This window comes from Mercenaria mercenaria, chromosome 2 (genome assembly GCF_021730395.1).
Source record: "Mercenaria mercenaria strain notata chromosome 2, MADL_Memer_1, whole genome shotgun sequence".
Taxonomy (NCBI): domain Eukaryota; kingdom Metazoa; phylum Mollusca; class Bivalvia; order Venerida; family Veneridae; genus Mercenaria; species Mercenaria mercenaria.
The window spans coordinates 113,088,349-113,148,469 of record NC_069362.1 but is presented as its reverse complement, the minus strand read 5'-3'; the positions used below and the strand labels follow the sequence as shown (position 1 = coordinate 113,148,469).

The 60,121-nt window shown below is 35.9% G+C and overlaps 3 protein-coding genes across 3 annotated transcripts; 1 reads left to right on the top strand and 2 right to left on the bottom strand.

The window, feature by feature from the left end:
* Nucleotides 1–5,557: 5,557 nt before the first annotated feature.
* Nucleotides 5,558–40,816, bottom strand: LOC123562463 (uncharacterized). The gene is made up of 28 exons (XM_053527898.1): nt 39,193–40,816; nt 37,798–37,886; nt 32,789–32,926; nt 31,217–31,386; nt 30,255–30,431; nt 29,604–29,732; nt 29,125–29,334; nt 28,632–28,750; nt 27,316–28,069; nt 25,649–25,688; nt 25,209–25,275; nt 24,736–24,876; nt 22,344–22,500; nt 21,365–21,487; nt 20,855–21,008; nt 19,970–20,145; nt 18,973–19,092; nt 16,778–16,919; nt 15,921–16,099; nt 15,520–15,658; nt 13,166–13,422; nt 12,606–12,851; nt 12,078–12,326; nt 11,461–11,737; nt 10,659–10,774; nt 9,986–10,153; nt 9,310–9,483; nt 5,558–8,724 (listed from the first exon to the last, which is right to left on the bottom strand). Exons 1-28 carry the CDS (start codon nt 39,262–39,264, stop codon nt 8,597–8,599), a joined length of 4,911 nt encoding a protein of 1,636 aa, XP_053383873.1. The 5' UTR covers nt 39,265–40,816; the 3' UTR covers nt 5,558–8,596.
* A 151-nt stretch (nt 40,817–40,967) lies between these two features.
* Nucleotides 40,968–43,488, bottom strand: LOC123564949 (uncharacterized). Its single transcript, XM_045358879.2, has 2 exons — nt 42,933–43,488; nt 40,968–42,218 (listed from the first exon to the last, which is right to left on the bottom strand). Exons 1-2 carry the CDS (start codon nt 43,372–43,374, stop codon nt 42,001–42,003), a joined length of 660 nt encoding a protein of 219 aa, XP_045214814.2. The 5' UTR covers nt 43,375–43,488; the 3' UTR covers nt 40,968–42,000.
* Nucleotides 43,489–43,944: 456 nt separating this feature from the next.
* On the top strand, nt 43,945–59,899 carry LOC123564950 (Golgi apparatus membrane protein TVP23 homolog B-like). The gene is made up of 6 exons (XM_045358880.2): nt 43,945–44,132; nt 46,083–46,237; nt 48,559–48,638; nt 49,171–49,293; nt 52,614–52,742; nt 59,409–59,899. Exons 1-6 carry the CDS (start codon nt 44,065–44,067, stop codon nt 59,451–59,453), a joined length of 600 nt encoding a protein of 199 aa, XP_045214815.1. The 5' UTR covers nt 43,945–44,064; the 3' UTR covers nt 59,454–59,899.
* Nucleotides 59,900–60,121: the final 222 nt, after the last annotated feature.

Here is a 60,121-nt window from a genome sequence, read left to right as displayed (position 1 = left end):
ACCTAAGCGAAACTCAATCACAGAAATATATTGAATGACCAAAATGACCCTAAAGAACCATAAAATACAACAGTGAGTCTAAGTAGAAACTTCTAAGGCCGTCACGTGGCTCTCATAGTAAATAAAGTCTATAAGCAGATCATTTGGAAGCGAAGAATGCAACTAAGCAAAGCAATAGCAGACTCGGTTTGATGACATAAAATGTGCAACGCCCATTGAGACCCCAGCACTGCTTAAGTGGAAGCCTATTACACGGTGAAATTACCTCTAACCAAAGCAAGAAAAAAAGAAAAAAAAAAACATTTGTTCTATAGTTATCCTCAACTAAACGGATTGAGTATCAAATTTTTAATTTGATTAAATAAATAAATTTTGATAAAACATTTACCCAACTTGTCCATAATTATTCAGCTCCGGCTCGTATAAAATATACAACTTAGACATACTATACTAATCGGCGTGAAGTTGGCAGTACAGCAGTAGCAGCAGTATGAGCAGTTAACTGCTCCTACTGCCAGCAGTTACAACAGTTAACTACTGCTACTGCCAGCAGTTACAGCAGTTTATTGCCTGTCGCAGTTAACTACCACTAGTTACAGCAATTGATCGTGTTTACTAACACCAGTTAACTGCTACTACTGCCAGCAATTATAACAGTTAATAAAGCTGTATTACCAGATGATGAGAATGACATAAGGTATTTATTTTGTCAGTGTCCTACATATAATACTGCCAGCAGTTAAATTGTGTTATTAAAATCAGTTTTACAAGTTTCCTTCAAATGTGTAATGGGCCGTAAAACCTACCCTTCCCGCTTATACATTTGTCCGCATCGTTTAAAGATCATTGAAGCGTTCTTAATCTATTTCTATCAAGAATTTTCTGCCCTTGATACCGACTTTCCCCGCCTCACACCTCACCCCGGGTTCCTCCCAAACAAGAGTTTTCCCCGAATGGCGGCCACCCGTGCCGGGTGGGGGACGACCCCCTTTACAACGGCCACCCGGTCCGATCCAAAAGTCAAGGTCTGGGGCGGGGCTGGGGGTGCCCAAACTGAAAAAAGTGAACATTTCCAGAAACGGCCTCGGACCAACTTTGAGACCCGCTCACGAGTAAACAAGAGTTTTCCCGGGCTAGCCGCTATGCTGGCCCCCCATACACCGTCACCCTCTACAACGGCCACCCGGTCCCGTCCCAAAGTCGAGGTCCCGTAGGGTCCTCCTATTAACTGCTGTAAGCATTTTAGGCCACCCCCGCCTCACACCTCACCCCGGGTTCCTCCCAAACAAGAGTTTTCCCCGAATGGCGGCCACCCGTGCCGGGTGGGGGACGACCCCCTTTACAACGGCCACCCGGTCCGATCCAAAAGTCAAGGTCTGGGGCGGGGCTGGGGACCCCCAAACTTTTGCCTTATTTAACAGTCATGATGTTAATCTATACAATGTACATGGATGAATACATTGATGGATAATTATCCTTTTTTGGTTTGCCTGATCTTCCTCGCCGTTCTATTTTTAGTCGGGAGCTGGCAAATTCGATTTTAGCACATAACAACTTCCTTCAAACTGTTGTTTGTATTTTTACTTCAGTTATCATTAAGAATAACTATTTGAATATATATGCCTATAAAATACATGTACTGATTTTATTCAGAAAACGTGCCCGGGCCAAATTCGAAACCATCCCTTCCCATTTAGAAAATCGCGGGATTTTCTACTTTCAGTTTCTTAACATACAATCTGGGGAGGTAATTACATCATAGTAAAGGCCAAACTCAGAGTTAAATACACTCTACTATAAACTGATTTGATATTTGAGAGTTCAATTTATAGGCTCGTCTCTCGATTATGTAAATCTGCCGTGTTTTATTACAAATGTATATTCACTTCCTGTCTAAATAAAGCGTGGAGTATTCTCACGTAAGCGGTTGGGACTCTGTACTCTGTCAATTCATTTTTTATTAACCTTTTATGTGCGATAAAATTAATTCATTCTTTCACTTATATGTTTTCTATTTTTCTTTTCATCTTAACGCAAAAAGTACCATGCATAATTTTCATTATTGGTAAGTTTCGCAAGGTAATTCGTCAGAGTCCACAGTATAACTTTTGCTAGCCAAGAATTTCATATTGATTTGCACATGCATGCATCACATCCATTGTGCATTATATAAAATATTTTGTACTTACTTGTAAAAAAAATATTATAATACGCATTATACTTCCATATAATTTCGTTTGATGTTGTGGCTTTACATAACACTGTGTTAAAGATGAAAATTTATATTGATTAAAATACTGATTGATATTTAAGCAATGCTTATACCTACCATACTATCACAGCTATTTCGGCGGTTCATCTTTTTGTTGCTAAAATTAATTATTATACAAAATAAATCTTTACTACTATATTGTATTTGCAAACACTATCCAAACTATAGACCGTTCCTTTATAAAAAGGATAAAGCATCGCTAACTTTAAAACCGAACATTAACTCATGGCAATAGCAGCACTTCACTTGTGGTAGTACAAGCAATTTAACTGTTGTAACTGCTGGCAGTAGCAGCAGTTAACTGCTCCTACTGCTGGCAGTAGCGGCAGTTAACTGATGTAACTGCTGCTACTGCTGTACTGCCAACTTCACGCCGATTACTATACGAGGAAGTTACTATCACGTGTCTTTAGATTTTAATTTGATCCTGTCATTTAAAAAGGAAATTACCCGAAATAATAAAAATCAAATGAAATAAAGTTTAAAAAAGACAGTACGAATATGAATCGCTTTGAACCAACATCAACTAATATAAATTTGTGGTATCTCATTTTGGACCTCACCTTGGGGTTGATATGAAGTAACGAAAGAAAATAAATCAACTTGGTCATTTAGGAAGGTATAGATTGCTACACAGAACAGCGGTGGGTGCAATGACCCGGTAACTCTAAATAAAAAATTAACACAACCTTACACAATTCACTCGACCTTTGTGAAAAAAACAACACGTTTTTCCCGGGGCACTGTTTATGCTCAGTTCACTTAGCAGGTGACATTCATGACTACATGTTGTTACTAGGTACCCCGGTTCTCCGATTTCGCCCGATTCGTGCACGTTTCAGTCGGATTCACCTTTTTTCGACTTAGAAAATTCCGTTAAGTTCTGCATGCATCTATCAAGCCGTCTATACATGTATTGGATTGGAACTTTACATAATGCTTCTCAGTCATCAGACCTACTAAAATAATCAAGTTAGATAACTCGTGGTTGAATTTAATTTTAATTATGGTCCCTTGTCGACTTGGAAGGTTTCGCGTATTAAGCTGTATCTCAGTAACTATTGAAACCGCACACAAGACATCATTCTCATCAAAATTACTTCCATAACGAAGTTATAAAGACTCCTTAGTTGAACTCAGTTCAAATTATGTCCCGTATTTCACTGAACTTTTGCCCAATATAAAATTTTTAATTTGTAATAAGCTTTGCCAAGTTAGAACTCTTTTTCGACTTTAGTTGTAGAACAGTCGAGCACGCTATCTTAGTTTAAATATATTTATTCGCCAATAATTTCGATATACATACAGTTCACAAGATAGACGAGTGGAGATAGAACCGGAAGCAAATTGCTTTCCGCTATACAAAATCACGGGTTTCGGGTCATGACATAATGAAATACATGCAACAATGAGAAATTGGCGCAATATAAACATAAAAAAAGGAGATTTGGCAAAATTTAACTGCATTGCAACAACAACGTGAATAGTTTTTATGGGACAGATGTAAGGAGGGACAGCTTTTCTATATACTCAATTTGATCATCATGGAAACGTAGATCTTCATCTGCTATGCGGATAACCAACGTACAGTAGCTTGGCTGTAATGTTGTCACTGATTTTGAGTTATTTGTCTCATGCAAATGATGTTGCCATGAAAACGTGTTTTGTAAAATGGTTTTATTGGGAAGGAAGACATTTACGTTTAACAAAGTCGTGTTTTCTTTTTCATGCATTTTAGGTTGTGTTTTAGTGTCAAAGACCCAAAACATACACACAGAACATGGACAAAGATGTTGTCAGATCTGGAGCATAAAGGTGTGTATGTTTTCTTATTTTCTTTGGAATTTCTAAGGTACCACCAGAATAGATATTTCTTTCTTTTCTAACACATTCCTTCGTATGTCTTAAGCACTCAACAGGTTACCATGAAAACACATATGTGCATATAGGCAATGAAATAAATATATAAATATATCAGATATACACTGTTATACAGCAGGTTTTGGAGTATATAGGGCGTGTATGTTTACTTTTTAGCTTGGCTATACGAAGTATATGGAGAGTTATCCTACTCGGCCTGGTGTCGTCGTCGGCGTCCTTCCGCGTCCAAACCTTGGTTAAAGTTCTGATGCACTTTCTCTTTTTCTCTGTAATTACTTGATGGTTTGCTTCAGACTAAAGTAGCTATTCCTTATCACCATCCACATCAAAAGGCACAAGGACCATAACTCTTGCACCAGTATTTAATGGCGTATACCCCTTTTTACTAAGAATTTCAGATTAAAGGTTTGGTGCACTATACCTATATCTTTGTTATTACGGAACGGATTTGGATCAAACTTTAAACAGTTGTTCCACATCATCACCTACCGGCATAAAACAAATTTCATATCACTGGTACAAGTTTTTCATGAGTTATACCCCTTTTTACTTAGATTTTTTGTTAAATATTACGCATTCTCACTGTATCTCTGTTATTGCAGAGTTTTGATTGCCATTACCTTAAAAAGTCGTCATGGGAAATCGCCTCCCTTTACCGTGACGATTAACATGTGGTTTTGAAAAAATTATCTCTTAATCTCATTTAAGAATGCCATTTGGCAAAAGGATACCGATTCCTGACGAATTTCTTCAGCATGAAATAAGAGGCATTTTAAACAGCAAGTTACATGGGGTCAAGCCAATTGTGATGGTCTCACGTTCGTTTTTTTGGGGCGTTGACATGACTTTTATTTTTTTACAGATTCCTTAAAAAAACAACATACTGTCTGTTTTGACATAAAACAACACATTACAGAAATCATTCATTATCTATGCCATTGCTTTTGCAAAGTTTATATGATTTTAGATATATAAAACTTTGACTTAGAAACCATCTGCTCTATTCTCTTTTCTTAAAACGAATCACGGTATCCGTCACAGAACATAAAGATATAGATATAGATGAAAAAGTCAACGTTGAAGAAGCATTAAAGGGCTAAAACAAACATTTGAAATAACAGATTACTTAAGTATTTTCGTGAAATTGTGGCCAGAACTTGCTATACCACTATTACTACACCTACAGTCCATAAAATAAACAAACGTCTTTGTAAACATGGACGGATCCTAACGGAAGGGGAATAGGCATTTATAGAAATATTTCAATGGCAAAATACAATACATATCGTAGCCCTGACCAACCAACCTATAAACCGGGCCAGTCTATTTTATAAGTACAACCCATTTAAACGAGTTATACTATTCACGATTCCAAACAAAAAACAAAACAAAACGAAACAACAATAAAATTGTATGTGAACCTGCACTTTATTATAATGTATGAATGACTTTGGATGAAAACCGCTGATAAAATAAATAAACGAAAACGTCAACACAATAGAGATATATGCTTTACCATTAAGATATTACACTTCATACATGCATGCACGTGAAACAGAAACGGAATTAACTTAGTAAACTTATATCCCGTAGAAGTTAACAAAAAAGCGAGTTGCTTAACGCTGTATGGAGCCGCTGGTGAGCTTTATAAAATTTCGATCAAGGAAACATAAAAAATGTATTTTCGGTGCTGGAACAAATACTAATTTTCCATGTAAGTAAATATTTGATATAGCATATAATACCTTCGCTATTCAAGCAGATAAGCATTTTGATGCTTATAAGTAAGCTTTAAGATACCCAACAGTCATTTTACAGTCCTTTTATTCATTAAAAAGTAAAAAGGTATGGAGAGACTCCACGGAAGCATTGAGCACATAGTCAGAGCCACACATCGCGAAGTAGGTCAACTACAAACAGAAATAATAGTGGCGTATTGCTTCAAATACCCACCAACAAGCACATTATAATTATAAGAAAGAAATGAAACAATGGGAAAGGGTAAAAAGAAGGGAAGGGGGAAGTAATATTTGGTGCGGAGAGGAGTTAAGTAACATCATCAATTTACAACATATAACACGAAACAGACAACAAAAAAAACGGCCCTACATCGCTCACCTGAGTTTAATTGCTTGCTTGAACAAATTTCTTTGCTAAAGCTTCAAAAACAAAAAGAAACTAGGTGAGAAGGTCACGGTAAAGATTCTTCAAGATAAGTACTGAAATCTGTTAAAAGATTATACAAATCTCTTTGCTGTAGCTTCAAAAACAAGACAGTAGGTCAGTAGGTCAGGGCTAAGAACATTAAAGATGAGTATTGAAATCTTTATCGAAAGTTACTGATGTGGTTCAAATTTCTATGCTGTTATGGTGTGTAAAACAGTACATGTCATCCAAATTTCAAGACATTAAAAAACAAAAAAGTAGGTAAGTAGACCAAGGTCACAGTCAAGTGACCCCTAATTACTTGGGGTCATCAGGTAATTATAATTAAACAATGTAGGAAATATGATCAGATAAGTTTTGAAGTATTTTTCCTATATAACTTATATACAAGTGACCCCCGGGGCTGGGCCTCTTTTCACCCCTGGGGCATAATTTGAACAATCTTGTTAAAGAACCACTAGGCAATGCTACATACTAAATATCAAAGGCTTAAGCCTTGAACTTTCAGACAAGAAGATTTTTATTTTATTCCTATATAAGTCTATGTAAAACTTGGGGCCCCCGGGACAGGGCCTCTTTTCACCCCAGGGGCATAATTTGAACAATTATGGTAGAGGACCATTAGGCAATGCAACATACCAAATATCAAAAGCCTAGGCCTTGCAGTTTCAGGCAAGAAGATTTTTAAAGTTTCTTCCTATGTAGGTCTATGTAAAACTTGGGACCCCTGGGTGGGGTCTCTTTTCACCTTAGGGGCATAATTTGAATAATCTTGGTAAAGGACCACTAGGCAATGCAACATACCAAATATCAAAAGCCCAGGCCTTGGAGTTTCAGAACAAAAGATTTTTTAAATTTTTTTCCTATATAAGTCTATGTAAAACTTGGTACCCCCGGGGCGATGCCTCTTTTCACTCCAGGGACATAATTTGAATAAACTTAGTAGAGGACCATAAGGCAATGCTACATACCAAATATCAAAGGCCTAGGTCTTGTGGTTTCAGACAAGAAGATTTTTAAAGTTTTTTCTATTTAAGTCTATGTAAAACTTGGGACCCCCGGGGTGGGGCCTCTTTTCACCCCAGAGTTTTAATTTGAAAACATTTGGTAGAGGACCATAAGGTAATGCTACATACCAAATATCAAAGGCCTAGGTCTTGTGGTTTCAGACAAGAAGATTTTTAAAGTTTTTTTCTATATAAGTCTATATAAAATTGGGACCACCGGGGCGGGGCCTCTTTTCACCCCAGAGGCATAATTCGAACAATCTTGGTAGAGGACCACTAGATGATGTCACATACCTAATATCAAAGCCCTATGCCCTGTGGTTTTTGAAAAGAAGATTTTCAAAGTTTTTTTTCTATATAAGTAGATATAAACCATGTGACCCCCAGGGCGGGTCCATATTTGACCTTAGGGGGATAATTTGAACAATCTTGGTAGAGGACCACTAGATGATGTTACATACCAAATATCAAAGCCCTAGGCCCAGTTGTTTTGGACAAGAAGTTTTTCCCTATATAAATCTATGTAAACCATGTGACCCCCCCCCCCACTACCATTGCGGGGCCATATTTGACCCTAGGGAGATAATTTGAACAAACTTGGTAAAGGACCATTAGATGATGCCACATACCAAATATCAAAGCCCTAGCTACTGTGGTTTTGGACAATTTTTGAAGTTTTTCCTTTCGGTTGCCATGGCAACCAGAGTTCTGTATGGAATTCATTTCTTTGACTAATTTTCAATGCGGGTCATGCAAGGAACATTCCTGTGAAGTTTCATCAAAATTGGACTGGTGGTTTAGGCTGGGAGGTGTTGACGGACGACGGACGCCGGACAATCACTGACCACAAAAGCTCACCCTTGAGCACTTCGTGCTCGGGTGAACTAATAAGGGCACCGCCGTGGAACGGTCAGCAGCCTATGTAAAAATATGGGTTTGAGAGTGTGTGACTGTAAAAAGTAAAACATATAAACAGTGGAAGTCCAAAGTACCAGTACCACCAATGTTCTCAATAACTTGTCTGAAGTCAGAGCACCAAGACTTTTACTATTGAAGGGCAAGACTAGTCAAATTGCGGGGCAAACTCAGAAACATTTTCATAAACGTTGGTTAAACTATGCATCCCATCTACCTTTGGGGGCTGAACAACATGTCCAACTTACATGTAGCTCTATGTACGATCTATAACATAGTTGATACTGTTTGGCATATTTCAGATACTCAATAAAAAGACTGCATAATTATGTTGTTCTGTTCACGTCAAATCTATTCAAACATAAAGTGAAAGTTTTTCTTTAATCCAAGGTATGAAAGCGGAAACACGTGCGTACACGCCCGGTGCGTTCGGCACGGCACATCCCTCACCAAAGGACACCACTCCCATTATTGTATATTTATCTGAAATAAAGAGCATACATAGATTATATAATCATGTATAACGTAAAGGCCCAAATGCATCATAGCGATTGTAGTGGTCAGAAGCTATACTTACAAACAACTTGGTAAGCAATTACGTTACTTTCATGCTTTCTTTCGTAACGTAGCTAATAGTCAGTGTTCTTTATGTATAAAACAATAAAAAATGATTTTTTTCTCGATGACCGTGAAATTTTATTTTTTTGTCTACGTATCTGTACTACTAATGTTTATAAACAAGCATTTTCATAATGCGTCTGTTAACGATGCAGTCTGTGAGATCGACCTTGCGTCACAGCCATTGTTGAAAGGGACATACTAAAAAGACAACGAATATAGATTTTTTTTCTGGGCCATTTTGAAATCACATGTGTATATAACATTGCCGGCATGGAAAAGGAACAATCTATACTCTGTGCTAAAACAAATAAAATAATCTTAAACCTTGTATTTCTCACAAAAGATTAATTTTTACGGCGGTTGAGGATTCTTTTCCAGGCAAGTCAGACTTTATTGAAATGTATTTGAAAACATTTAAAATAATCATGCAATATGTATTATACCTACCATTTATTTTACACACCAGCGGGCCGCCAGAGTCCCCGGAACACGTGTCTGTACCGCCAGCAAGATATCCTGCACAGGCCATGTTGGGTGTAATTGTTTGTTTGTACAGCCTGTTACATGTCCGCTGATCTACTAACGGCACCCGTGCAGCTTTCATATGTACGCTACGGGAATCTGCAAGACACATACCAGAGTCGATTATAAAATATAGGTTAATTTTATTCAACCTTTATTATTAACAAAAACGCTTTATTTATTTTGATGTAATTCCTCTGAGAAAACTAATGTATGGGACTTGCAACCAGCATGGATCCAGTTCATAGCACGTCCATACTGTTCGTCTATCTCCACTTCCATACTGTACGTTTATGTATGCTTCTGATAAGAAAACAATATAGTCCCAGACTATACTGCAAGGACGTGCAGGCTGATCTGAACTGTGGGTTGTAAAGCCTTAACATTGATTTTCGCACAGCGCTGCTGAAATATACACATAACTTATCTGAAATGAACCTATAGTGGTAATATTTGTTTATGGACAAAACTTGGACCCTTCTCATTTAGAAATGTATTGTACACTGGATTATTACTTCGCCTGACATAAAAATCGTCGTTGAAATCTAGCCCCTTATCCCCTATCTCTGCTGAGTTGCAGAAACATACAGAGTACACTCACCATCTTCATGTTCTCCCCAGCCAGATATGAGACATTTATGCCCCGGTCGGTATTCCGTAGTTTCATTTGGAAGACAGGCCGGTTGTACATAGTCGTTGAACACTATACCTCGCCCATGTATTGGTCGTAGTTTTAACAACGCTATATCATAGTCGTAATCTTGGGCTGCTGGATCAAGTGAAAAATAAATTTCGTGTGAAATAGCAATTTGAAACGAAAAATGATGATTGGATTACTTAAACTCTGTCTGCGGAAATAAGATAGTCTTGTATGTTTCTTTAAATAATATATGGTTTTATTATGTGTGTGCTTTTAAAGTTTGGTATTTATAAATTTATTGGTATAGGCTAATTTCTTACTTGATTAATCGATTATATCTTATTCCGATTTGTTGTTTTTAGTGTTTTATGATAAGCCACGATGATGTAAATTTTATATAGAAATAAAAATGTCTAGGTTTGATTCTTTTTTCAATTTTCAAGCATTCATTTTTAGATTTAACTGTCACCTTTTCAGATATTGACTGAATAATAATTCTACAGTCTATAATACAACATTTAAATTGGAAAAGCGATTAACCGAAAATCGACAAAAAACGGATAGTATTTCAAACATTTAGAAAGACCGAATAACAATATCAGACAGAACTTTTATGAAGCTTTAGACTACTTACAGTTATATCTTTCATGTTGAATAATAGCTTCTACGTCAAACTCTTGCTCATATTTATCTCTGTATCCAGAGTTGAGATCTCCTGTACGCACTATCACTTGTGCTTTACTGGCGTCCCTGTAAAACAATTCAGAAATATAGAGTTGTCAAACCTGACCGAAACACAAGTTTAGCCACCGACGACAATTCAAAAGCCAGAAAACATTTGATTACAGAATCTAATCTACCAAAGCTTGTTTCTTATACGTTAAAAAAGGACGTAAGTGTTTTGTAATAAGCTCATTAACTTTGATTTAATACTTGTCTGTTTTCACAAAGAAAAACCTAATGGGCAAAAAAGAACAAAAGAATCAAGACCTGTCAGCCATTGTAATTGATATAAGACATAAAGAACAAAATTTTAATCTTGAATATGAAATACGACATCTATATCTAGCGTGAATACGGACAGTAACATACCCATATCTGCATTCATTAGATGTTATTATATTGCATCTCATGTGTGTCTAAAGCGAGAGAAGAATATTTGTTTCGCGCTAGGAACTCTGTTGCTGTTCAGTGTTTAATTCTTGCATTAACATTATTTATCTGACAATATATATTGTCCTTTTTAAACAGCAATATAAAAGTATTTGAATTTGTACGTATACCACGATGTCTTTTACAAGGCATCAGCGTGATTTACTTGTCGTTAAAAAACGATGTGTGAGAGTCAACTTAAAGTTCATCAGTGTATCAGCTCATTAAAACGTTTATGTTGTTCAAAAATCACGAGAAAATAACTGAGAGAAACAGTGTCTTGCCTAAAACAGTGTGCAGCGCTTAGAACCCAATACTCTCCGATAATTGTTCCCCCGCAGTGGTGTAAATGATAGCCCAAATACCCGGACAACCGTCTCCGTATCCCTGCTTGCCATGGATACATTCCGTAGGAGGCTTTAGACCCGCCGTAAATCCGACCCAATTTCCGGTACGGCAGATAGTCTGTACCGTACGACTCTTCTTCCTCCCCAACATCCCTGCGGTCGCGGTCGTGTTCAAGAGGTCGTAAACCGCAGTTTATATTGAAATTAAATCCCCCTGAAACAAAAATAAAATATAATCAAAATCTCAATGATAACCCACCAAATGTTGATATGGAGTAAATGTTTCTTTGACGGATGTAATCAAAGGATCTTCGTTTTCATTCATTTATTTGGGATTTCAGGACTTTATTGCTTCTAGAGTAGGCCTACAGTTAGTAAGACAAGAATGATTTGGAAAATATTTGTGTAAAATACCATGTAGATCTAGATCTAATAATTAAACAGAATTTTTAAAAATTGAATGAATCAGCGAAACTAACGCCTGTGTCAATGCTTAACCCTTGAGCAATTGCTGCAAAAATCTTTCATATGATAATAAAAAAAATGACATCTACCACCACATCTAGAAACGTTGCAGTATTCCCATCTTTCCTTTTCGTTAGTGGTGTAGCACCATGGCGTGACGTCACCATCGGGTGACCTACAGTGATTGGCTGCCTCATCTACGCTTGCATCCGGAAAACGCTCGTCACTATGGTATTTATGGTGATGAGGCGTGTCTGAGGACCATCTTTGACATATATGACCAGAGGTTGTCTTTGAAGTGGGACCGGTGTACTCGGACGCAATAGTGAAACAATCAACTAAAATTTAAAAAAAAAACCACATAGATCTAATCAATGTTTGGATAAAATGAGGAAAATACAAATTTGCATGAAGTCTTGGACATCACAAGAAACTAAACAAAGACAAATGAAGACCATCATTCAAACGAAGTAGATACAAAGCCACTGCATAAAGGACTTTAAAAAAATGCTGTTTATTTCATCAAATCTCTCAAAATGACGTATTCATTAAATCAAAGTGCAAGTTAGTCAAAAAGGAGTTAATTCTAGAGTCATAATGATGTACAGACGGTATACCTTTACATTTAGGGACTTTACAATAACCCCATCTTTCATCTGGGTGTGTGGTATAGCACCATGGCACTGGATCTCCGTCCGGAGACCTGCAGTAGTTTTTAGCCGCTTTTACTGAGCTGTCAGGAAACGCGGAATCATTGTGATGTTTGTGCCGATGTGGAGTATCCAAATCCCAGGCCTGACACTCAAAGCCATTCTGTGTTACAGCTTTTCTTCCGGCGTATGGGAAGTCAGGGTTGTGACAGTCTAATACAGGGGAGACAACAAAAACAATTTTGATCTTTTTGCTGCTATGCGTTACTACTGTACATATAATTTACAACTGAATACGGCACAAAAAAATAGGTAGCCTGTTTAAATTGAAAACTGTTTAGAATATCCCGAATATCAAGGAGTCTAAAAGTATCAGGTTAACTGGTAAATAATGCAAGTTTTCTTTAAAGATATCGAAATTTAGCAGTATATTAATGCAATATGCCGTTACGCTGTTTTTAATAAATTTACTGTTCTACAAATACAAAATGAAACAGTTTTACAAGTGTAAACATGTTATAACATGCCTGATGTTCCAGTTGTAGTTGGTGGCTGTGTTGGAATTTGCGTGGTTGTAGAAGTGGTCACTGTCGTATCAACGTCATCATGCGGCGAACAGTGTACTGCAGCGTCCTCTTTGTGTTCACAGTTGTGAACGAGCCAGTCAGAGTGAGAACATTGCTCTATAGACTTTTCATCTCCTCTGCACTGCACATCGTCTAAATATATGTGCATACTGGCGTCTCCAGGACCATAAAATTCGCCCGTTAGTGCCTTTCCATTCCTTTGAAAATGTAAATAAGGATTAAACGTCCTATATTATAAGAAGGAATGATATACTTATTGTCTTACATTTTTTTAACATTGACATTATTTTCAATATTTTACATACATGTTGAACTGCCAAAATTTATTTAGTTACACGGCCTACCAGTTAATCACTTTATGAGAAAATACTCAAGTACCACCTTAATCAAAATTACACGGACCAATAATTTTTCAATTTCTTATCAAAAAAGGATTTAGGATCTTTTTTATCCCCCAAATATTTTAGTGCCCTGATAAGGATTTGAAGGTACAAATCGTTTCGTTTCTAACGTAACGGTATGCTTTCTCCCGAAAAATGAAATATTTGGAATACAGAAATACACTATAATGAACAAGTAACAACTATCAAGTAATTTGATTTTTGTCAAATTTTACTCATACAACACTTAATCAGCGAATCGTTTGTTGTCATTAACAGCATGAGAATCATCTGACATAGGAGCGTCAGAATGGTATTGCCGGTGTAATGAAGTATTTCGACCCCCATAGAATAATGACCCCCCGGTCATTATTCTATAGAAAAAGTGACCCCCCGGTCATAGTTTTATGACCTCCAGATCATAGTACTATGACTCCCCCACGTGAAGTAAACTGAACCTCACGAAGAATATTGACTCCCATAAAAAAACGACCCCTGTCATTTGGTCAAATTTAGTGATAACTCATGTATCTAAGGCTTAATTGCTGCATTTTATGCCCCCACTCGGGGGAGGGGGCATACAGATTTGCCCTTGTCCGTCCGTCCTTCCGTTTGACCATTAGCCCCAGATACCATCACTTGACACAGAAATCAGAGCATTCCGCAACGGGAAAAGGGATTTTATTTCTAGACGCTGTGTCTTGGTGTATACATTTTTTTCAGGAAAATAACAATTCACAATACGTTCACAAAACTCACCAGTGTCAATAATCCCTGCAATAATTCTTCAGAAGAAAACTGCACAAGAAACTGCTAGCATAGAACTTAGTATTAATAGAAGTTGCAATACTTAGCAGTGGCAGTAAAGTACGGTAGCGGTAACAATAGAAAGTAGTAGTAGTAGTAGTAGTAGTAGTAGTAGTAGTAGTAGTAATAGTAGTGGCAATGGTAGTGGCAGTTGCAGTAGCAGCAGAGGAATAAGTAACAGCAACAACAGCAGCAGGAGAAGAAGAGGTAGATGTACAAGACGTATTAGTGGAAGCAGGTATAGTAGTATCAGTAGTAGCAGTTGTAGTAGTAGTAGTAGCAGTAGTAGTAGTAGTAGAAGAAGAAGAAGACGTACATGTAGTAATAGCAATAGAAGTAGCGGCACCAGTAGTAGTAGTACAATCAAAATGTTAACTATTGGCAATGGAGGATATTAGAGTTGTAGATCTAGTAAAATTGTCCGTTAGGTTTGGTTGGGATCACTTTTTAATAGATATTATCGTCGAAAGTCTTTTTAGGAGCCGATGTTTTACACGGAAAGGGTAACTTTTTTAAATAGAATAATGTCCGGGAATCGATATTGTATGAGAGTTCGAATGTAGTAATTTCGGCAGTGAGTATTTTACATGGAAGGAGTCACTTTTCTATAGAATAATAACCGGGGTCGTTATTCTATGAGATTCGAAGGGAGTCATCTTTAGGGAGTCAGTATTTTACTTGGAGGGGTCAGTTTTTCTATAGAATAATGACCGGGGGTCGTTATTCTATAGTGTTTTCAAAGGGAGTCAGTTTTTTATAAGGGGAGTCAATATTTTACAGGAAAGGAGTCACATTTTCTATAGAATAATGACCGGGGGGTCGTTATTCTATGGGGGTCGAAATACTTCATTACACCGGCATGGGTAAAATCACCGGAAACGCCAATCCGGTATACAAGTAAAAAAGATATGAAGGTACAAATCTTAACATTAACTTTTTTCGAGGTTGGGAAATGATAATACAAACTTTGGTGCCATGACCAGGATTTGATAGAACACACCTGAACATAATAGAACTTGGTTGAAAAAAAGACAATTGTAATAAAGAGGAAACTTTAAGGAAAATCTAGTACAAAGCTAAATTTCTTTTGAATGGAAGACAATCTACCTAAATCCAAGCATTCTACAGATGACTGTAGCATCTTCGTCATCCCAGCTATCGTCACAGATGGTTCCCTTTTCACCGTTTCTTGTCAGTATCACGCGGCCACTGCTTTCAGATCCATCCTCAAGTTCAACAGTTATCGCTTAAAACATGAAAAAAATCCCGAATCAACATAAAGTGACTCTCAGAAGACACTGCGTTTTGCAAGTAGTATCTTCCGTCAGTGAATGAAATGGAAAATCTTCTGTACAGGTATTGTAGGCGAGGAAGATTTCTGGCGTATTTAAGTTATGTTGATCTTCATTTTAATATTTAAACAAAATTTTAAGCACTTTTATTTGCTTATGATGCTTGCATTACTATATAAAAAATATGTCAGGTGTTAGAATGGATATGAATTTTACCATCGTCTGCTGTCTCACAAATCACACCAACGTCTTCGCCGTGTCCACAGTCCTGATCACGTGGTCCGAAGTGTGGACATGTAATTATGTCGGTTTCATTTCCAATACATTTAACATCATCCATCCAGATAGTTCCATTGCCAGGCCCAAATAAGGAATCTTTTACTGCGATTCCCACACTGAAAGCAAAAACTGCACCGATTAAACTTATTCTATCATCTAAACAAACAAACATTAATTCATGGATATATCATATAAACTAGACCAAAGGCTATAAAGTCACCATATAACCTATAACTGTGTCGGTGTGAATCTAAACCCAACAGGAACTAAAACAAAAACAAATCCTATGATTTAAGTTGTACTTAATACATTTGTAACTAGTGCTTTCACTAAATATGATTAATACCCTACCAAATGTCTTCTTTGAAAAAAGCTATATCGTCAATAAATAATACTAAAGGCATCTTTACATCTTCTCGTTGTTCCTTTGTTAAATCTGTTAGTGTCTTGTTTATATCAGTTTTATCTATCATCGTGTCAAGGTACGTGTATATGGAATTGGCTTGATTAATAAACTTTTAAAAAGTAAGTGCAGAAAGGTTTTTATACAACAGCAACAATAATGTAATTAACACATTATATAGTTATCTTTTCCTTTTTGAGATCGGTCTCAAAATATACCCTTATCAGCGGTTAAATATGTCACTCTTAAGACCGGTCATATAAATCTGTTTTGAAACTTATGAATTTTAATTGGCGGCCTTTAAACACTTTAATTAGCAGCCTTTAAACACTTCCTTAACTTTATCCAAAGGCAAGATTGTACACCGAGTCTGACCTGTCTGAAAACTAACCTATAGCCGAGCATCCTGCAGACGACAGTAGCGTCCTCGTCCTCGAAGTAATCATCACAGATAGTACCTCTAATACCATTCAGGACAAGCTCCACCCGACCTTCTGATGGCTTCTCACCTCCAATTAACTTCACTTTGGAATCTAACCGATAAATTGTCATTGTTAATATTATTTGACTCCTCTAAATCCCCTCGGATTCTAGGCCAATACTTAAAAAACTGACTCGCAAACCTTAAGCAGACAATTTTGCAACTGACCAATGGGAAGTCTGCATTCCGTGACTGGTCTCCACTATTAGTTGTGTAAAATTTTCACCTGTGCTCAGTGTCAGTAATTTCACATCTGCACCTATATTATATTTGCACCTGTGCTCAATGTTATTTCTTCTATCTTAGAACTTATGCTCAATGCCAGTTATATAATCCTCGCACATATATTTTAATGTCAATCGTAGTCCAACTAATTTGACGCGATCCAAGGAAGTATTGAGATAATTGTTTTCATATGGGCAATGGGCAATATCCGCACTCGTTGAGATTGCCAGTCACAAATACAAAACAATCTGAACGTCGAATTATTTTGACTAATGTCAGTCGCACTTGTGATCAATGTCGGTTATATAATCTTTGCAATTATGTTCAGTGCCAGGAACAAGATCTTTGCTCCAAGTGCAATGTCAAAGTATATAAACTTTGCACTTATGTTCAATGTCAATGTTCAATGTCAAAGATCAATGTAATTCATATAATCCAACGCCACGTGTATTACATAAAGCACATAAGATTAGCTTTATTAAGTTCAGTCTAAAAAAGGTTTTCGGTTTTCTAATGGCAACAAATGACCAATCGCTCTATGATGTAATCTCATTTTCGTCGTTATTCAACAATCATAAATAACAACTTTTCGAAACAACAAAGAACAGACAGCAATTCAAATTTTGTTAAAGTAAAATATAGTCGAACAATCAAGCGGAATAGATAATTATTTTAACTAAAATTTACAAACAACTGTTTAAAAATATTAAAATCTATCGCAGATTTACTCCACGTTATAAGAACCACAAGACACTGATATTAATCAAACATTTATACATACAAAATATGCTTTTCTCTGTTAAAACACTCTTACGCTAGAATGACGTCACGTTAACGGTGTGGTGACGTCAATGTTTTTATTGCGACAAAGAAAGAGCGGTAATATATTTTATATACTGTTTTCGATTAAGGGCATATTAGAGTTTTGACACTATTTATGCACTCGGGCGGTAATACGTATTACAAATAATTTCACTCGGGCTGCGCACTCTATAATACTATGACTGTATCGTTATTGTAATCAATAAGATTTTGATTTTAACTATTTTCTAAACTTGAAATCATATTCATTTTCTTTAAAGCAGCTAGACTATAGTAAAGGCGAGACTAACTTAAGGGTCAGCAAGTTTAGATAAAGCATGACAAATGCCACAGTGGTATCTATTCGGCGTGTGGATATTTATCTCTATTATAAGATGTAACTGGATAGTTTTCCTTAAATATACCTTGTTAGAATATATTATATACTGATTCCACTAAGGTGGCATGAGAAATGGTCAGCAGTTGACACATCATCCTTTACAGTTTTGCTATATAACTCTTGTCTCATTGACAGACTGATAGGTTGGTTTAGGAGGTTAGGGTGTCGAGAGCACCTTAGCTAGGCAGCGCTTTTGCTGCAGAGCGCCTCAGCTTTCGAACAGAGCTGTAAGATGATGCGTGTCTCTCAGTTTTGGCATTTAAGATTCTAAATTATAATTATTATTATTAAACTTATTTTATTTTAAAGGACTATTTTGGAACTATGGACAAATTAATTTAAGAAAGATAGAATTATTTATTTTAAATGTGCATCTAGAGAGAGTTTTTATGTATTAATTAATTCAGGATAATTTCGGACTTTGGAATGAATAAATCATATTTAAAGAACTTTGTACCTCATGTTTTCATGTACTAAATAAAATCCACTATACGATCGACTAACGAACTATATATAAAACGGCTGATAGGGGTACAACTCGCGAAATTATTACGCCCGACGTTCAACCACCCATCGTGAATAAAAAATGTTAAAACACTCTTTTGCTATAAATTATTTCTTAATTCACTCGTTCACAATAGTTCAGAATTACACAGTTCAAATAAAACTTCAAACTTACCACAAGTCTGATCGTCTTCACAGTTCGCACATTGACATTTTCCGTCACACACCTCGTTTAGAGATATACATTTAGAGTCCTCTGTGCAGGTAAACTCCTTGTCAACATTACAAACGGGATCTGCCAGTGAAAAAAAGGCCCATTACTAGTCAGAACAACCATTTGGGAAAAGATTGGCGGAGATGGGTTCGTGGTACGCTTTGATTTATTTGCTTGTGTGCGTAAAAGAACTTAAGAACTTAACTAACTACATTACCGGCAAAATCACAGCAGAACAATACCAAAGCGGCGACCTACACAGTACGTCTGCTGTGACAGGACAGCATGCAAACTGTTGTATGTACAGCTCTCAAAAGGTTGCAAAGCACAGAGCCTTGTTATATCAGTAGACATTACGTTTGTAGACCAAGTGTTGTAAAATTTCTAGAACTAATGCAGTCTGTAAATTACGAAGTTGTATTTAAACTATGTAAGTTTGTAAATGAAGCATTTGCAATTAGACAAGGTATTATAAATAGTCATAATTAGACATGTATTTTACTGCCAATTTTCCCTAACCATCATTTACATGCCCCGCTTTTATAAGCTATTATAAGCCATAATATCATGTAACCTTAGGATTATATTGTACTGTTGTTCCTTTTCATATGATAATATATGTTGATGTCCGTAGTCCATCCTCATGTACATGTTTATATCTAGAACTAATATAAATGTTGTTGTATGTAGTTATCCACGTCCTTGTACATATTTGTCATGTTTGTATGTTACTATGTTACGTTTAGCAAATTATTGTATCATGTAACGAGAAACGTTTATATGTTTACGTTACTTAATAAAGAATCTTGAATCTTGAATCTTTGATGCACGTGTTGTTTGTTCTTACACTGGTATTGAAAAAATAAATACTTCTGAAAAAATAGTTTGTATTAAAGTCGCAGTATTAAAAGTAGCCTATAAAATATGTCTACAGGCAATGCCATGATTTGTTGTATACCTTCATTTGCCGAACACTTGACTGCGGCTACTTCCCATATATAGCAGTCATGGTTCTTCCAGCCGCTATGTTTACACTGATCAATGGACGTCTCCGTTCCATTGCACTCAACCTCATCCAGTAAAATGTTACCGACCCCACTACCGTAATGCGATCTTGCAAGTGCTTCTGCACTTCTGTAAACAATTGAAATGTGAATGCATTACCTACTGCTTTTAACAAATTTAGTTGTTCATTTTACCGTAATGCGATTTTGCAAGTGCTTCTGCACTTCTGTAAACAATTGAACTGTAAATGTTTTACTAGTTTTTACAAATTTAGTTGTTCATTTTACACTATACAAGCATTCTTTGTAAAGTACTTAAAGTATGGTGTTTCGTTTCATTAATATTCTAAGCTGCTGGAGCACCATTCTTATACTAAAACATACAACAAAGTATCGCCAAAGTACTCTGTAGTTTTGTTCACTATTACAAGTATCAGACGAAGGATCCAGCTAACACTGAACAGGCGTTTAACTTGAACCTAAAGTGTTATAATTATTTCTAAAACTGCCGCATTTCATTCTTGTTTTATAACCGTTTTGTTGCCATAAAATAAAAGGTCCTGATGTAGGCCCGAGTCTCACTGGTGGGCGTTGAATTCTTCATGTGAGGAAGCCACCCAACTTGCTTACGGAATGTCGTTGGATCTACCCAGGTACGTCCGTGCATTATTTCCCGACGGGCCGGCTCCTGGGATCTTCCTCTACTATTAAAGGCTGGAAAGTCGACATATGACCTATAACTGTGTGGGTGTTACGTTTAACCCGGCCAAAAAGGAACCTGAATTAAAATGCGAATAACTGTGTACTACAGTTTCAATAATCAATGAAATGGGGTTTACCCGGTAAATCCTAACATATTGCAGACGACAGCAGCGTCTTTTGCATCCCAGTTGTCATCGCATATAAGGCCCCACTCTCCCTTGTAAAATACTTCGACTCGTCCAGCCATGTCGGTACCGCCCATCAGTTTTACAGTCACAGGTGCATCTTCACCTGAAACAAGAAAATTATATCAGGTAGAAATCGGTGTGGAACCCGCTCGACACGGCGAAAGCGTCTAGAAATCGCAGATCCGACAACTACACCAACATCTTGATCGTTTCAACACCTAGGAGAGGTTGTACTAAATAACATTGAACAAGTTTTTCGTATTTCACTGTCAAATTGTCATGAAATTATCCATAAAATAATATAGGTCGAGAAATATGCACGAATATTGCACGACTCAAGGAGCGCAATAATATTCCGCTGCAGAACGAGAAGCAAAGCTAATAATATTTTTATACATACGTAATTACACAGATAAATATATAATTAGATTTGTAGATTTCTTTCTGTCTATTACTTACCACATTCGTCTTCGTCCGAGAAGTCGTCACAATTGTCCACGCCGTCACAGACGTTATCCTGGGACAGACACCGACCGTTCTTGCACCGAAACATTCCTTCACAGTCATCTGAAACAGTACGAACTGTTTGAATTGATTATAAATTCCATTTAAAAGTTTTATGGTTATTTGAAAATATTAGGGAATTAATCATGGTGATTTTTTTTGTGCTTCATCACCGATGTCAGTCAACAAATAAACTGCAAAGGGTTATAATTATTTCAACTATATACTATAATTGCTTTACATATTACAATAGATACAACAAAAAGAATATTTTTGTATACTCTTATACGAAACGAAAATATACTTTATTCACACATAATGTATCATTACTCGCATTCAATTCCTTATTCCGTGTACTTGTTTAAGTGGAATTATATGCATTTTTCAAGTAAAAATCAAGCTTAAATAGATGAGTATGTAAAAAGGGTGGAGGAAATTATAGCTTTTAACCCAACATACCAAACTCTTCCTGTTACCAGTACAAAATAATAAGTGTCCAAATATGACTTTTCTTATTTTGACTGGGGCAGTCTTTTTAAAAAAAACGTCAAACTGCAAGCAGGTGTTGCTTCCCTTCTACTTCAGAATTTTCTATTTTCAGGTAAGGGAGATCATTGCACAGAAGATTGAAAAAATATCTATTATTTTATCCGTCCGATTTCTTTATTTTTAAAGCATCAACTTCAAATACTAATGCGGCATTATCGTTAATTTAACACATCTAATTGCACAGCAACCGAAAATTGCTTTTATAGAACACTCACCCAAAACACACTATGTGTGGTATTACATGCGCATAATGCCACTTTACATAAAAGACATATTAAAATCGAAATAATACATAGCAGACATATATTTTGATATAGATCTATTTCAACAATAAGAACTTACAGAATGGCTATGTGAAATATGCAGCGTGATGTTCACTACTTACTAAGTTGAGAACGCAGTTCAAACACGCTTTCTCTCCGTGATACTTTGAAGTCTCCAGTCTCAGAATTGTGATGTGATAACACACACTCCCGTGTCCGAGAACTGAATGAAAACGACCGACAAACAAACCGCTTGGACTTTAGACAATACTTTGCACACTGGAAAAATAGTTATAAATTACATCCTTCTTGTATTAACAGCTGCCATTGATTTTACTAATCTGTTTCAAAATAAGTATGAATAATCTTTATTCTATTTAATTGTAAGTATTAATGAAAAGACTACATTTGCCACGGTAAATCGGTAGCGATCTTTAGCCATTGCAAGAAAATTCATAATCTATCATATCATTTTTAAATTTCCTTAAAAAACTGTTTCATTTATTTCTGGGCAATGTACATATGAGTAACTCATTTTTTTCTGTACTACTATGGCAAACCGCGGCAAAATACTGTCATGACATTCTATCATGGCAATGTTTTAAAAGCTTCGCTAAGATAAGAAAATAAGAATTTAAAGACACTTGCTGCAGTTTCTTGTATGAGAGATAGGGCAAAAATTTCCCAATAATAGAATTTGTATATGAACAGAGTTTCGTGTCAGAAAAAAATGCAAAAACAATCATAGCTCACCGTGCCTGTTTAGGAGTTATCTGCCCTTAAAATTGGATTTTTCTTTGCATATTCAATGGCAGATAACTCTTGAACAAGTATTGTGACCTTCGATTTTTTTCATAATTCTGTTTCTAACATGACACTGTGTTCGTATACAAAGTTTGAACAAATTGTATTATTGGGATTTTCTTACCCAAAACTGCAGCATACGTTCTTAAGTCACTGAAAATATAAGAAATATGGACTTTCTTAAAAAAAGAAATTGTACGTGTAATTCGTTATTATCAAAGTGTCATAATATTCTGATAAGAGGCTGTATGTGTACCAATCTTTTAAATTATATGGTGAGAGAAAGATTTTCTTTTAGTTGAGTGACTTTGGCCAAGAAAGTCCACTATCTCCAGGGGTAACCCGGACCTATTTTTATCAAGGCATGTTATATACCAAAATATTCGTAAAAGTTTGTAGATTCTGAAAGTGCCGGTATAAATTAGCATAAATGGTGGCGAGCTGAGAAATCAAAGATGGCGTCCAAGATGGCCGCCATAAAATGAAAAAGGTGCTTTTTGTAAAAAGTTATGTTTTCTTCATTCACACACTTTTCATGAATCGTAAAACATTTAAAATGTTTATAATGTAAAAATATGTCAAAAGGTCAAATTCCTGCTTAATATACAAATTTTACCCATTATTTTCACTAATTTGTAGTTTTGATAATTAGAACTTATATATCCTTTAGAAAGAATTCAAAGAATTGCACAAAAGGAGTATCTGATAAAATGAATGACAATTATTGATGTTTGACAGTAAAACTGTTGTAAAAGGTGTGTACACTCATACTAATGTGACTTTATATGCGTATTACAAGAAGGTAAACAGAAAAGTACCTGAAGAGATTGATACATTTTGATACATGTTTCTAATTTTCTTCCTGAAATTGTGCAGGGATGAAAAACAAATGTTGTGGTCTGTTTCTAATTCTATTTTATGTTTTGTATTCCCCCAAGGATGGTGATTTTTATGTGGTCAGAACATCCGATTAGCCACATATTTGGTCCATATAAGGTAATGCTCACTGAGTAGTGTTCACATTACTGTGAGTATTGCTCTCTGAGTAGTGTTCACGGCACCGTGAGTACTTCTCACTGAGTAGTGTACACTGAGTAGAATTCACGGTACTATAAGTACTCTTCACCGAGAATGAACTTAATGACATGTTTTTTTGCGTAAATCCTTTTGAAATCTGAAAATTGTCCAAGCTGTATATACACTTTTATCTATCCAATATTTGAGTATTATGATCATTTAACCTTTTGACCTTTAATCTGCATAATAATTTAATGTTAAAAGATACTTATGAAATCTGACATATCGTAGTAAAATATTAAACACAAAAATAATTAAAATTTATATGAAAATGTAGACATGATTGTGTGTTTAAACATTGTAGTCATCCTTACTTTTGTGGCCACCATCTTCGACGTCATTTTGGATTTCTCAAATCGCTACCATTATTCAGCCTGATAAACTTCAGACCTTTACTAACATTTTGGTATATAACTTCTCTTGTTAAAAATTGGGTCCGGGTTTAATTTTTTGAATGGCCTTATTGTCGCATGTCGCCCTACCATGTAAATTTCGATATACTTTTTTTTCTATCGTTTCTGTATTTTCATCTCAATAAATTACGATTTTCGCAAAAATTGCAACTTCTTTGATCTATTTAAGAAACAAAGAAATAAATTTGAAAGAGTGTTGTATAGAGAAAATTGACCAAACCGTTTCATTTGTGGTGCCTGCGTAGGTTTCAACTTCATGGCCTCGAACCGTCATTTCTTCCGACAGTTTAAACAATGACAGCTTGTAGTCTGAAATTTCAAAAGTATAATTGAGCCGCACCATGAGAAAACCAATATAGTGCATTTGCGACCAGCATGGATCCAGACCAGCCTGCGCGTTCGCGCAGTCTGGTCAGGATCCATGCTGTTCGCTAACGGTTTCTCTAATTGCAATAGGCTTTGAAAGCGAACAACATGGATTCTGACCAGACTGCGCGGATGTGCAGGCTAGTCTCGATCCATGCTGGTCGCAAACGCACTATGTTGGTTTTCTCATGGTGCGGCTCAAGTATCATAGTATCAAGTATCATGAAAACATGAAATTTTGTCTTTTTTTATTTAATAATACACACTATCATATTAACAGTTTTCAATTTCTATAAAATATATGCAATATAATTTACACTACCAGGCAAGGCCCTCGTCTTCTCCATTCTTACAGTCTGGTTCCATATCACATGTCCAGTGAACCGGGATACATCTGTAATTTATATAATTTTACTGATAAATGATTATTAACATTTCTAATTAGTCTGCCAGCTAGTATGTTGCGGTAAGAACTCTGTGTTATCTATTAATGTGTATGACAGTCACCCAAACATGACATTTTAAGGCTGCTCACTCCCGCTATCTAGTTTTTTTCATAAGTGCACATTGGTGAAAAAGGTAAAAAATATGTGCATTCAAAGCATCGACTTCAATTTATTTATCACGAATTGTCATAAACATTATGTCTTAATGCCCCAAAGATTTCAATTAATCTGAGTCATAAAAATATCAACAAAATGATCTCTGTCATAAAACCTGTATGACACAATTTCCATTAGTTTGAACTACGAATGCATTGTACACACCTGTCAATGCAACGAAATTCCTCTGCACTGCACGTGATTTCTGAAATTAAAAAAATGTTCTTTATTTTATTATATACCTATATAAATTCTGTCAAAAATAGCGCTTGTATTTCGCAAGTAAATACGAATAGGCAGAACAAATCCGTATTATACCTTTTGTATTGTATGTTGATGGACTACTTTCACTTAATATGCATGGCCTGGCACAGTTCTATAAATAGCGCACACATTAACAAAACGCGATAACTGTAGCCTTTATTTACTATTCTAACATGGCTCGATTTTGATTTCCAGTTAAACAAAGAAGAAAATCAAGCTCTGTATATTTAACAAATAATCAAGGCCTTCGAGTTGTTTCGGTTCAGAGTTCAGATGCGTAGGAATTGAACCACGAGGGCGTTAGCCCGAGTGGTTAAATACTGAAGCATCTGAACGATGAACCGTAGTAAATTAGACGATAAATAACAAGAAGGCCTTGATTGTTTTCATTCTGACATGCTCATTGATATATTTTAATAGATATTATACTGGACTTCGTTTACCTGAGGAGTAATGTATCGAACGTCATGCGGCAATATGACGTCATAATTGACGTCATAATGCTCTCTTACCGGTCCGCGCGTCAACCGTTGTTTATCGTAGAATATATAGAGCTTGATTTTCTTCTTTGTTTAACTGGAAAACAAATCGAATCATTATAGAATCTTCGATTCACAACGGTTGACGCGCGGACCGGTAAGAGCATTATGACGTCAATTATGACGTCAAATTGCCGCATGGCGTCCGATACATTACTCCTCGCGTAAATGAAGTCCAGCATATTATTTATTAAAATATATCAGTGAGCATGTCAGAATGAAAACGATCAAGGCCTTCTTGTGATTTATCGTCTAATTTACCACGGTTCATCGTTCAGATGCTTCAGTATTTAACCACTCGTGCTAACGCCCTGGTGGTTCAAGTACATTGTTGGAGGCTTGGAGGCAGTTAACTGATATAGCAAAAATACTATGGATAAGATTGCAACTTTCATTCTACAAAAAGAGGTTATTATAGAAGAAACAAGACGCAGATACCAGATGTAAATCTTCGCAAAGATATATGTGCGTCCCTGGCAAAGCATTTCAAATAAATAAAAATCATGTTTTAACAGCTCGCGAATTGCCTTGTTAATACACGATTTTTCTCCCGTTAATACATGGGCGGCTCCAGTGAAAAAAGTACTTGTTTTAGCTGCAACGTTCCACGCGTCAAAAAGTTTCAAACGAGTTCTCACCCTTAACCTGCTAAATTTCTAAAACTGGACTAGTCCATCATTCAATTTGGGCAGTATCACTTATTACTTAAAGGGATGTTCACTGAAAATGTACTGACTGAATAGCGAACAGTGCAGACCATGATCAGACTTTTTGTAAGACCAGGTCAAATTCGGCGCAGGTGCCTCGCACGATTCAGGCCTAGCAAAATTCAGTCGAGCCGAATACAACACCGCATATCAAGATATTGTTATAATAACCCTATTGTATGAGAATGATGTAAGGTTTTGCTACATATTGTGTCACTATTGTCTAGTCATGAAACGAAATGAAAAACATCATGCTTGCGTTATAAAAAAAACCAAAGGATGTGCAACTTTTTTTTGGAAAAATGATGAAATATAAATCTACCTTCTTCCTCAGTTGATTCAGTATGAATGTCGTCAGTTGATCCAGTACTAACGTTTTCGGTTGATTCACCATGAACATCGTCGCTTGTGTCAGTATGAACATCGTCGCTTGTTTCAGTATGAACGACTTCGCTTGCTTCTGTATGAGTACCGTCCCTTGTTTCAGTATGAACGTCTTCGCTTGCTTCCGTATGAATATCGTCGCTTGATTCAGTACGAATATTGTCGCTTCTGTCAGTATGAACATCGTCGCTTGTCTCAGTGCGAATGTGTTCGCTCGCTCCATTAAGAGTATCTTCGCTTGTCTCAGTGTGAACGTGTTCGCTCGCTTCCGTATGAGTTTCGACACTTGATTCAGTATGAACATCGCCCCTTGTTTCAGTATGAACGTCTTCGCTTGCTTCTGTATGAATATCGTCGCTTGTTTCAGTATGAACATCGTCGCTTGTTTCAGTATTAGTATCGTCGTTTGTTTCTGTATCACTATCAGTGTGGTCGCTTGTTTCAGTGTTAGTATCGTCGTTCGTTTCAGTATTAGTATCGTCGCTTGTTTCAGTATTAGTATCGTCGTTTGTCTCAGTATTAGTATCGTCGCTTGTTTCAGTAACACTGTCAACGGTTACTTCAGTTTCGATACCATCGTTCACCCCTGTGCATTTTGGAATGCTACAAAATTCAAAATTCTCCTCTGAAATCCAGCACCATGGGGCCTCATCGTTGTCAGGGTTACGGCAATTATTGTGGTCTCCTAAACCCTTAAATCGACACGAGACAAATGTAGTAACTAATAAGCATTGATATGACAAAGAATTTCTTGTATTAACAATAAAATACATAATTTCATATAGTTTATGAAACTGGAATACTCTTGTAAAAACATTCTAATTTGACTGATAACTTTTAGACATCGGAACATTATCAAACTTTTCACATCGGCTACCGATAGAACAGGATTAAAGTCTGCATTTCTCTACTGACGAATAAACATACATTGCCGGGTACAATTTACAAAATTAAGCGAAAAACATGTCATATGTAAAAAGCATTTTAACCTTTAGCCTGCTAGCGGCAAGTGATTTTACCTTTGCGACCAGTGCAGACCAAGATCAGCCTGCACATCCATGCACGCTGATCATGGTCTGCCCTGTTCGCTATTCAGTCAGTAAATTTTCAGTGAACATCCCTTTGAATCATAAATGGTACTGCCCAAACTGAATGACGGACTAGTCCATTTTAGAAATTTAGCAGGATAAAGGTTAAAGAAATATTCAGTGTCGCAATATTCTTATCAAAATAGTAGAGAAAACAACTCAATACCTTTCCCGGGTATGTTTCAGGGTTGATATCAGTGGCTTCCGTCCATTTCATACAGGGTGTACCCTTGCTGGTGAAAGATGCTGATCCCCGATACTCCGTACCAGTTCCGCTAAAGCAACCTAATTATACGAATAAATCAAAGAGAGTTTAGAATTAATCAAGTGAAGAATAGCAACATATGTTGCATGTCTTATGTCGGTAAAAATGTACAACGATATAAAGTGAAATGTGGAAATGAGATTTTTTTCTCGAATGTACTTATTATGAGACGTAATCAAGAAATGGAATAAAACGATTGTAGAAATTGTCTGTATATGAAACAAGCCGGAGTATAAGTTACGCCATCAAGGTACAATGCTTGTAACTTTGTATAGTCGTGTACATTGTAGGATCACTCAAAAAGATTTTGTAACTTGGAACGCTACGAAAAATTCCCTATGCATATAGTTCACGTTGCTACAGTGTGATGTGTATAAGAGCGGGAAATACCAACCGACATCCGTCCATTGCGGCGACCTTTCACAGATATACCGGAAGCCGGAACTCATACGCTTCCTTGTGCTGGAACAGCGGTCGTTCAGCCAGAAGTGGTAACCAACATTGACATCACTTCCGTTTGGATGTTTAAAAATATTCGAAAGGAACAAACAGCGATCTTTCTTCTTGCTTGAAGGCTCTGCTAGGTAACTTCCGGGTTGCCAACCTACACAAAAAATACTTATTGACATCATTTTGCGACAGAAGAAGAAAGGTACAACAAAATCTATATCACACAATAAGTATTACTTTTTTAATCGGAAAAAACGTTATATCGAAGGATAAAAGCTAAAAATAGTGTTGATCATTACTGCAATGCTACTTCTTTAAGTCAAGCCCGGAAAAATGCTTGTAATTTCAGAGTTGTTTCACTCATTGGGTTTTAGCCAATTTTATTTTATCCATCCTAAACAATATATTGTATTTCGTTGTTACCTGGAAACCATTTGAATTCCTCTATCGATACCTTTGTGGTTGTTTCAACGTCTCGGCCATTCCTTTCCATGGAGAATTTTTCCCACATCCATTTTCTTCCGACCTTGACCCCGCCGGTGAGAAGTGGACCTGCAAAATTTGCTCGTAATAATCTGCTTATCTATATATTGAATCACTGCGGTCCACAAATCATGTGACTTCAACTGTCATAAGATATTAGAAGAAAATAACTTTACTTTGCATAATTTAATGCAATAGCAGACCCTCTTTATTTGAGTCTGACTAGAGGGGTAATGAAATGTGTAATAACCCTAACGCCTCCTAGCACTGGCTTAAGTGGCATTTTATTATCAGTAAACACTGAATGGGCTCCATGATACCAAAGCACCAGAAAACAGTCATGACAACACTGGGGGACTTTTTACAGCCGCCACACAGCACTTTAAGACTGTTGTTGTGATAGTTAATAAAATCTGTAAAAAAATATTTTGACGCACAAAACGCAAACAAGTATAATATCAGACTCGGTTTTTGATTTTTCATGAGAAGTAATGAAATTTGCAACACCTCTCACGCCCTGAAGCTAGCACTGGCTTAAGCGGAACTCTGTAAACATTATTATCAAAATAATAATTTTACAACTGTATTAACCTAAAGATTCATTCCAGAAAACGTGTGAAATGAAATGGTTTTCCTCCTCAGTTTCAATGTTTAACAGATGACCCCCACGTGCCGCGCACTTGTTGACGGCAAACTGCCGTTTTGTCACCATGTTTGGCAGGATCTGGTAACAACCAGTTGGGCCAGCTATCCAGCCATCCGGGCAACCTGAAACATGAAATCAAATGTATTTAAGTCTTACGAATAAGTTTACATCTTTCTATAAAATAAGTAACTGATAAGCCAAATGTTAAGTTAGCACATAGCGAAAAATATTTTTGGATGTCCTTAAATAGAATCCTTTAAGCTCAATCGTTTTTCTACAAAATAATACAAATTTTAAGAACCAACTAAACAAAATTGCCCATAAGCCTAATTATGATAGCTATGGGCTTTTAATCGAATCATTATGGAATTTGCTCCATCATGATTGCATCAAGCGCGAGCACGATCCGACTTTGTAATGTTTTGTTTGTGTGTTGTTTGCCCCAACGCACACCTTTAACCTCCTATGAGGAGTTTTGGCCTGCAAAGGCAGAAGGCACAAAGCATTTGTATTTAAGACATAAAATACAACAGAACTTCAGACACAAGACATCAGACTATAATTTACCAAAGAAGTATAAAATTCAAAGAACTCTTTTATTTTATAGCTCTTTGAATTTACCAAATGCGCGTGCGTGCATTTACAGTCGTAGAAACATTTAATTAATTAATTAATGCGTTATAATTAGGCTAGTTTTAATATCAATATAATTGATGAATGAAACGAATGCTATAAGAGCTCATATTTACAGCACTGGGCAATAATTATTAATATAAGAAACGACTCACTGAGGCATTTATAAATTATTTACCTGTACTACCTGTACGAAGACAATATGACAAAAATCGTAACATTCAGTCGTTTTGGACCTCGTGACACGTGAAGTTGTTATATTCTTACTACATACCTTTGTTGGGCTGACATTCGACCCCTGCCGCCTTCCTTGGACCACATTCGTCCGGCGTTTCCCAATCACATTCTACTACATTCTGCGTATGCTCGTCACAATCTACATTATCCATGACGTATCTGCTACCTCTTCCAAGAGTCCCACCTTTTCTGGCTGAAACTGCGCCACTGTTCAAAAGTAAAGACGGAAAACTTGAATTACTTTTTTTTCATTTATATTGATTTTGCAGCTTAGCTTTCCAACGTTTAAGTCTTTACAACTTTGGAGGTAATTGAATCAAGGGCGTCAATTAAGGCAGGGTACAATTTAGGAAATCCTTTGTATACCGGATGTAGCATATTTATCCCAAATCCCCACTATTCAGTAAACAAGAGCTGTCACAGGAGACAGCGCGCTCGACTATTTCGATGCTGGATAGTGAAACTGGGCACATCTGAGGAAACTAGAGCTGTCACTGGAGTGTTTAATGACTCCAATTATGGATGAAGATATTACACAATAGCCTGAGTCTGTGTCAAAAATATCAACTTAAAGTAATAAGAGAGGTAAAAATTAAATGTATCAAAACACTATATAAGTATATCCTAAGCAAAAAGGGGCATAATTCATTAAATATTGGTGCCAGAGTTATGCACCTTGTGTCATATGGTGTGGGTGATGATGTTAAACAACTATTTTAAGTTTGAATCAAATCCATTCAGTAAAAACAGAGACAGAGTGAAAGTGCATCAAAAACTTTAACCTAAAATTCTAAGTAAAAAGGGGATTAATTCATGTAAAATTGTGCCAGAGTTACGCATCTTGTGTCATATGATGTGGGTGATGATGCTGAACAACTATTTTAAGTTTGAATCAAATCCATTCAGTAATAACAGAGGTAGAGTGAAAGTGCACCAAAACTTTAACCTGAAATTCTAAGTAAAAAGGGGCATAATTCATGAAAAAATGGTGCCAGAGTTATGCACCTTGTGTCATATGATGTGGGTGATGATGTTGAACAACTACATGTATTTTAAGTTTGACTCAAATCCATTCAGTAATAACAGAGATAGAGTGAAAGTGCATCAAAACTTTAACCTGAAAATCTAAGTGAAAAGGGGGGATAATTCATGAAATATTGGTGCCAGAGTTATGGCCCTTATGTTAGATGATGTGGATGATGATGAGGAATAAGTATTTCAAGTTTGAATCAAATCCATTCAGTAATAACAGAGGTAGAGTGAAAGTGCACCAAAACTTTAACCTGAAATTCTAAGTAAAAAGGGGGGATAATTCATGAAATATTGGTGCCAGAGTTATGGCCCTTATGTCAGATGATGTGGATGATGATGAGGAATAAGTATTTTAAGTTTGAATCAAATCCATCAAGTAATTACAGAGATAAGTTGAAAAAAGAGAAAGTGCACCAAAACTTTAACCAAGGTGGGGACGCGGAAAGACGCCGACGCCGATGCCGACGCCGGGGCAAGTAGGATAGCTCTCTTTATACTTCGTATAGTCGAGCTAAAAATCACTTGGTTTTGCAATCTTTATCTCAAGATAAACTACAGGAAAAAACATATCACATACCGCAAGAAACCAATTTGTTTGCAGACGACATCAGCGTCCCGTATGTCCCAACTATTATCACAGATTGCGCTAAATTTGTCTCGTATGAAAACTTCTACACGACCATTCTCGACACCCACTTCCTCACCATGTGACAATCTGTTAAAATATATTTATAAAGTATCATACTACTTAACTGATAATGTCAAATATACATTTTGTATTAAACTGCGTTTAATGTCTTTAGTATGCACAAAGTAGTTTCATGCTGTCACAAATGTCAGTTTTTCAAAAACCATTTTATGAATTTATCACAACGGCAATGTTACTATCTTTCTAAAGTTAAAATATGATGTTAAAACATTTGACACGTTAAATTATTCCGAAAAAAAATCATGTTTTAAAATTAGTTTGAAAATGCGCGGATCTCTGTAATCCGTAGGCAAATATCATAAAAACAAGCACACGGACCTTTACATTTTGTTTTACCATATTATAGGCCGCATGTTTATTTAGGATTGTGAGAAGTTCCATTAAAATCTACATTGTAGAAAAAAATATATTCGCGAAAATATTATCAAAATTGTGATATTCCTATAGACTCCTATTATGAATACTTGTGCGAGGTTAAAATTTTTCAAATCAGTCTAGCAAAAAATCGAGCACACGACCCAATCTTTTATATTTGCCGATAGTTCTAAGCGAATTCTGAAGTTTTGAAAAATCGGGTTTTAATCAGATTTTGCATTTGTGGCAACGTTAAATGTCGCAACGCCGCTAAATGTCGCAACTACCGTTAAATGTCGCAAGGTTGACGTTAAATGTCGCAACCACCGCTAAATGTCGCAAAATCGTCTGCCGCTAAATGTCGCACCTTTAACGTTAAATGTCGAAAAATTTGCCCATCGTTATATGTCGCAACACCAAGGTAGCAAGGTACACTTAGATGCGAAAATTTTGGGCACGGACGGTCTTACATGTAGCGAGTCGCAATATTGCACTTCCCCTATGAGCAAAATTTGGGTGGCTATTTTATAAATTGCGTGCATGTTTTGTGCTTTTAATTAATGGCAAGATCAGGATTCTCATACAAGAATAAAGAAAGTTATCAAAGCGAAAGGTTTACATCATCCATGAAAAATAGCGTGCCAAAATCATCAATTTTGCACCTTTTGAACAGTCTACAATGATCCCGCTGCAAGAACACTGTCCAATTTTATTGCATTTCTTAATTTAATAGTCCTTACTGAACGTCAGGACATAAACGGAATGGGGGCCCATCCACACGGGTGGTAAACGCGCAATCCAATTCCCGCCGGGAATACGCTTAAAATGGGTTGCGCAACGTCCGGTGCTGGTGTTGCGCGTAAAAAAAGACGAAATTGAGGTATGTGAAGTTATGATTTTGCTTAGTATGAGGCAAGTATAAATTTTCTCGAAAAAAGCAAAATGCTATTCGACACAGATATGATAATACATCATATGTGTAAAATATCTGGTTTGTAATTTATGATTCGGCTCTATTATCACAAAAACTCTGGCGACACGAAACGTGAAAAAAGTATGAAATCAACAAAAATGGCAGTTTCTGACCTCATATGCCTAATCTGAGGACATCTGATGCTTTTTATGATAACTCAACTGTTATAAAGTAACGAATATCAAACTTATTTGTTTCAAATCCTGCTTACGGGGACATAATTGACAAAATAATCATCGGGAATGGGGTTGCGCACCGGGAATGGAGTTGCTCATATACATCATAATGTGTATAATGTATACGCGCAACTCCATTCCCGGGGCGCAACCCCATTCCCGATTATTTTTTGCCAATCTTTCCCCCAAAGGCAACATTTCATTCAAGTGTATGTAATATTCGTGACTGTTTTACACGTGTTTGACCATTCGAAGCGTCACATTTCCAGAAAGAAGGCACAAGAGTTAGAAAATTTGCATTTTTCATGATTCCATGCTTTTTTGACAGCTCGAGCCATCAGAGTTTTCGTGATAACAGAGCTGATTCTTAAATTAATAAGTTGGTATTTCACACATATGATCCGTATTCATTTTTGTGTCGAATAGCATTTTGCTTTTTTTTCGAAAGCACTCGTAAATGTGTAATTATTTACAAAAACAAAAACCCACCTACCTCGATTTTGTATATATTGATGCGCAACACCAGCACCGGAAGTCGCGCAACCCATTTTTAGCGTATTCCCAGTGGGAATTGGATTGCGCGTTTACCACCCGTGATCCAGCTCGTTTTTTCGGAAAATAACGAAAATGTTCCTCAGTATCAATCAACAAGCACAGAACCCTTCCGTGAATTGAATTTTTCCGCGAAATGGTGTCTCATTGATCATACAAAGCTACCAGCAGTTAGTTTTCCAACTGACATCAGAATTTTACATGTATCGGCTGTATAAATTTTCTAAAGAATTAATAATCATTATCTCTCACCTTAATTTACAGACATCCAAAATCACGATGTTCTCTTTATAACAAATATTGAGGGGGCCAAAATTCGAAAGTGTACCCTGCTACCTTAAACGCTAAATGTCGTACAGCAAAATAAGGTAAGTTAAACAGTCTTTACAACTTAGAGATAAGACTGGGTAATGCGTGCTTGATTTGGGGAGGGCTGAATTGACCTTTCACTCTAATCTGCACGTTTGCTTTTCAGTGGTTCCGCACCATACATACGTTATATATTTCATATCTAAAGGCTTGAGCACTAACGTAGTACTCGCCGCAGTACTAGATTTATTTCAGGTCTGAACTATGTAATTCTATGGAGTCCTGTTTAGCTCATGAGACATTAAGCTCGCGCTCCGTATTGTCGCGCGTTGTATCGCATGTCTTTAGTCGACCTGAATTTCGTTACATAACAGGCTGGGGGCCAGAAATTGTTGATGGAGGATGGGAGGTAGGGAGTGGGGGCGGGGGCACCAGTATAAAACAAAAGCGTCACCGGCGACGTGCGGTAGGGTTCCTCTGTCCGTATTTGTGGGAAAGTTTTTTATATACCGGTATGAAATGTTGGCCTGTGGTGCATTTTTGTCTATTTTAGGTACGTACTAGAGGGGCACTTCTCTTATTTTAGGAGGTTAGGGTCTTTTCCCCATTGACAATTTTGAAATACAAGTATGGAATGCTGGACTTTTATTGCAGGTTTTGTTCAAAATTTTGGTGTATGGGAGGGGTTATCCCTGTCATTTTCGAGGGCTCAGGGTCTCTCCTCGGGAAAGTTCGAAAACCAGGTATAAAATGGTTGCCTTTGATGCATTGTTTTTCTTAATTTTAAGGTACTCTAGGGGTACTCCCCCAATTTTAAGGGGTCAAGGGTTCTTCCCCCTGAGGAATTTTGAAATATAAGTATAAAATGTTCGCCTCTGTGGCGTTTTGGGTCTACATTATGAGAAAATATTATTTCCAAAATTTGGGTGCAACTTTGATGAGTATAAGTCACTAGTAAGCCAACAATGGTGGGGTTTGGGGTTGGGAGAATCGGCTCGGGCAACAATCCAGGCCTGTTACACAACAGGATGTTCAACTACGCGACACGAAGACTGTGTTTTGTACCAGCTGTAGAAAACGAAGATTTTCTATTAATCAGCCATGGGTTCTATTTCTTTGTTTGGAGGTTTACATTTAAAGTCATAAAGTAACTATTAAGCTTCAATGGCGGAGAAAGATCCTATGTGGCCCTCTGTACACTCTTTCAGGTTAAGCGGAAATTTTGTATTATTTTACTTTTAGTCTCTTAAAATTGTCTGGTTTAGTCTCATTCCCCTCATTATCCTACTTTTCCGCCTACCCACACATAACCCCCCCCCCCCCCCCCTCTCTCTCCCTCTCTCGCCCCCCCCCCCCCCCCCCCCCCTCTTGAAAAATGTAAATATTTATATTTTCTATTAATTGTCTTGGTACTGTGTGTTTGTGTCTTAGATGTCTGTGTCGTTATTCACCCCGTTCCACACCCATACCCAACCCCCACAAACATACAACACTATTACTAAATCGTATTTAGTTAGAAGAAACCTCAGAATATTTCTGTCCTTAAACACTGGCCCTATTACAAAATAATTTCACAAATATTTTTCTTGCGTGACTGTTCAAGCAAGGTGTGGAACTCAGGTGAGCGATCTAGGACCAACATGGCCCTCTTGTTGCTATACGTAACAGCACTTATCATTAAGATAATTATTTGTATTACATAAACCTGTTAATTTTTCTTCCCTCAAAAAAGTAAATATACACAAGGAATTGATAGTCATAGTGTCAAATAGGAAGTGCGACATTTAGCGTTGGTGTTGCGACATATAACGGTGGTCAAATTTTTGCGACATTTAACGTTAAAGGTGCGACATTTAGCGGCAGACGATTTTGCGACATTGGTTTCGACATTTAACGTCAACCTTGCGACATTTAACAGTGGTTGCGACATTTAGCGGCGTTGCGACATTTAACGTTGCCACAGTGTTGTAGAATTTTTTTCTTTCGAACGTGAAAACTACCTTAAATTAAAGGAATATAATGTTCAAAGTTCATATTTGAAGACAATTTCTTCACAGTGTCAATTTTTATAAATGCGAAATAAACATGTTTTGTGTATACACAGTATTGCATGTAAGACAGTATTGCATGTAAGGTTAAAATTGTAGACATCATGTATTCAGCAACAGCTAAAAAGCTGGAAGTTTTTTTTAAATAAAGGACTGTTATTGGCATATATATATATATATATATATATATATATATATATATATATATATATATATATATATATATATATATATATATATATGCAGCTTTTCATAAACAGTTGTTTTCATATTTTACCATGTTAATTATGTTAATGAAGATTTTCTACATTTAAAGTTAAAAACTTATGATAAATATTTACTGAAGATGCATAAAGTCAGGTATAATGTATACATTATAATTATTTATGTCCCTTATAAAGTATATCTTTAAATCATGCCCTGACTTAATGATACATTTGTAAATATTATCTGGACCAAACTTACCTTATCTGCTGACCTGTGGGCGGGGCTTTCAGATTTGACGGCACATCTCTGGAACGTTGTCTTCTCGAGAATCTAATACCACGCCCTCTCTGAATCGATTTATTACAAGTATTTAATGATATGTTCTGTATGGACCAGCATGGTCTTATTCACCTGCTTTTGTTTTAATTTTAATACTGTGCTTATAATAGTACATTTTTGTACATCTAGGTACATCATTGCCCATATGGTAAACTCTTGCCAAAGGATGATAGTCATGTTACGTTTTGCAGAGATAACGCGTTGTAACATCTGAGGAATCCCGAGATGCTGATTCATACACGTGCCCGTGCACGATAGAACAGAGCTATCGATGTCTCCAGAGTGATTTGTTATACATGTAACAAATAAAGAATGAACTTATTGTCCATTCTAACATGTCTCGATTTTGTTGCTGGTTAGAAAGAAGGTCTAGCAATGTATGTTCTGCGATAAACAACGGTTGACGTGTGGACCAGTAAGAAAGCATAATGACGTCAAATTGCCGCATGACGTCCAGTTACTACTCGGACAAATAAAGTCCTGCATAACGGGAAGGTCACCGTTGTTTTATCACGTTGACATCATTTCCTTTTGAATTATCCGACCACTGGACTTCGATTTTAGGACACTTCTTAAAGATGGGAAGCGGGCCTCGGTCTCACGATCCCTGGTGTCTTTTAGTTTGGCGGCACCGTAGTTTACAAACAAAACTCATGAGATACGTAAATTTTGTTAACAATTAGTTTTTGTGACATGCTAGATTTTCTGGAATTTCTCTGACATGTCGACAGCTGAAGTTGATACAACTACCACATAATAATCATGGCTGAATAGCTCTGGCTTAGTAATCAATCATGGCATATATTTTATTAATTGACTGCCTCCGTCACGACAGTCGATCATTCTTTTTAAATCAAGATTAAAGTGTTTAACTGTTGCCTGATAATAGTTGCCTGTTATTAACATTTATTTTGGGGCTGGTCACTCTGATAAAAATGCGTAGGAGATCTAGCATGCTTTATGTGACACAGGCACACCGACACATGCACACTGACACAAGCATACATGACGGGATTTGTTATTCTATGAATGCATTCAACTATACATTTTCATTTGAATACAGACACGGCATTGTTAACGAATGACAAAGTAATCCTGTATTTTGACATATATTTAGACTTTTACGACTTGAATTAATTGAGTTCATTGTCGTTTTCAATGAAATCCGATTCCCTTTTCTTTATAAATGAAGATATGTTGTAGAAAATGTATTATAATTACAAAAATTCTAACATAAACGGGCTAAATCAGTCATTCATGTCAACTTAATCAGACGCTGATTAAATATAAGTTTTAGGTAATAAAATCGCTTACCGTGTAAATTGCTGAACTGTTCCCAATGATAATTAAACTAATAAAACAAATAACAATTCCAAAAACATCCATGCTGTCGTATTTTCATTTATTGTTGATGTAAGACAGGCACATTAACTTATGAGTATTAATTCAGGCAACATTTAAACTGATGAATAATGACATAAGATATGAATAACACGGTTTGTATACAGTATGTGCATTACTTTAGTTAATAGAATGCCGAACCTCTTTAATTCTGATTAGGTATTTCCGCGTTTTAAGGACACTCACACGTCTTAATAGTCTAAGAGGATGACAAATAAATAAAGGACGGTAGATCATTAAAGATTTTGAAGCTGGACTGGTTCGTGAAGTGGGTAATTATTGATTTATCAACAACAGGGGTTCGGCGGAAGTGCGAGGACAGTCATGAAAGTAGGAAGGTTTTAGGTCAACATCAGTTCAAAGAAAGGAAGGCAAAATATATGTGTTAGTTGTTTCAAATAACTAAACATACATGTGCATTTATATATGTGAACTATTTGAAACTTTACAAGTTGAAGGGGGTAAATACTCGCACATGAAGCAAGAAATAGAGAATCACTTATATATAAGGAAGTCAAATGTTTCATATATTTTCTCACTTCTCCCAGACACAGTCAGACACAAAACTGCTGTATCATGCATTTTTATGACATTTTTTTCCGAGAGAAAATAAAAAAGCATTTCGGAAATTCTTGGATTGTCTTCATGACTTCCTTGACCAGTGACTGGTGTGTACATTTACATAACTATGCTGTTAATTGCTGCTACAAACTGCGTGTACATTTTGTTAACGTCATTCTAGAATATGACTCCAAACCCATCAGCAATTGTACACTTGAATTTGTTACCTTAAGGTCAGATAAGACATGCATAGTTACGGAGTAAAGTCTATTATCTCACATGTTAAGGTTATAAGTGAATTGATAAAACCGTGTGAAAATGCTCAATTGGAAACTGGCAAAAGGCCGGCTGGTCTCCAAACTCAGTGCTATAAACTTGGTCCAAGTCCCTTACGACAGTAACTATATACAACAATTAAAATATAGTCAGGTACCGCTAATTCAAAAAAAGGTACAGGGTGCTTACTGGGGAAATGCTTAGTCCGTTCTGATAAGCCAACACAAGACGTGATTTCATTTTCAAACTTCAACTTTTTATGCAATTATAGTAGCTTTTTATATATCTTAGACAATATTTGTTCATTTGACGTGTAGAGAAACAGTTTCACGAAACGCTAACGATAGAAACTTAAGTTATATCATTCATGCGGAAATACCGTACTCAAAGTAGTAGAATCAACATTGCTCTTGAAAAAAGTGTGAAAAGATATACAGGTTTCGAATTATGGAAAGCCGTACAAGTCATATATCGGGAAAGCAATCTAATGCGACGAGTTGTTCAGAACGTCACCATCACGACAGTGCGATGGCGAAGCATCGTCCCCATCGTACTGTCGCGCTTCGCCATTGTACTGTCGCGCATCGCCATCGCACTGTCGCGCTTCACCATCGTACTAGCGCGAGACGGTACGATTGTGAAAGCGCGACAGTACGACGGACTGTCACCATCGTATACTGTCTTGTCACCATTGTAGCGTCGCGCCTCGCCATCGTACCGTCGTATATTCGCGCTTCGCGTTCACAGGGAACAGACGCTGGCCCTAACGGAACACCGTAGTTTGAAGAACTGTTGACTTCCACTTTTTCGGGAAGGTCTTTAATGTGTCAGAGGAACAAGGGACAAAGAACTATGTTAATTTTCGTTCTATTTTTGCATACAAAAATGAGTGATTCAGTTTTATCATTTTTTCCAAGACATAACGATGGAGAAATTTTCGAAGCCGATATGGCAGACGAGAATTTTTTTAAATCCAATTAATTATGATATTCATTGAATAGATAAACAAATAAATATGAATTAAAGAATGGGAAAATGTTAATTCTAACATGGCTCGATTTGATTGCCAGTTACACAAAGAAGAAGGTCAAGCTCTGTATGTTCTGCGATAAACCAGATGCTTCAGTATTCAACCACACGGGGTAACGCCCTCACGGTTCAATCCCTGCGCATCTGAACTCAGACCGTGATAAATTAGACGATGAACCACTTTAAAGCCTTGATTACTTGATAAAAAAAAGACATATAATGAATGAAAACAGAAATTATCCATGAAAGAAATGAAAACCAAATCTGACAGGCATCAGATCAACAAACAAGAGAAAAAATGGTATTAAAGTCGAAAACAACAATCTAGAAAATAAAGTATTTTTGGTGAAATATAAACTACAAAATTACAGCCGTGCAGCCAACAGCAGATCAGCTAACAGATCTTGGTAACAGTGTTGAGGTCGAACTGCTATAATTATGCTGCCGAAGGAAAAGAAGCCAAAGCAGTGGAACTGCAAATAATATGATGTTAATGTTATAATCAAGTAATATAACTCAATGTTTTATCATTGCCACGTCTTCCAGTTTGCGCGGGAACCACGTTATATATTAATCTATAGTTTACATTGCATAGTTATTTGTTTTAATACGTTTTTACTTTTTATCAAGTTAAATAAACACCTTTTAGTAAACCACCGACGCTGAGGGACATCGTTTCAAGTTTACAATGTTCATTTTTTTTAAAAATTCTTACTGCAGTTTCACATCAGCGTAAACTTCAAGAACAAGTGTAGATAACACAGTTTCATAATTTTAAAACAACAAAGTTTATCACTCACTGTTTCATAATTAGTAATCTCATAAACACAATAGATTTGTTTGTCGATATGTAGGTCATTGATTCCGTGGGTTAAACTTGTTCCATAATTTCTCAAACTCGGCCCTGTAAAGTGTCACAATTCGTCCGTTATTGAGCGCCATGAGATTTTCCTGATTCCCCGAGATTGCCTGGCGCGTCCAATTAAAGGAACCATTGAGGAGGAGGCTGCCATCAACAATCAGAAACTTGTGGTGCATCAGGTATGATGAGCTGTCTGTACGTACATTTATTCCTGCCAAAAAAAGGTGCGGAGATCAAACTCACAATTTCAAAATAGGTATGATTTGGATATAAATGTTGTTTTTTTCTTCATTGAGTTTTATGTTACACTGATACAATTTAAACACCCCTTCGGACAATACGTCGGACACGGACGGATACATCGATATAATGTCACCGACCATCCGCAAGCTAAACTGTAAGACTTCCACAAATAACGATCCGAGTAGGATTCAAACTCAAAGGATTGAGTGAATCCCAAGCAGAAAATCGTACACATGCCATACAGACTTGGCATTCTGAATTTATTAGTAATAATACACTTCTTACTTTTTGTGGAGTAGATTAACTGTGACATTGAACTGCCTATATTTCAACAAATCAATTAATTAATAGGCTCTAGAGGAGGGGATTAAATAATATTTTATGAATTTACTCTTCTTCGATGTTTAAAATGCAATTTAAAATGATATTTACATTTACTACTTTTCGGACTACAAGCCAATTTAAAAATGTTCAGTCTTTATCAAATATTTTTAAGCGTCGATCAGTTCGTTCAAAAATTGATGGGTCCATATCTACTTCATACCAAAGAGCTATAAAAATAAATGTATTTTAAACTTCTTTGTTCAATACACAAAGACTTGACTATAGACCTAACCTAACCTCATGTGTAGGAATGCTTACAGACCCTGAACAAGAACTGAATGGCCATGAATCCACTTACCTTCTTTCCTGAGTTTCCATATCTGAGATCCAGTGATATCAACCTGTTCATCATCACAAATAACCCGTACTTTTATGTTTTTCCTTTGTGCTTCCACAAGCATGTCCGCGAGTTCGGCACAGCAAATCACAAAAACGCAAACATCTAAAGATTTTTCCGCGGAAGCTATAAACTCATACAATCGACTGAGAGAGTTTGGAATGTGGGTGAATCTACAATTTCTATTATCACAACCATACTCGCCGATGAAATAGTTCTTACACGCAACCTGCGAATCCGGAAAGAATAGCACTTCTTCAATTTCCTTTCTACTTTCACTTTCACTTTGGTCTTGGTACTGCCAACGCCGTTTTCGAAATCGTTTGTACAAAAAGTAAACTATTTCTGAAACAACACCACATGCAAGAGCAACTCCACCCACTTTTATCCATCTCGATGTCATGTCAAATCTGTATTTTTACCGATCATGTCACTAAAAAAACTTAATTGGCTGGCAATCGTCCTTGGTGTGTCAATGGTGCGTCACATGGCTATTTCGATTGACTGTGACTCAATGCAGACTTGGAGCGCCGGTATAAATTACAGTCTCCGGTACATACCGGATTAACTAAATTTGAACGAAAATATCTTAAATGTATATATTTTGTAACCATGGTGATACTAACCCTAACCTTTAGTCAGTATTTTATGCATATAGTACACTAAATGCATGCGGACATGCATATTTTTGACGTGCGCTAGAACTGATAATCACTTTCGGGCATGCGCAGAAGACCGCTCCAAGTCTGCAATGAGTTACATCGTTTTTGATTGTCTTCTAAGTAGAGTATGTAATATTTTACGGAGCTTCTGATGAAGGAATCTCTGGCCTAGAAATTTTTTTTTTCATAAAAGCGTAACATATTTCTAAATTAAATATGTCACTTCAAAGTAATGCATGTGTTGATTTTTTTAGACTAGATTTATTTTTAAACTGGAGCTAATTCTCGAGTAAGCAAATCGAACGCAACCAGTTAATTGGTTTCCGCTTCCGTTTCCAACATGGCAGCATCGTAATTTGCGAATAATTTTTCTATGTAAATCGATAAATTAAAGAACGTATTTAAGAAGTTGTTAACAGTAAACGTTGGAAATGAGTAACGAAGATGATGTTGTCCTTGATTTTGGAGAAGAGGAATATGACAGAGATCGGGTTTTGAAGTAAACACTTGTTCTTCCAATCATTGACGTTAAAACAGACACTGTAGCAGTAATCGGACATGTCAAAATTCGTATACGTATAAAAATGAACACAGAATTTATTTTCAGTTGTAGGCTCTTTCATTGTTGTATGACAATGAGAAAGAATATCACACTTAAAACAGTTCAAACTGGAGTGCCAAATGTATAAATTTGTTTTTAAATGGTACAAACCACAGGCCGCATCTAACGTATCCTTATGGTATGGTATTTATATAGTAAGAAAGTTAATGCCATACCATAAGGATACTGTAAGATGGGACCTGTGGTTCAAACTGGAGTGCTAAAATTATGTATAAATTTGTTTTTCACCTTTTAAAAAAGTAAAGGAAATGGCTACAGCTTTGCGAGATAACAGTAGTTGTGGTAGTACTAGTAGTTATTCCTGTCCCAGCATATTTTGAGAGGCCAGGGAGACCGACTCATCACACACACACCCTGGCCTATAGACAAATCCAAACAGTTTCCAATTACTACAAATACATCTCTGACAGTGTCAGTACTTTTGTATTTATCTTTATCTTGCACTGACTGCTCATCTGCTATTAATACTCAAAAGGGGAGTTAAGCAGTATACGAAGATAGATAGATAGAAAACATCACCACATAGATAACATTGATGTTTCATAATAAAATTGATTTAACACTAAGCTACTTTATCCCTTGAAATCGAGTTCACCATCAGAAACCTTCAGATGCTATAACTAGTTAAACTACTGAAAATCTTATCAAAAGCGGCAAGTATTTAATATATATTTAAAATGATCCAAAATTCTGGTTTGTCAAAATGATTGGGCGATTCAACTTCCAGTGCGCATGCGCAAACTGTTGTCTTGAGAGGGCACCAGCATGGTTCTAAATATATTCTCCTTCAACCCAGCAAGCAGGCATCCAACATAGAGTGGGTAAGAAACAATCCCAGGTGTGGTTTAACTGAAGTAACTAGCGATTTACTGTCGTTTTCCCATCAAACAGTTATCTGACAAAGTGTTAGTAAGCTATTAGCAATTCTGGCCTTATGAGTACAAACATTGAATTAAAGGGTTCAAATATGAATAAAACCACTGTTAACAACTTACATTTAATATTACCAGTAAAATTTTTTTAATGTTTTCAAGTTTTAATGAACAAAAAGAAAATAGGTGCCTGTTTATCTACTTCCGCAATATTAAAGGACGATTTACAGGTACCCCTTAATTGGCCTCTTACTAGATCATGTCCTTTTGCTAAATATTACTTTAGTTGTGTCACTGAAGTTTGTTTCAATGTGCAGAAATATGAAATATTTTCACATATGAGTAAAATATTGTCAAAAAACTGTGATTTAGTGTCTACTTTTATCTCCATAACCAGTATAGGCATCTGGTAGCCAGACCTCCAGAATCGAAGTCTAGAGGTCAGGTAATCAGTATATTTTTTTTTTGATAAACGGTAATTGCTGTGAAAAAAGCAATGATTAGTTGTGAAAAAAGCTGCAGTTATCATGTTTATTATGTACATTTTTTGCAAATATTTTCTCACTCGAGTTAGAGCCATATTGAATATGAAATTTTAACAACAATTTCCGATTAGTAGTTGTTATTTACTTAAAAAGTATTAAAAGAACCTGCATGATTTTATAGGTATGGACCTGTACTCCTAGACAACTCCTTTTTCCATATATCAAGGGTTATTTAAATCTTGAATTTAGTTGCAAATGAAATAGCAAATTAAAGATTTAAGCATTATTCACTGAAACTTGAATCTTAATGGTTCCAAATGTAAATACTGGTAACCAAGGAACAACATCCAGCTGAAGCACTTCTAGGGGATTACACATTTTGGGAATAGTGTTTGTACAGCTACACCTGTATGGTTTGAGTTAGATCATTCTTGCATTATATACCATGCATATTTCATTTTCATTTACAGACATCCAGTGGCGGTACTCTTCCACTTGCTTTTTCGCATTGGAGCACTGTTAGCCTACTTGTTGTGTGGATGGTTCAGTGACAGTTTCATCACCAACTTTGTTGTCATTGTGATCCTTCTGTCTATGGACTTTTGGACAGTGAAAAATATCTCAGGTACTGTAAGGAAGATTTTAATTGAGGAGTCTTCAAAAACTTCTGTGATAAAGCATGATCAGTTGGCTGGCTGCAAGTAAATGTACAAAGACTTGATCAGCAGAAGTAGCAATTAGAGAAACTGTTAGTGAACAGGATGGATCCTGACCAGACTGCGCGGAGTTGGTCTGGATCCATGCTGGTCGCAAATGCACTATGTTGGTTTTCTCATGGCACAGCTCATGTGTTTTATTAGCTCACCTGTCACATAGTGACAAGGTGAGCTTTTGTGATCACCCTTTGCCCGTCGTCAGTCCGTCCGTCCGTGCGTCAACAATTTCTTGTCTTCATGATAGTGGTTTCATTTATGATTTTATTTTAACCAAACTTGCACACAACTTGTATCACCATAAGATCTCGGTTCCTTTCTTGAACTCGCCAGATCCCCATTAGGGGTTCCAGAGTTATGGCCCCGGAAAGGGCCAAAATTAGCTATTTTGACCTTGTCTGCACAATAGCAGCTTTATTTATGATTTGATTTTTACCAAACTGGCACACAACTTGTATCACCATAAGATCTTGGTTCCTTTCTTGAACTGGCCAGATTCCATTATGGGTTCCAGAGTAACGGCCCCTGAAAGGGCCAAAATTAGCTATTTTTACCTAGTCTGCACAATAGCAGCTTCATTTATGATTTTATTTTACAAACTTGCACACAACTTGTATCACCATAAGATCTTGGTTCCTTTCTTGAACTGGCGAGATTCCTTTATGGGTTCCAGAGTGATGGCCCCTGAATTCAGAAAGGGCCAGAATTAGCTATTTTGACCTTGTCTGCACAATAGCAGCTTCATTTATGATTTGAATTTAATCAAACTTGCACAAAACTTGTATCACTATAAGATCTTGGTTCTTTTGTCGAACCGGCTAGATCCCATAATGGGTTCCAGAGTTATGGCCCCTGAAAGGGCCAAAATTGGCTATTTTGACCTTGTCTGCACAATAACATCTTCATTTATGATTTTATTTTAACCAAACTTGCACATGACTTGTATCACCACAAGATCTTGGTTCCTTTCTTGAACTGGCCAGATTCCATCATGGGTTCCAGAGTTATGGCCCCTTAAAGGTCCAAAATTGGCTATTTTGGTTTTTGCAGCCCTATAGAGACTTCATTTATGGTTTTATTTGATACAAACTTCCAAAATATCTTCAACAACAATAAATCTTGGATTCCATGACAAATCAGATCCAATTGTAGGTTCCAGAGTTATTTTATATCTGATTACCTCCCCTGATTGTAATCAAAATGGATTTATATCAGTTAGTACTTATAGGACTTATTTGAAATTTCATTATTGTCATTAGTTGGACTGAGCCAATCAGGGTAGGTAACTATGGACTGATTTTATGTCAAATTACCTCCCTTTATGTCAAATTAAAATGGGTATATATCCGTAACTAATGAAGATACTGATCTGAAATTTCATTTATGTCAACAGATTTATTTGGCAGATCCTTCTTTTGTTCACTTACAATATTTTTTGTTTAATTACTTCCCTTTTACCTTACTATAAATAGCTTATTTTTATAAACTTTTTTATTATTGGCCGTAGGGAAAAACCGAGACCACTTTTCTGTGGTACAATATGGATGGTACCTTCAATTTTTAGGTGTATTTTGACATATCTTTACCTTCTAAGAATTTTTTTTTTTTTGGTTAAATTTCTTCCCTTTGTTGTTACTGTCCTTTGGACTTAGATATTTTTTCTTAGGACCTTCTTGTCCTCAAGTGCAATGATAACAGGTGAGCGATATAGGGCCATTATGGCCCTCTTGTTTTTACATGTGCTTAAAATTGAAATGTTCTGAATGTTCATATTGAAATGCACTTTACTGTAAAATGGTTTAATTTCATACGTAGGAAATTTTGAAGGTTTGGTACAAAATGGTCATTTTATTGGGATGTAAATTTTGTGAATTTTGAACATTGCAAATGAAATAAATGGGGACTTTGCTGTTGCCTTGGAATTTAGTTTCGGATTTTTTTTAGATTGATTTAACCACTGTATCCATGAAAATTAGTGCCACAGGAATGATTTTATAGTAGTCTGAATCCTACCTATAGATTATGATACTTAAAACGGCTTGCACCCGAGCGGCCCGGGTTGGAATCCCGCCATAGGCAGTTGGGATTTTTCGTCATAAAATGCTATGCTATTTAATTTCTGTTACAGCTAAAAGTCGTAAGACAGTATGTAAATGTTATTCAGCTAAAAACTACTATGGATTCCTTGCAAATAAAGAAACAGATGTTAAGTAGGTTAATGCATGTTTTTCAGGTCGATTATTAGTTGGTCTCAGGTGGTGGAATTATGTTGATGAGGAGGGAAACAGTAAATGGATGTTTGAATCTCGTAAAGTAAGCTTTCTAGTTAAACACTGCATTTTTTTCCCTCAAAAATTGCTTTAAATACATATAAAGCTTTTGAGACAAAATAATTTTGCAGTCACAAATGCATGGAATTTTATGGAATATAAAATTAGTTTGTTGAAATATTGGTGCATATATAAACAGACATTACAGAGAAGAATAATAATATACAAGATTGTGGTAGATGATTACATCATAAAGGTCATTGGTTCAGTTAAAGCTTTCAGAATGATTTTGTTTATTAAGGAACATCAAAGAATAAATCTGGCTATGATGTGCAGTGCATAACTGTAAGTCCAAAGTGGGTAAAATTGCCAGAGAAAGACTGGAAGCATGATGAATTTTGGTTCTCAGTGCTCAGTATTTGATCAGTTTGAATCAGATATTAAGTGAATTTCTACAAGTACAGTTTTATAGCATATTCACATACTGGCATAGTGTAGTAGATTTTTTCTATGACAATTATTAAAGTTGGAAAGCAAAACTTTTATTTAAAACAATAATGTTATGTACATTTCAGAATAGAAAGGGTACAGTTACAGCAACAGAATCTAGGATATTCTGGTTGTCTCTTGTTTTGTGCCAAATCTTGTGGATTGTCTTCCTGTTTGGGTCCATATTTACATTAAAATTTAAATGGCTTGTAAGTATTTACTTAAAAATTTAACCTTTACCCTGCAAAATTTCTAAAATGGATTGGTCCATTATTAAATTCAGGTAGTACCACTTACTATTCAAAGGGATGTTCATTGAAAATTTACTGACTGAATAGTACAGACTATATGATCAGCCAGCACTGCAGTGCTGGCTGAGCTTGGTCTGCACTGGCCGCAAAGGCAGAATCACTTGCTAACAGCAGGCTAAAGGTTAAATGGTTCATAAGTACTTAATTTATTTAAACTTAGCATTTTATTTTTTTATGTTCCATGGTGTCGACACGACCACCAAGAAGGTATATAGTGTTTGAACTCTGTGTGTTTTCACACTTGTGTACTCGAGTCCTACAGTTTAAATACAGTGTGGTACACTTCGTCATCATGAAGTGGACATGCTCATAATTATTATCTGTATTTCCTTGTTCAGTTATTATTTTTAGAGTTATGCCTCTATTTTGGACTTCACAATATTACAGCTACTGTTAAACCTTATGTACTCAGTTCTTTTACAGTTTCTGCCCAGTTCAAGTGAAACTTAATATACATCATTCAACTACAGGAAGAGGACGTGTGCATGTTTTCTTGAGATGATTTTATTGTTATTTTTCAAGTTATGCCCCTTTATGGACTTCATAACTACAATTTTATCTTATGTACTACACTCCTTCTAACATTTCCATCCAATTCAACTAAACCTTGGTATACGTCAGCATAAAATTGACATGTGCATATTCTTTGTATTTTCTTATCTGATTATATTCTTGAGGGGCTAGTATAGCTGTACATTGTGTACTCAACTCTTACAGATTCCATCCAATTCAGATGGATATTATTGGTATACGTATCAACATTAATTGGATATGTATATATTATTGGGAATTTCATAGAACGAAAGAAATTATCATGCATTATCATCGTAAGAAAAACAACTAAATTAATGAATCTTTTTACACGGTTATTTTCTAAATTACTAGTTCAGCGGTATGTAAATGTTGTCATAAACACTCAAATGGTTAACCGTTTGCCATTTTCTTCAATTGCAAACTTCCATTACTTTTTAATAGTGGTCCAATTCAAAAAAAATCTTTGAACAATTTTGAATGGCTGGATAATGGCCAAAAATGTCTTTTCATATGAAACCAGTACCTAGTTAGGCAAACCATCCTCTTTTAGAGTGTCACTGCGGTACCCTGTAACAATTATTATTTGTCACCAGGTACAAATTAGCAGGGAACTTTTACCATATATACTGCCAAAACCTTCATCTCTTTATTATGCCCCCCTTCGAAGAAGAAGGGGTATATTGTTTTGCAGATGTTGGTCGGTCGGTCGGTATGTAGACCAATCCATTTCCGGATGATAACTCAAGAACGCTTGGGCCTAGGATCATGGAAGTTGATAGGTTGGTTGGTCATAACCGGCAGATGACCCCTATTGATTTTGAGATGAGTAGGTCAAAGGGCAAGGTCACAGTGACCCAGAATAGTTAATCAGTTTCAAGATGATAACTCAAGAACGCTTGGGCCTAGGATCATGAAAATTGATAGAATGGTTGGTCATGACCAGCAGATGACCCTATGGATTTTGAGGTCAGTAGGTCAAAGGTCAAGGTCACAGTGACCCAGAACATTTAAACGGTTGCCAGATGATAACTCAAGAACGCTTGGGCCTAGGATCATGAAAGTTGATAGGGAGGTTGGTCGTATGACCAGCAGAAGACCCCTATTGATTTTGAGGTCAAAGGTCAAGGTCACAGTGACCTGGAACAGTTTTAAATGTGTCTGGATGCTTGGGCCTAGGATCACCAAACTTAATAGGGAGGTTTATCATGACCAACGATGACCCTATTGATTTTGAGGTCAATAGTTCAAAGGTCAAGGTCACTTTGACCAAGAACAGTAGAACTTTTGTGCACAGGGACCAAATAATTTCTGTTCCTTGTGCAATTACTGAATGCATCAAGGGGGTGAATTTCATGTTCTTTGAGCTTTTGTTTACTAAAATAAATGACGTCCAGCATAATTTTTACCAAAACATTTCAGCAACCATGTAAGAATGAGAACAATCAAGGCCTTCATGTGGTCTGTCATTTAATTTACCACGGTTCATTGTTCAGATGCTTAGATATTAAATCACTCGGGCTAAATCTGCTTAATGCATGTTAATTAGGTGTTAAAGAGAACAGTATGTTGGTAGCATAAAGTAATCATGTTTTATTAGAATATGATAATTACCTGTTGTGTGATCGATTTTGTTAGAGGTATACCAGGTTTGTTTAATATATGCATAACCTTAAGCTGTATATTGATTACATTGGTTACAAATTTGAATTATTACTTCTTCGTACCAAAGATGGTAGGTATTGGATATTAACCCACTTGCAAAACGTTTTAAGGTAGTTTTTATTTGGTATGTTTTTGCTATTGAACATACATCAATATAATTATTAATCTTTGATGTGGATTTCATTTTGAATTATGTTCTGTTTTTACACTGTGCATCAAAATGCGGAAGCAAATGCTTATTTCTCAGAGTTCGCTTAAAACAAAAGTCAAAACTTAAAACCTTACATATATAATTGTCACTAGAAAGTTCCATCAATGTCATGTTTGCCATGCTTTATTTGCCTGTAACAAATGAAATATTTATACATGTTTACACTGTGCATTCACAGGGATAGTTCCTTGTAGCTGGAAATTAATTACATGCACCATTAGTTATACTGTTAAATGCAATTTTATAAATAGAAAATATAATGGCAGAGTGTGGAAATTCATATCTTTAAAATACTGGCAAAACTGCTTGAATTCTAACTTGGTTCTGTTTCATATGCTTAAAGAAGTCTGAAATCATATATTCATGAGAATGTAGTTTTAAAGGATTTCATTGGTGCAACAATCCATGAGATTAAATCCTAATGTACAGTTAAAATTCCCTGTTTAAATTACAGTTAAATTTATTTCCTCAATAATATCTGTTTTTGCTGCAACCACAAAATTGTATACCAGTAATACTTGAATTATTTCAGGGTGTAAGTTGCAAAATATTTAAATTTTTAATACTGTAAAAGATACAGTCGAACTTCGGTAATTTATATGCCACCTTTTGCTCAAACTCCTCATCAGGTCCCGACAAAATCCCTATATAATGTATATTATTTGATGGCGAAACTGCAGAAAACATGAATAAAATTTGCTGGTCCTGTTTAGTTCAAGTGAAAGAAGTTTGACTGTAAGAATTTCCACTGTAATGGTATGCCATTTAGTATTTTATAAAATTTATGAAGTATGATGAATTTTCTTTCTAGATGGTGGCTGTTATTGGAGTGATAATGAATGGATCGAATCTTCTTGGTTACATACGTTGTAAATGGGGAACAAAACAGAACATGTCGTCACTTGCCAAGAATTTCCTTACTGCTCAAGTTCTTAAATCTGTAAGTATAGTTAAAAATAAAACAGGGAGAGGCTGATACTTATGTACCAGGGGTGGCTAACTCGAAACTTACGATATCGCTGAATTTACGAGGTTATTTACGACAGTTTTAAGGTAACACTAAGGTAACACTATTTCGTATGTTGAGCCTGACTTACGATACCGTAAATGTAAAAAAAGTGCATAAAAATGAAACGGGAATTTTTCACATTTGTAATTGTCCTACCTTTAAGGAAAAATTATATAACAACTTGTAATTATTTGCTTCATTTTTATGTTGATTTAGTTTAACTAAAGCAATTAGAAAATACTTATTAAATCCCACAGGTGTCCGTACCGAAGCAAGGGTATATGGAGATTTTTGGAACTTCGTGAAATGGTTCAAAAGGTCCTTTTTGCTGTTGTCTAAAAATGTCAGTATATATATTCATCGGATGTCAGATATTCCCGTATTTAAAAGCTGCAACCTAGACATTTCAGAAATATTTTAAAAATGTATTTCGTGTAAACACGAAAATAATTGTTGATTCTACGGAAGAGTGAAAGGGCCATCAGACGCTAATTTAATACATTTTATTACGTTACGGCCGCGGAAAGGATATAATTATAGTTGATATAATTATTTATCGCCTTTTTCAGACATATCAAAAACACCCGGCCCAGTGGGCCTATAAGCCAACAGTGATGAAATTCGTATGAAATTAATAGCTTACAATAGGCACCCTAATGTGTTTTCTAGTACAAGAGATCACAGAGTGATCTTGGTGCCCACCAATGTGCCATTTTTGAGTGTTCCAAATTTCAAGACTTATTGACTAGCTCATGGTCAAATTTAATTTCTGCACACATCGTTGTGCATGTGGTCCAAATTCGAAAGCTGTAGCTTGAGAAATGTGAAAGTAGGTCACTAGATCAATTTCAAGGACAAAGTTCTTTGTACACAAAACTATGCATGTGCATCAAGTTTGAAGGCTGTAGTTTGAGAAATTTGAAAGTAGGTCACTAGGTCAATCTTAAGAGCACAGTTTATTTTGGTACAAAAAACTATGCAAGTGGTCCAAATTTGAAGGCTGTAGCTTGAGAAATGTGAAAGTAGGTCACTAGGTCAATGTCAAAGTTTGTTTCGGTACACAATCCTATGCATGTGGTCTAAATTTGAAGCCTGTAGCTACAGAAATGTGAAAGTAGGTCACTAGGTCAATCTTAAGATCAAAGTTCATTTCCGTACACAAAACTAAGCAAGTGGTCCAAATTTGAAGGCTGTAGCTCGAGAAATGTGAAAGTAGGTCATTAGGTCAAAATGAAGGTCAAAGTTCATTTCGTAACAAGAAACTATGCATGTGGTCCAAATTTGAAGCCTGTACCTTCAAAAATGTGAAAGTAGGTCACTAGGTCAATGTCAAGGTCGAAGTTTTTTTCAGTGCACAAAACTATGCATGTGGTCCAAATTTGAAGGTTGTAGCTACAGAAATGTGAAAGTAGGTCACTAGGTCAAAATCAAGGTCAACTCATGTCAAGGTTCATCTTGCCACTCAAAACCATACATGTGGTCCAAATTTGAATGTTGTAGGTTATTGACAAGAAGTTTTTAAAAATTTTTTCCTATATAAGTCTATATGAACCATGTGACACCCAGGGCGGGGCCATATTTGACCCTAGGGGGAAAATTTGAACAATCTTAGTAGAAGACCACTAGATGCTGTCACATACAAAATATCAAAGCCCTAGGCCCTGCGGTTTTGGACAAGAGGTTTTTCAAAGTTTTTCCCTATATAAGTGTATATAAACCATGTGACCCCCAGGGCGGGGCCATATTAGACCCCAGGGAAATAATTTGAATCATCTTGGTAGAGGACCACTAGATGATGCTTCATACCAAATATCAAAACCCTAGGCTCTGTGGTTTTGGACAAAAAGATTTTCAAAGTTTTTCCCTATATAAATCTATGTAAATTATAGAAATAAACAAAGGGCCATAACTTACTAAAAATTGTTAAACCAGTCTGATTTTCAGGGGGACACAACTAGGGTACCAATTCATCATTCTGACAAAGTTTGGTCAAAATCCCCCTGGTAGTTTCTGAGGAGATGCGATAACGAGAAATTGTTAACGGACGGACGGACGGACGGAAGGACGACGGACCACGGACGCAGAGTGATTTGAATAGCCCACCATCTGATGATGGTGGGCTAAAAAGAAGTCAAGTGCCACATTTATGATCAGGAAAAGTTAATAGGTTCTTATGTAATTGTACTAAAACAATTTGTAACTGACCAATGATACATTGAATATATACAATAGCGACAAAATTATACACAATATGTATATATATATGTTAGGTAAATTTGAATGGTATAGGCAAAGCGCCGACAGTGGTTAGTTAGGGAGGTTGTGTCCTACCCTCCTCCATAGGATGGTTTGTGGTGGGGGGCTCCCCCAAGGAAAAATAGGATATATGATATGAAAAACACACCTTGGTGCGCTGTTTTTATTTAAAAGAAAAAATTACTATTTCCACTCCATGGTCTACCCCTGGTATTGATATTAATTTATGGTTTATTTGTAATGGGTCTCTCAAGGCTTGCGATAGAGGTCTCGGGTGCAACACAGGACTTACTTTTTGGGAGGTGAATGTATAATATTCATCTTGATGGAGCTCCTGGTTTATCTCATACGAGTAAAACTAAATGTAAAAATGTTCAAACAATTTTCCCTACAATCAAAGTTTCGTCTAATGTTGCTGTCATGCTAAAAAGGACATTAGTTTTCTATGAAAACAGTTCTTCTTTCATACAATGACAAGGATTTTGCTAAAAAGACTGGATATCAGTATAACTCACCACGCATATAAGAGCAGAATGCCATTTGATAAATTGTTTGCGACGTAAAATTAAAATAAAACTTCATTAGGTTAAAAAAAATCAAATACATATTAATTAATGATTACAGCATAAATGAAGTTTCATTAATTGACCATGATACCACATGTCCATGCGGCATTACCTATCGTCTGCATATGACGCTTCAACAGCAACTTCGCGCTTAATATTCTTCAAAACAAGTGAAAATAAACCGCACCATTGCCATCAATGATATTTTGATAAAAATGAATTACATATAAACTATAATGATATATCATTAAGATTCAGATGATTTTGTTTTTGGCACCAACAAATTGATCGGTTTATTTTGAATCTTAACCATACTTTGAAATCAAATTAGGTTTGGAAAAAATGATTTTTTTTTGAAGATAAAATTGCCAGAAAACGTTGGTATTGTAGATACTTTTTGCATTTAGTAGTGTTTAGATTATGATGCAAATGTATCTGATAACATATACTGGTACTGATGATAAACCCGAACAGAAAATGAGGTTTTATACCTGTAACTTTTTTATTTCTGCAATTTGTAATCAATGGTTGGTATCAAAATAAAGCTTAACATTTGCTGAAAACTTTACATAATTCAAATTTATATTTAGTTAGCAAACTCACAGGAAGTGAGGCCCTGAAAGGGGTTAGTAAAATGGGGACTGTAAGCAGGTTGACTGATTATAAATTCGAACACTTTGTCATTTACAAAATTTTCTTTGTAGTATTATATTGAAACTTTCCCCAAAAAGCTGCAACAGTCATTCCTGATCAAGTAATGAAAAGTGACCCAATGTCAGGCCTTCATGTGGCAACAGTGAGCATGCGCAAAAATCACCCTCTTCCCCAGTAATTTTGGATAAATATTTTTTATACAGATAAATGTAAGTCATTTATTTATACAGAATATTTACCAATTTTGTTTTTATTTACACCAGTTGGTGTTGTAAATGGAAACTATTAGATGGTGTATTCAATTTTATAAATAACAGATTGCAATAAAAATTTTCCAAGGTGGTCGACTTTATCATCTGTCCGGGTTTATCATCAATACCAGTACTGTCATTTTGATACAGTAAACTTTTTAGACCGCTAAACTTGATTCAGTATTATATCTGGTAAATCTTTTGAAGATTAGTAAAATTTCTTTACTAACGTGTCTGAATCATGAAAGGATATCAAAGTAATTGTTAACCTATCATCCACTTTTTGTGATAGTGGTAAAACTTCTGTTGATATAAATCTACATTTGAGCATGGTAAGCATTTAAAGTGCGCGTCTACAATAGAAATTATTATATAAATGACAGTTGTGAAATATTTACTAAACTGTAGGACTAGGAGTACCAAAATCTGCATTAGGCAAGTACATTTATTTTGACCGTATCCCAGAGTGTCAGATATGCATATGCAACAGAAATGTTTTATCAATCACTGAACTAGCTAATTACATTAAAATGTGGAACATCTTAATTGAACAACTGAAACGTCGAGATCTGATATTTCTTCAAACATGTCCTCGTAAGTAGGAGTCCGAAATAGATGCGTTAATAACACAGCAAAATATATTATATAAGACAGAAGAAAGTATCAGTATTATATAACTAACATACGAAATATCAATTTATATAATATTGACTGAAAATTTCCTTTACACGTTGGGAATTGAAAAAAATGTTTTGATGAACATCGGAAGGTTTATACCATCAATTCAAAAAGTGACTTGCATGTTTGAGGTCATTTGAAGGTCTTTGCAAATATTCATTAATACTCTTACGGTTTTTTACTAAATAAAATGCCATTGCTCAATACTTGTATTAAGGCAACTTTATATGGTTTGAAATGATAGTTGCCTTTCAAGCAGACGAAAAAAAACCCCAGATTTTTTAGGAAATTACCTCTATATCGATTTAAAAAAACAACAGGAATGGGAAAAGCTAGATTATAAATGAAAAATTAATCAGAAAGTTAAACAAAACTTAATTTCTTCAATTTTCTATCTATTTACGATATAGATAAGGGACCAGTTTTTTTACCTTAAGATACGGCATTACTTAAGGTATCTCGTATTTTACGAGAAGATTGAGTTAATCAAAAACATCCCTACGAGCAAGAAAAGATGACGTTACGACCACCTTAGGACTTAAGGGACCTTTGAGTTAGTCACCCCAGTATTCCATATAGTAAAGATTTTCTTGTTAATTAAATCCCAGATATTTTGATAAAGCCTGAAATGTACAAAGTTGTGAATCACTTGTAACATCTTAGATCAGAAGTAAAAACTGAAAAAAAAAAAAACTTTCTACAGACACTTTTCCTACTTATGGTAAATTTTGTACACAAAATCTAAACTTGTTTGTAATATCTTACACTGGTTCATGGTTGTTCTTAGCTTGTTAATCCAATCTGTCAGTATTTAACTTTATGTTATTTTTGGAAAATTGACATCAGTAAGCACCAGTTACTGCAAATTAAGGGGAGATTAGTACCAGTATGTTTTTATGAATGAAGCAAATTGTAAACAACTCCCCAGGCAATGTTCAGGTTCCAATGCATCTGGAAAGTTTGGTTTTAAAATGTGCATGAATTTTAATGTGTACTGAAAATAATATACACTATTAGTGAAGTTATGAAAAAAATAGGTTTTTGATACATGTTGAATGAGAGGTAGTTATCAATTCATGGCAAATAATAAATTCAGTCTTCTTGTGGTTTATCATTTGACTTACTCTGGTTCAGAGTTTAGATGCACAGGAATTTAACCACAAGAGTGTTGGCAATATAACTGTTTAAAGGTGATTAATTAGACTTTGGTTAAGTAATTGAGTTGTTCAGAACTTTAACATATGATAATTTGAACTTATTTATGAATGCTAGTTGAGTGTTATTTTAGCATAAGTATTAATTTTATTTTAGACATATATAGCTTTGGGAATTATATAAAAATAAACTATTTTATCATATTTGTCAACAATTTGCATTGACAGTGGAACATACAAGTTTATAAAAATATTATTACCTCCCTTTGTCTATCTTGGTTGCACAACCAAAACAGACTGAAACTAAATGAAAGCAAAAGCTATATACAGTTTTAAAACTTGTGTTTAGGTTCAGGTTAAATATCCCACTATCAAATGCAAGTGTAAAACTAGAAATTATACTGAAATTCGAAAGAAATTCTCAACTTTAATAGATACTTTCATGCTTAAGGGGAGTACTTACAAACCTATAAAAGCAATAAGAATATACACATCTTGTAGGGACCTATTTCAATGTAATTGATATTTTTTATCCTTAATGTTACATACGTCTCAAATAGAATATATGAAAAGTGAGTAATGCCATAAGATATTGCTTAAATGTTATTGACCCCTTTAAATATATGCATGTGAAAGAAGAATCATGGTATATCAGGCAGTAAAACACCACAAGTTCCTAATCATTTTGATTATAACGTGCTCAAAGAAGTATGTAAATATTAATTTTTTTATAAACTACTTTCGTATAAGTAGTAATTAACTGCATGTAGTAAGTCAGTCTGACATCCTGTTTGACTCCTAAATGGACTCTCATCAGTCTGTTTGTCAAAACCCATTGTTTATTGTAGAATGTACTGAAATCTATATATAATTGATGAGGAAGGGGAGCTAAACTTTGGTTTACTGAATAGTGAATACTTTTATATAACTGACAGTACTAGACTGCATATGTATGAAAAACAATCAAGGGTATTCATAGAATGTAATCCTTTGTGTTAATGTTGCTTTTTGTGACTGATTCCTGTCTTGTTGTTTCAGATGTTTTCAAGCAAGCCGTCTACTGGCCAAGAGCAACAAACCTGATAGATTTGGACATGATTCAATAGCCGTGATGAGTTTCTTGTGATAACATTGTATATATTGTGGGATGCACAGTACTTGGGTGAACCGATTTGGGAGATTATTTATTTACGTTCTGTGACTACTTTTAAATTATTCATTCTGTTTATTTAAATGTCTCGTGTACAACATAAATGACATGTGAAACATGTAGTTCCTGACAAAGGAGATTGAACTTAATAACTCATATTTATTGTGTTCAAGATCAGTAGGTTATGGCTTTCCAGGTGATACAATTCATTCTGTTTTGTTTTGAACTTCGATCACTCCAACAATCCAAATGCAAAAGGTACGAAATCTATATTGATACATGTATGTTAAAATGCTTGCCAACTTGCAATGTTGAACTTGCTTGCTGGTTTGCAGAAAATTGTTATGTGGCTAAGGGACTTGCAGAATGTTGTTATGTGGCTTAGCGACTTGCAGCATGTTGTTATGTGGCTTAGTGACTTGCAGAATGTTGTTATGTGGCTTAGGGACTTGCAGAATGTTGTTATGTGGCTTAGGGACTTGCAGAATGTTGTTATGTGAGAAAATTATCCAATTGGTTTGATGGTTTGCTGAACATTGTTATGTGATAAAGCTATCCAACTTGCTTGCAGTAATGAATGTCAGTTATTCTACCAAGGTAC

Excerpts from the sequence above, each read along its gene's own strand:
- LOC123562463 (XM_053527898.1), bottom strand. The coding sequence starts at position 39,264 with ATGGATGTTTTTGGAATTGTTATTTGTTTTATTAGTTTAATTATCATT. Across the intron at positions 30,432-31,216 it reads CGAATGTCAGCCCAACAAAG|GTTGCCCGGATGGCTGGATA; the intron begins GTATGTAGTAAG and ends TTCATGTTTCAG. Across the intron at positions 21,009-21,364 it reads CTCGGACGAAGACGAATGTG|GTGAAGATGCACCTGTGACT; the intron begins GTAAGTAATAGA and ends TTCTTGTTTCAG.
- LOC123564949 (XM_045358879.2), bottom strand. The coding sequence starts at position 43,374 with ATGACATCGAGATGGATAAAAGTGGGTGGAGTTGCTCTTGCATGTGGT. Across the intron at positions 42,219-42,932 it reads ATGGAAACTCAGGAAAGAAG|GAATAAATGTACGTACAGAC; the intron begins GTAAGTGGATTC and ends TTTTTTTGGCAG.
- LOC123564950 (XM_045358880.2), top strand. The coding sequence starts at position 44,065 with ATGAGTAACGAAGATGATGTTGTCCTTGATTTTGGAGAAGAGGAATAT. Across the intron at positions 46,238-48,558 it reads GACAGTGAAAAATATCTCAG|GTCGATTATTAGTTGGTCTC; the intron begins GTACTGTAAGGA and ends CATGTTTTTCAG. Across the intron at positions 49,294-52,613 it reads CATTAAAATTTAAATGGCTT|ATGGTGGCTGTTATTGGAGT; the intron begins GTAAGTATTTAC and ends TTTTCTTTCTAG.